At 45.5% G+C, this 67,208-nt stretch overlaps 1 protein-coding gene across 1 annotated transcript; it reads left to right on the forward strand.

The window, feature by feature from the left end:
* Positions 1-1,962: 1,962 nt before the first annotated feature.
* Positions 1,963-23,792, forward strand: LBHD2 (LBH domain containing 2). The gene is made up of 5 exons (XM_027674024.1): positions 1,963-2,089; positions 11,228-11,328; positions 15,360-15,450; positions 19,244-19,448; positions 20,554-23,792. The coding sequence occupies exons 3-5, from the start codon at positions 15,361-15,363 to the stop codon at positions 20,628-20,630; spliced, it is 372 nt and encodes a 123-aa protein (XP_027529825.1). The 5' UTR covers positions 1,963-2,089; positions 11,228-11,328; position 15,360; the 3' UTR covers positions 20,631-23,792.
* The last annotated feature ends 43,416 nt before the right edge of the window (positions 23,793-67,208 follow it).

Below are 67,208 nucleotides of genomic sequence, written 5' to 3' on the forward strand. Positions count from 1 at the left end.
CAGGGATCCCTTCTTCTTAAAGATGTCCTGCAATTCCCGATGTTATTGGGAAGTTGGTTTTAGCACCCACTCTATAATCTCCCCTTGCAGCTGTTCTGCCCTCAGACAAGAATAACTCATGAGTCTGGGAACAAAACTCTCAGAAACAACTGGCCAGCTCATTGCCACGTGTTCATTCTCATAACATTGGGCCTTTACACAATAAAGCTATACACTGAACATACAGGATTAAACTGATAGTTATGTTTAATACACACTTGCAAAAGGACCATGTAAAAAGCATGTACTGTGTAAAAGCTCAGAGTTCAGGAGCAGGTCCCCAAGGAGAGCCTACAAAACTCATTCTTGGGTGGCTGTTGAGTTGGGGTCCATGCCCATAATCCTGGCACTGGAAGATAATCCAGAAGATACATTCCATATATAGAGAGTGTACATAGATCTATATATATTCTTTGGAAGGAAGCTGCCTTCAGTCCCACATGGGTTCACTGGGCATGAGCACAGATCCCTCCCATCCACCATCCTGAGTGCATGAAGAGCTGAATGCAGCTGTGCCAGCACTGTCCCGCTGCCCTAATTGAATTACCTTCCATCATTGCCCACAGAAACAGGCAGGATCTTCCCTTAAATCAGCAGCAGCTGACATTTTTCCCCCCACCAGCCAAGCATGAATCACCCTGAAATGGAGGTCAAGATTCTTATTTCCCAACAACTCAGTGTTAGATGGAGCAGAGGAGCTTGAAAAGGATGTTACATATCGCCTCCTTTTCCCCTGCTCCAGCACCAAGCTGTGTCTCCCCTGGACACTCCATGCACCCTGTACCATTCATGCATGCTGCCATTCATTTTGCAGGACCTCACCCAAACCAAATGCTAGAAGGGTCTCTCCTAGTCGATATCCATCTCCCCTTCAGTGCTGCTCCATCGTGCGCTTGTGTGCTTGTGTTGGAAATGCTACCCTGGGGAAAGGCATCAAAGGAAAGGCCTGTTCTGGGAGCTGTGGTGCATGTCCCTCCTTGGAGCCCCACTTCCCCCAGGGCCAAGCAAAGAGGGGACCCCAGGGGCTGCAGCTCTGCAGCCTGAATCCAGAGCTGCCATTGCTGGATTTGCAGAGGCAGGAAGACAAGTCTGGGCCCCCTCACATCCCTCAGCACCTGCACTTGATCTGCTTCCGGGGAGGATGGCCAGCAGCAGGGAAGACCATGCTCCTCTGTATATCCACATCCTTCCATCACTGCTCCCCAGGCTACTGCCACCAGAGTGGCTTCCCCCACTGCGGGTGTTTTCTGCCACCAATACAAGCAGAACTCCAGATGCCCCCCTGGCAGCCTCTTTCCAGCAGCTTTGAGGTGGGCTCCTGCCAGGCCCCTGGCAGGAGGGAGCCCCTTATCACAGCCCTGGCATAGATTGCCTGCCAGCCCCAGCTCTGAAGCCCCTGGGGGCCAGGTGGTGAGATGCTGTGCACGGCAGAACGTGTCCCTGCCGCGGGCAGGGGATGCAGCTCGGACACTGACCCCAAGGTGGAGCACCCGCCCCCCCGCAAAAAATGAACCCCTCCAAAAAGAATCACAAAAAAGTTTGCGCCTCCTGAATTCGACGTTTTCTCAGCAGGGGCTGCTGCACGGACGGCTCGGGAGCCCCGCGTCATCCCCACGCCCGTGAGCAAAGAAGAGGGGTAGGGGGAACTGCCCCGGGGAGTGACCCCTGCGGGACCTCTGTCCCGCGCTGTGCGGAGCCGGCACCGCGCGGGGGTCGGGGCGGGGTGGGGCGTGCGGTTCCACGCGTGTCCGCAGAAAGTGCAGGGACCGCGGGGGCCTCCGGCGCCCCCTCCCCGTCGGGCGGCCGAGCCGAGCCGAGCCGAGCCAAGCCGAGCCGGGGGCCGTGGCTGCACCGCCCCGCCGGCGCTGCCGGGGGAGTGGTTTCCCCGCGCTGGCGGCGGCGGGGCCGGTCTGCGGGCGGGGAGGTGCCGCGGCGGCGGTGCCAGCGCCCGGCCCGGGAGGATGCGGACGCGCTGACGGAGCTGCCGGCTCCCCTCTGCCGCCGTGCATGGGCGGCGGGCGGCTGCCGCCTCGCCTCGCCTGCCCCGCCGGTGAGCCGGGACGCGGGGCGGGAGGTCTCCGCCGGGATCGGGAGGGTGCGGAGAGGGGGAGAGCTGCCACCTGTGAGTGCCCCGCTCGCAGCCCCGCGGGGGCCGAGCCGCCCGTGGCGGAGCCGGGCGCTGGGGCGGTGGGTCAGATCGGTGCGGGTCCGGTCCGTGCGGTGCGGGGCGGCGGCGGGGCACAGGAGCCCCCGGAGCGCCGTCCCGCTGCGGGTCCGTGCGGTGCGTGTCGTGTCGGGTCGTGTCGGGTCGTGTCGGGTCGGCAGCCGGGAGCGGGAGATCGGAGCGGGGAGAAGGGTGTCAGTCCCACTCCCGGCTGCGGGGAGTTACGGGGGAAGGAGAGGGAGAACGCGCGCCTCTGCCGCGGCTTGTTTCTCCGGATGCTTGGGTTTTTTTCGAGCAAAGGGTGTTAAAAAGAATTCACTGAAAAGAAAAAAAAAGGGTTCTCGTTTAAAAAAATCACCACCCAGCCGAAAGGGCTGCGTGAAGGAATCCTGATGAATGAGCGCAGCGCTGAGGGAGTTGTTGGTTTGTGGGCTGCGATCGCCTCATCTATTCGTTTATGCCGGGTTTTTTTTCCAAGGCAACTTTTGAGGCGAGGAAGCGGCTAACAAAGCGCAAGTTTAAGACAATGATGCTTTTGCTTGCAGCCGAGCTGAACTGAAAACTGAAATCCTGCATTTCCCATCAGGTAGCAAATACCACACATCGGACTACTTTTAGAGAATGAAAGAACCTACTTTGCTCTGTAAATGAGGACTATGTTTCACTCTGAGCAAGGGGTGTGAGTATTTTCCAGATGCCAAATGAACATACCACAAAAATTTTCTTTTCATCTGGGACAGAGCCGTGTTTGTAGATCTCTGAATATGGCTACAGTCGTGGAGGGGAGTTGGGTTAGCCTGGGTGTAGCATTAACCCCTCCAGCCACAATAAGCAATACACAGAGAGAAATTTGTTTCCATTAGTCTTTTCCTGACTGAGATCCTTACTGCAGTTGTACAGTCAATACAGCAATGGAAGCCCTCCTAGCTATAGGTTCACATCTTACTGAAGGACCCGGAGCTGGTGTTCACACCTGCCCTGTAGCCTGGCTTGCTGCACAATGCCTCCTTATGAGTAGCCTGTAAAGGAAGGTGAAGCAGGGAAATCTGCCTACACACAACCAGGCTCAAGCCAGTGTTTTCCATCTCTTAGTTTTAATGTGCAACAAATTTTGTGCCCGGAAAAGAATCCAGCTCACAGCTCGGGATTTCGATAATTAATATTCCATTTAAAAAACATGTTTTCAGAGTCAACATTATGATTACAGGGAGAAAACAAGCAAACAGGGAACGACTTGACCCAGTTTCCTTGCTTTCCTGATCTAGCTTGACAATTTGTCAATCAGGTGGAATTTCCTCCAACGTCTTTGCTACGTTACTTTAGCAGAAGAAATGAATGTGCAAATTTAGTCACTACTTTCCCTCCCTTCTCACAATGATCTCTTTGTATTAAGCAACAGGCTTTTCCATAGATCAGGTACCAACCCCACCGTGTCACAGGCTGAAATTGTCCCTTCTTTCTCATTTCTGCAATTATGTCCCTGTGTTTGAGCCCGTTTAACCACTTCTGTGTTGGAGGGGTCAGTCAGAGAAGTCTTGATCTGGGACAGATCCTATGTCATGCAAGGCAGGAAGAGCTCTGCCTTCAAGGAAACCAGCATCTGCCTCAGCAACAGCCCGTCCCTTTGCTCCTCAAATGTGTACCTTTTCTGGAAAATTCTGTAAAATAATCAATTTCCAGCATTTTCAGTCTTCAAGGGAAGGCTTTGTTGCAAACCCCAGGAGAGCTGCCAGCCAATAATGTTCAGGTACAATGAAGTAGACTGATTGATACCAACAGGTCCTTAAAATCTCATCTCAGCCTTTCTCCCTCTTTGACTGAAGGGTCCACAGGGGCTGGGACCACCTCTCCTTCATGGTTTGAAGAGAGCATGTCCTCTGCAAAGCACATACCAGTGCTGGAAGAAACTGTGGTCCAGCAGGACAGTCCTCTTTTCTCATCAGGGTGCACTGATTGATCCCACAGTGTTTCACCTCATAATGCCCATATCCCCATGGGACTAGGAGAAAATAGTCCAAGTCCAGCTTCTTTGCTGAGACCACTGCGGCTTGTGTAGGACGTAACCTGAATTTTCAGCTGAGTTCTGTCTCTGACATGCACATGCATAAACTGCCTCTGTGCAAATATTTAGGAAACCTCTAGATCCAGAAGGTGAATGTTAATTGGTTGGCAGGAAGACTTGTAGCCTTGTTAATGCTTATCTGCTTTCAGTGTTAATGACTCATTAAAAAAAACCAACTGAATTTTAATTTTTTTAATAATTCCTTTATTTTTAGCTGTGTGTTGTCCTCATCCTCCATCTTGCCCATTCCTACTGTGATAGGACACAGTGTTCTCATATCTTCCACCTTGGGCTGGGGCAACTTCCCATGCTTGGAAATTCAATTTGGGTGACAGAGTTTTAATTCCTGGAGAAAAAACAGCTGCATATTTGGTGTTAGGTTGTGATATCGTGACACCTGCGGTTGTGCTGTTAATTGCCAAGAAGGAATATTAATAGTCACTTCATTGTCTTTGTTCTCTTAGGAGTGTCTGGTAGGTTCTTGTTTGCTGGGGTTTTTTTTAAATCTTAACACTTTTGCTTCATTTGCTTTTCTAACTTCTCTAGAAATGCTTGATATTGTATCATGTTACAGCACTGATAGCACCGTATTCTAATTTCCACGAAGTTATAAGGAGAGAATTAATTTATCTTTTAAGTAAATACTGTTCTGACTGCACTTAACCTCTTATCCTACTCTACCTAGAAATAAGCCCAGTGATAGACTACTTATTCTTTCACAGTACCAGAAAGACATCAGACATTTCACAATCCATTTCCCATGACATTTCAATCTAAGAATCAAGTACTCCATGTTGATGCTCTGAGATTTTTTTTCCCCTCTCATCTGCTCATGGGATTGTGGCATGAATTCAGGACTATCCAGACATACCTAGGGAATAGTAGAAAGAAGCACAGGAAGCCAGTTTTCATCTGTCACCAGTTCCCATGGGTGCTGCAAGGTGAGGGACAATTGTGGTGTGAAATATGAGGGATGAGAGAAACGACATCTTTCAGAGAAGATCCCAGAAAAGAAACCATTTCTTACTGAGACCCTTTAGTAATGATTGCTCTGAGTTAGAAGGAATGGTAGAGTAATATGTAAGGTGCTGGCTTTGTAAGATTGTTTTGAGAAATTTAAGCCAACACAAGGTTCACTGTGTGAGCAGAGCTCAGAATCACTCTGCTCAGCACAGGCATTTCCAATAGCAAAAGCAGGTTCTCAAATGAGAGAGTGTTTGCACAGCAAGTACCAGAAGAGATACCTCTAAAAACATTTAACAGCTTGTTGAGGCTTATCTCTAATTTTGATGGGGCTGTTTTCTTAATGAGGTCCTCTCACATCAATTAGCTGCTGAATCTGATGTTAGAAAAATAAATCCAAATTTTCTCTTGGCACACGATTCCATGAAGGCTCTGTGGAGATTTCCACGATATCGAGGTCTACCAGCATTCAGAGGAGCTGGCTTAGTCATTCTTCCCATCTGCTCTGCTTCTTCCTCCCTCCGCTGCTCTACACATTCTTCCTGGCTGTCTGCTCCCCTTCCCTATCTCCGAGCATCCTGGCTGGCTGCCCCCCTCTTCTCCCCTGCCGTACCTATCCCTTGTGGCATCTTCCACGAGGAAGCCCAGGTAGTTTAGTGCTGAGATCAAAGAGGTGAAATAAATTAGCCTCTTTAAAGCAGGCAAGAAAAAAGAAAAGAAAAAAAGAAGAATCCACCAAGGCAGCACCCATAGCAAGCAGCATTGCAAACATCATTTGAGAAAGCTTTGAGTTGAATCATCTCCCAAATCATGAGATTGCTTTAAAAATTGTGATAGTTGAGCACAGACGCATTTTAGTCCTTTTAATTATTCTTTGACCATTTACAAACCAAGTTTTTAGCTCCTTTTTGCCAAGAGGGCCAGTAGGAACTTGGACAACTACAGCAAACTGGAAGTTGAGGTTTGTGTGTAGTCATGGCGCTACAAGAGCTGAGGACATATGAAGAACAGCAACTCCCTAATGTCTCACTGTGCAACACCAGGAGTTGAGGAGGCTGAGTTAGAGTCATCTACCGGTACCGGCCCTTTGAAAGCCTGTGTTTTGTACTGTTGGTAGTCTACAGATGAGTGTTTGAGAAATTCCCCAGGGTGATATTTACCCCAGTAACTTCTTTGGAGCAGGAACAGTAAAAACTGCAGCTTGCCACGAAGTTAGCAATGAGAGGCAGCACGGTCTGGAAATAGCAGCCTCCTACCCCTTTTCACTCTCCCAAACTACGTGCTGTGTCTCATGCTGAAATGCCTGCTCCTCCACTTTGAGAGTCATTTCATCTCACTGCTTCCTGAGAGAGATCGACATCTTCTGTGGAGCACACGCTGCTGAGGAGAGGAAGGCAGCTTTGGCCTGCAGAGAGCAGAACTCAAGTACTGCGTGGGTGGCCGAAGACAAGAGTTTCTGAAAGGAGGGAACAGAACAGATCTCTAATCTCCAGACTCTGACACATATCGCACTTTTCTCAGTTGCTTAGGAAAGAGATTTGCATCCAAAAAGAAGTGGGAGGTTTAAATAGGAGTTCATACATTTATCTTCTGTGGTCCATGCGACGATTTACATTTTGCTGGTCCCATGGAATCCACGACACTTCATAAAGTGCATCCATTACAAATGCGCAACCAGGAGAAAAAAAGGCCCTGTCCAAGTTCCTATCTACAGTGTCCAAAAGCTGAGCTCAGTAGCAGTCACAGAAACTGGAGGCTGTGGAGTGTCACTGAGGTAAGTACTTGTTTTGGGTTGTGCCAAGATGCTGGAGCTGTTGTTCCACCCAGAGGTACTGGGCATTGTCCTACCTGTGGATGATCCAGGCTACCTGTATTAGTCTAAGCCAGAGTTCTGTCCTCCTAGGACACTAACAGAAGACTGAGACATAGAAGAGTTGGATCCACAGAAGTACCTGGCCTTAGAAAATGGCAGCTGAGGTTTCCTTGCATGGATGTGCACCCTTCATGGCTTCATCCACCACAAAACTGTAGCTCTGCCCTAGATCTCCCGCTCATCCACCCCGGCTGAACTGACAGCCTGATTGACTGCAGCAGAGTGGCCCGAATAAGGAACCCTTTCTTCTTCTGGGTGGCAAAACCTCCTTGGACCTGTTTGTTTACTGGGACTTGCTGAGCAGGGTTTACTGCGACCCATCGAAATTTTCCACTCTGCCGAACGCAAGCAGAAGACCATTGCTCCTCCTGCCTAACGCCATTCTTGTGCACGCCCCGTCCCAATTTTCCTGGTAATCAATAGCAGGGCTTTCTTTTTGTAGCACATACAAAGGCTCGACTCCTTGAATGAAAGAAAGTTTGCATTTATCCAGAGGCTGTGGCGGGGTGAGGCGAGGGGGGGCCCGGATGCCCAGGGCTGAACTCCCGGTTTGTTTGAGGCGCTATCTGGAATCAGTGGGAACCATGTGTGTGCTGTGATTGCGCGGGCGAGCACCCGGAGCTCCGTCTTTGTGGTGCTCCTGTGCACGAGGCTGAGCCAGCAGAGCCACATGGGGGGCGTCTATCCAGCACAATTTAAGTACAGGGCTGGTAAAGCCCTTGGGATTGTTCCATTGAAATAAGGAGGGGACGGCTCCCATTTCTGACGTGCCAGGAAAATGATAGATTTGCAAGTGGAGCAGTGGTTCAAGGCCAATTTCTGCCTCCTATCTACACTTACTTTTTAGAAGGTGCACCTTCAATGTGGTATTGTTTGGATGTTATCATAATATTTCCATGACTGCTTAGTGGGGGAATGATTGATTTGGGAAGCCCAGGAGAGGAAGAGGCCGGCCTGCAGTCCCTGCTAATCTAGCACCAGCGCTGGCACCCTGAGGTCAGGTCTCCCTCTGCCACCCAGTTGTCTCCAACACTGGAGCGCCTCAGGGAGAAGATGTGATGCTTGCAGAGTAGGAGGAATCTCTAAATAGAAGGGCCCTGATTTGGGAAGTGCTGCTGCCAGCTGGGGAAGGGTTTGGGGCTCAGAGCCTCTGAAAAGTGCTCCTTTATCAAAGGGACAATCTGTGGGCTGCCAGGATTGCAACCTGTGGCCAGTTCCTATTTCTGTTTTGCCCAATGAAGCATGCTTGCCTTGAAAACATCTACTTTGTAATTCACAGAAAGGGACCTCTGCTGCTGTGCATGGTGGAGTCCTCTCCCCGCATGGCAAGGCCAGGCATATCTGAGGAGAGACAGCCAGGCTGGGCTTTCCACACACCCCAGGGGGCCAGAACTGCTGCCCAACATCCTGCTTCTGCTTCCCGTGCCAGTTGTTCTCCTGTGCGTGGTGAAACCATGCTGCTGGGAACGACTGTGTCCTTGGGATGTACAAGTTCCAAACATGCAGTGTGTTCCAGATGCTTTCCAAAGTGGGAGAGAAGCCCAGAGAGCACCTTTCTGGGCCTGGGTTTGTGACCCATACCAAGCAGCACAGGTGGAAATCCATCCCTTTGTGTGGGCTGAGGGCCCTTGGTCTGGGCAAAGGGTCCACCACTGAAGTGTTGATTGGTCTCACTGATGAAAACAGTTCCCTTATGATTACCTTGCTTGGTGCTACGGCTCCTAAAGAGGCAAGACATGACTAACTCATTGGAGTAGTCCCTAAATCAACTGTTCTTTGCTGGGAGGTATAGCGGGGCTCTGCAAGCCCAGAGTAGGGGTGACCAGACAGTGTCACTGGTCTCTGAGACTTGACTTGATCACTGTTAATGGCAGCACAGCTGTGTTGGTACTCCTGGAGCCAGAGAAGAAGGTGGTTATCAAGCTGAGGCAAAGGAGGGCAAGTTATTTTGGTGGCAGAAGATAGGTAGGTTGGGAGAGGGTGCCTTGAGCAAGTGGGCTCCAGGTTGAAAGGCAGCAAAGTTGTGTAAAAGTGAGAAGGGACAAGAAGAGATAAGCAGAGAAAGGCTTTACTTGGGTAATTTCCAGACTGTTTCCATTACAGTAAAATTTGTTGCATGGTCTCAGTAGCTGTGCCTTGTTTTTAAAAGATTAAGCAGTACCACAGGAGGAATGGTATTAGTTTATGTTTCCTCTAGTGTCAGCCAAAGAAGGTAATCACATCTATTAGGTAGGTAAAGTGAGTATTTTATCTTCAGAGATTAAGTGCATTCTGGTAGTTCTATACACTGGAAACAATGAACTCTACAACAATCTTGACTGGGAAGAAGGTTTTCTATTTTTAAATATGGCTGTGGGGCTGGAATAAGGGACTTCTTTCATGCTGCAATCCTGAATTGATTTTCTTTTTATTACAACTTTCAAGTGCTGAGCACCAGGGGCTGACGTCCCCTCTCCAGCACAGCATGCACCGTAGGAGAGAGTTGCCCAAAACACTGGAGAGGGGATTGGGCTTGGGTCAATTCAATCCAGAAGTCCTTTGCTGAGACTGGAAAGCAACGGATGTGGGTTTAGCTCATTCAGTACTGCATGGATCCCTATATGCTGCTAACCAGGCATCTGAAGATATCTCTAAATAGCAAGTGGCCTGGCCTGGATTCCAACCAGTGGCCATGTGGTGCCCGGTTTATTATTTCTTACACCCTTTTGTCTCTCATTTACAGGTGACTCAGTGTAATAATTGTTCTTATTACATCCAGTCTTTTCTGAAGGAGACATTGAAAGTAGACAAGTTCATGCAGAATTTTCGTAGGTTTAAAAACAGACATTTTGTAATGGGTAGTGGGATAAAAATCTTCTTCCCAGAGTATTGGATAAGATGGTATCAGATGCTCTCTCATTTTCATAAGAGACAAGCATTGAGTGTAGTCATGAATTTTTAAGGGACAAAACATTAGCCTCTCTGAAGTTGGTTTGGTCATTGGTTAGAAAGGAAAATTGCCAGACAAGAATTAAACCTTCTGAATATAATCCTTGGGATGGAGAAGTGATTTCCTGCTTCCCTAATTTGCAATAACCATGGCCTGTGGCATGAGAAGAAACTCCAGAATGCTATGCACAATTTTTCGTCTCTCACTGTTTTTGAATAAAGTCAGTGTGCAGTTAATCCAGTGTTATAAATCTTGGTAGGCTTCCAGAGCAGGTAGATTTGTTTAATCATTTGGGCTGGAATCCAAACCACTGGAGGATATAAAATATATACACTAGTGCCATTCACTTCACTGAAAACACCTTTTTCCCATCCAAGGAAATAGCTGTGGCTGGCATGAATATATATTTGGAAAGCTGTAGGGCTAAACAAATTTCTCAGAAAATCATCTCTGGCCAAGATACTGACTATATTTCAGCACTGTAACTCCTCAAGCTTTTCAGCTAAGGCTTTCTGACAGAGAAGTCATCAGAAATCAGTGATTCACAGTTTGAAATGGTGGGATCCTTACCTCTGCTCAGCAGGCTCTCTGTCCTGATACCAGTCAAAGTATTACCTTCAAATTGGAGTAGACCTTTGAAAAAATCAGTTCTCCTGTGACTTCTGAAAGAACCATGCAGTAATGTAATCCTAACGTATCCTTCTTTCAGCATATGTTGTCTTCTTTGTGTCTTGACCAGTAGCTTCTTGAGCAAGAATCTCATTCTTTGATGTTTTGAACCGCGTCTCACTAAACAAACTGATCCTGCCAGATATGGGAATACATTTTTATTTTCCAATTTTCCAGCTATCATTAGAATTTCTGTATGGGAGAATTTCAGAGTGTCCCAGTTTCAGCAGTTTTTGTGTAACTCATTCTAAGGAATAAGGTTTAGCATCACAAAAAGAGTCAGGTTGCGAGGTATTTCAGCTAAGAGCTTTGAGTGGGTTTGGAACATTAATTGACTCAGTAATTCGCAAGGTGCTCTCTGAGCTTTGTCCTTAGTGAGATCAAATCCCATCTTGCATAGAAAATGACACAGATCTTGACAGCAGGAGTTTCTGCAGCAAGCTCTTGGTAGTACTCTTTCACACCAGTCCATACCAGAGTTGTCCCTTTGGTCACAAGCTCTGACTCTTTTGTGTTTGTCTCTTTCAGGCACTTTTAGGATTTGACAGTTTGCAGGACACTTCATCAGCGACGCAAGCGCCTGCAGCAAGGACAGTTTTTGGAGGCGACATCCGTTGATGTGATTGAAGGTAGCGTGCTCTCTACTGTCATTGCTCTCTACTTGCCATTTATCCTCTACAGAGCCTCGTGCTCTGCCCAGGATCAGGCCTCAGTTTGGTGCATGTCAAGAACTGACTCTTGCTTCAGGTAACAGCTCTTCCAAATCATGGCTTAGCTTGTCCCATAAAATGTGTTAGTGCCCATCTCGTTAAGGAAATCCCTGCTTGCATCACATAACCTGCCTGTTTTCCATAGCCACATAAGTGCTGCACTTTTTTGAGTCCTGAAGCTGGTTTTTATTCAAATTCTGCTTTGCCCCCAGGAATTTCACAGGTCAGTTTTGCCCTCTGTTCAAAACCTAAAATAAAAATGAGCATTTTCTCATGGGAGGTGGTTTGGCACTTGTCAGCCTGTATATTGCTCTGAATGTTACTGACCTTGTTAGTGCCATCACAAGCAGCAGAAAATGAGCTCTGCATTTCCTCCATGCCTCTGGAAAAAGATCAGCAAAATGTGGGTCTGCAACTGTACCACTTGCATTTAAGATAGTCTTCTCTAAATGTAGTTTTCTCACAGAAATGCAAGAAGAGATTTTGCTTTTTTTTCCTCCTAATTGGTATATTTGTGCTTAATTTAACCTAGGGGAAGTAACGTATCTCTTAATTCACTACCACAAGAATTTTAAGGTTCAGAGTAGATGACTCATCTGCCAGAACAGAATTTATTCTTTGTTTGTAAATGCTATTTATTGCCTTGTTTTGCATCACTATGGCTACTGTATGTCATTGGTGATACCAGCATCTATCATACATAAAATGAATGCAAGACCGAATTTAAGAGCTGTAGTTATTATAATTGTTTGTATCACCCACTTTTCTGTTGTATGTTAGTACATCTCACATAAAAGCAGCACTAAAGGTGGCTTAATATTTTTCCATCAACACTGGCTGAAAAGTAAAAAATTCTGCACATGAACCTTATGACAGTTTAAAAAGCCCTAAGCAGCAGCACCAAGCCCCTTTTTTCAGATTATGTGGGTTTATAAACAGTTCAGTGATGTTCTACAAATGATTTTGAAGTTTCAGGTGAAAGATTTGCAGCGGCATTCACAATTATTTTGCATTAGTTATTTTTAATGTTAAACACCTAGTTAGGCTTGTTAGAAGCATCACTGTTTTCACAGCCCATATAGATTCTTCTGCATTCCTTTACTGTTTCTAAGTGGAGACTGGGAACAATTAATCTATTCCAGTTAAAGCCTAATTATTTTGCCAATTGCACGGCCCCATGTTCTTTTCTGAAACACATCAAGTACAATCACTTCTGCCATCCTATTCAATCAAAGCCTTAAGTTGCACAGATTTTGTGAAATGGCCTGGGCTTCAACAGCTTGGGAGCTGATTCACTGAGGCATCTGCTGTAACACTGGCAGGACTGTCACCATTTTTCTAGCCCGAATCATTTGTCTTTGTCATTTAGAAATAATCTGCAGGGTATAATGTGGTCTTAGGGAAGCACGGAGCCTGTTATTGCTCAATAACAGAATTTCGTGAGGTCTCAACAACAGCTTTGAGCTCGTATGACACATTTGAGAGTGCATGTGTGGATGTATATCTCTAATGTCCCATGGAACAAGGACAGAAAAATATTGTAAACCCTTGCTATGCATTGAAAGGCTGCTAAAATAAACCAGCCAGCTATGACTGACTGCTGGAGTCTGCTGCTGGCTAGCAGGGACCAACCCTTGGGACACACAGCAGTGGGACATGTCTTATCTGTGGTTGCCAAGACCCCACACTTCATAAATACCGACACCACACAAAGGCTCCAGGATTATTTCCGTCTAGACACACACTTTCTCATTTCCCTTTCCCTGCAATCCAGGACAGCTGGTAATGGGGCACCAAACCCCAAAAAGGATGCCAAAAGAAAGGTGTGCATCTTGGACATGGTCGGAGCGATGGGCCCAGTACTTCTCCAGGCTCACGGCTGGGTCTGCCAATGCATGGTGTGAAAGCCCCTCAAACCAACTCTTCCCAAAGAGTTGGGCTGGGAGAGCACAGTCCTACTATTGCCTAGTGAGGTCATTCACAGAGGCAGCACTGGAGAGGCATCAGGAGGGATGCAAAAGGATCTCTCTGGGACCAAGGAAGAGACCAGGACCAGAATGGAAAAAAAAAGGCGAGAATGGCATGAGCACCAGGGATGATCAGAGGCAGGAGGTATCGAAGTGAGCGCTACTTTCTTTTCGTTCAAGGGCACATCGCTATTCCTTTAAGAGCTGTCCCACGTGGCAAGAACAGCTGGCACAGCTGGCCCCACAGTCACCACCCTGGGAAGGGGTCTCCCATTTCAAATCACTGTTCCCTCAGTGCTATTTTTCACAGGTGCCCAGTGGTATGGCCTGTTGGATGCTCCAAGAATAAAAGCATGTGTACAGAAAAATCTATATATTTTTCTGATTAAGAGGTTTGTGGTGTCCTTGGGGAGTGGTACAGGTCCAAGCAAGGGCAGGGAGTCAAAATTCCCTTCCTAGCAGGCAGAATCTGTCCCTCTTCTACTGTGCCATGATTGTGGGAAAATTCAGGCTGCGTAAGCTGGGAGATGCCCAGATCAGGGTTTGGTTCAGCCTTTTGTGAAGTTTCAGAGCCTGGTTCTGGTCTCCTGTTGTGTGCATGTCTGTTTACCAGGAAGTGTGTGGATTAATTCAGTGTTGGTTGGGTCCCAGGCTGTCTCTTCAGGGCTTTTCCCTAAGCTGATGGGTGCCTAAGGGCTTGGGTCCTGGTCCACAGCTGAGCTCAAGTGTCTTCTGGGTCTGGCGTGCTCTTTTATAAATACGATGCAGTGGGAGTTAAAGTCTTTGTGCTATCATGCTGCTCCGTGCTACAGCTAATTAAAGTCATTGTGAAGGGTTTTGTAGTAATTGCAGATATTGTAAAATTTAGTTTTGTGCAATAATTGGTAATGTAAGCCTGAAACAAGTTATCCTTAAGATGTTGTAGTTGGCATTTCTCGGTGTGAGCAGCCTTTACAAAGAAGGCTTTTGTGTGTGAAGCGGGACCAGAATTAATGGCAGCATTTAGTCGTGCCTAAAGGGGTGTTTGCTGTGGCAGGTGGCAGGGCGGTGTAATTGATGATGCCTACATTCTGCCTGCTGCAGGAGGCTCCAGCAGCCACTAACTGCTCTACCTGATGAATGCCAACTAAAGAGAGTGAAAGCCCGGTGCCAAATCTATCCAGCGCTGATATATTCACATTTAAAATGAACGTGGCCCTTTCAGTCTCTAGGTCAGAGTGGGTCAGGCTCTGTTTGCTCCTACGCACTTAATATGCATTCTGGAGTTCTCAGGCATCCTCAAATTTTCCAGTAGAATGCTGTAGCTATAAATTGCAATGTGAGGAAAATCCTAATGCCATAGAGATGTGCAGCTACCCATGCACGGGCTGGGCTGAGCTCCCTGCAGCGAGGGCTGCAGCCAGCTCTCGTCCCTCTGCTCTGGAGTGCTGCAAGGCCCAGCAGAACAAGGCAAGCTCAAGGGCCAGCACTGTAGTGCCTTAGGTGCCAAATGGCACAGGGGAATGCCTAGTGGGCACATAAGCAGCTTCGGTTCCTAAGTCCCTGATTTAAATGAGATTTAGGTGCCAAACATTCCTTGATGCATTTGAAAATCCCACTCAACACCTCTCTGAACACTCAGGCGAGTAAAGACTATTGAAAATCTGGTCCTTAGACACCAATACAGCTGGTTTGTCTGGAATTAACAGTTTAAAAAGAAGTGCTGGCTCATGACTAAATGGAATAGACATCTGGGAAGAGCAAATATTGAAGACATTATGAAGAATCAGAATAAGAATTTAATTCAAGGCTGATATTTCCACCAGTAAGTTTTTTTGGTCAACAGATGCAATTTCTGAGCTCATCTATCAGTAATAAACTGGGTACTAATAAAATTGGAGGACTCCCGCTTTCCAGCTCTTGACTCAGGGACTCTGTTGGGGTCTTCTCTGCTGTTCCATGGTACATGAGCTGAGTATTCCCATTCTGTTTTAATATTCACAGCATGACAGAGGTGATGAACACACGAGAACCAGTGATGGAGGAATTTGCACTCAGCCAGACTCCTGAGGAAGAAGGAGGCCCTTCAAGCCAGGTAACTTTAGCAGAACTGGAAAGTATCCCGAGTTGCTTATCAAAAGCAATTTAATGCAACCAATAACTGTCCTACAGGTAGATGTTGAATTGTGGAGAACAGCTGCCAGAAAAACAAGCCCTGAAATACATGTTTGATCCCACTTAGGTTTTATTATTAAAAGGTAGAAGTTTGGCAAGAGTGTTTTATCAGGTCTGCAGGGCACAGTGACAGCGATGCCTGGATCCTGCAGGGATGCAGGCAAAGAGACTGTTTGTCACCGAGAGTTCGGATCTGAGCAACTGTTGTGCAGTAAAGACATCCAGCCAGTACTGTGCCACAACTTTTATACAGCATCCTTGTAATAAGCTGAGTTTCCTCATGCTCAGAGGGAGCTCCCTTTTTAGGACAGAGACCATTTGAAATGATTGTGTAATTCACATAAATGGCTGTGGCATCATAGCAGCAGCACTGGTCAGGGCCATTTGCTGGCAGGTGCAAGAGCATTTTCTGTCCCCAGGCAGTCTCAGACACCTACTCGTGTACCTACCCGTGGTGCTCAATCCAGCAGGGTGGATCACGATGTCCCAAGTCCCTCTTGTGACAGCCCCCATGTCCCAGTTTGCTCTCCATGGTTGTGCTCATGATTCTGTGTCACTACCAGGGATAAACCACCTAAATGTGTCCTGGTTGGACCTGAGTTGCTCCTCTACACAAGGTGTAACATTGAAAGCAGACTCAGAAAACTACTCTAGGAGCAGCCTATTCCAGGTGGAAATCAAGGATTTGAAAGCCAAGGAAGTCAGAGCTGAAATTTTGCAAATTCCGCTTGGATCACTTGTGCATGTAATGAAAGCCTTTGTGCAATTAAAGAGCATACCAAAGGCTTTCCCATGCCTCAGCAACTGCACAGGATAAATGCTGCTCACTTAAGGAGCACATTTTCAGTATTGTCTTTCCTCTTTTTCACCAAGTTCCAGGTTTTCAGTGTTGTGTTAGCGTATGCTGCCCAAACTCTGTCCCAGCTCTGGCTCCACCTATGTGTTCAGGGCTGTTCTATGGTGTCTCTGATCACATGCTCCAGAGTTTTTCCCCCGGCTCCCTTTACCTTTCACCTCTGGAAGAAGGTGCTACCATCCACACTTTAGTGCTGGCCACCTAAGGCAAAAAAAATCAAATAGAAATGAGATGTAGTGCAAAGTCAGTGACTCAGTGGGAAAAGCAGGTTTCTTCCAGCAACTTCCAAGCACTTTGTCCGGGAGACCAGTCCTTCTTTTCCTGCAGTCTCCTGCCCACTCGTCATACACTCCAGCTTCCGCAGAAAAACACAGTGAGGCCCGACAGGCAGCTCTGCTTCCTGCCAGTCCTGACTCATTCCTGGAGGGACATGGTAAATACTGGGCTCTGCTGGAAAAAAACATTATGTGATTGGTGTGAGGAAAGACCATATGAGGATGACACAAACAAAAATAGTCAGGCTGAGGCCGCACAGGTGCCTTTCCTAAATTTTGTTGCAGTTTGTAGTAATTGGCTCTCAGCACATTTTTAGATCTTTCTGTTTCATTTCCTCAGGCTTCAGAAAGCAGATTAAAAAGCAGAATTTTTGTTGTATTGGATCTCCCATCCAGGATTTACCAGCAGGCTTGGGGATGGGGTGGCTGTCATGCAGCCCTCTGCCACCAGAGCAGGCTGCACAGCAGGCAGGGGAAGAGGTCACTGTCACCTGCATGTGCAGCCATGGGAGGAAATTCAGCAATTTGCCCCTAATTTTATGGTTATTTTCTGCCAGCTGAGCTGTGAGGCTCAGGGATCTGGGCTCTGTGGTTCTGCAGAGCAGTGCACTGCTCCCAAGGGGCATCTCTGGTCCTGTCCTGGCCAAGGAGATCTTACCTTATCTCATATTTGGAAATAGCAGGATTGTATTAGACACTTGTTAAAAATTCCTCCCAGTCAAGACAGCTGCCATGGAAATGTCTTTTCAAATTACAAACAGGTCAGGAGGAGGCTGTGTAATGGGAAGTTGGAAGGAACTTTTCTAATAGACAGCATGAATGGCATTGCTTGGTCAGGATGAGTTACACCCTGCAGCTCAGGGAGGCATCAGAAAGGTTTACCTTCAGTGATTCACTTGGTCTAGTTGTACTGAAGGGGCTTTCTCACAAAAGAAATTTCTTCCTAATTGTATCTCACTTTGCAACACTAACAGTAATACACAACATTTCTCACCTTTGTATGGATTTGCAAAAAAGTCATGAATCCTCACAATGCTACCATGGGGAGTGAAGGCGTGAGGATAAGGTTTGTTGTCCTTCCCCATCTCCAGAAGTCAGATACAGACATCCCAACAGTATTAAAACTGTGCTTGCTTCTTCCTAGAAGCACAGCCCTTCCCAAGGGTTTGCCTCCCCATGCCAGCTCTGGTGCTAAGTAGGACAGCTAAACCCCAGGCTCTTAGGGATTGCAGCTGCTGAAATGAAGGAAGGTTTCAAAAACCATGGAGCAAACACCTCCAGTGGGTTATGACATCCCCAGATCCCTGTCAGTGTCCTAGGGGATGTACCCACTCTTGTGGTGGTTAGGGAATATCTCATGTTTCTGCCTGTGCTCATAGCAGGAGCTGTGCTGAGACTGGCTCACATAACCAGCAGTGTTTGGTCTAACCAGAGACTCAGATTCAGTGGTGAACATGTTGCAGGTGTGTGGGGAGGCTCCCACCAGCACACACACAGCAAACCTGTGGCAGCGTCTGAAGTTAAACTGGGATTGTTCTTGCTCTCAACTGCTAGTTTGATCCCCTTGCATGCATCTTGATTTTACTGTTACAAATAAAATAAAATAAATAAAATAAAAATAAAACTCAACTAGCACTGAGAGATGTGCAGCTTGTTAGCTGAGGTATACAGAAGTTTGAGAATCCAGGAGATAAGGTTTCGATGAAGCAACAACAGAGTTTCTTATGGAAATGTCCTGGAGGGGCTGGAATGATTTTTCCTCAAAAAAACCCAGAAAAAACCCAATTCAAAACAAAGTACCCTGAGAGATTTAAGTGATCCAGTGATGTTGAAAACAGGAAAGCACTTTTACGTGTTACAATCTCCTTCACTAAAAAGACCTAGTTCAGCTTCAAGCTCTAACCACGGTGTAGTGTTTGACCTGCAGCTTCAATGTGACAAATGAAAATAAACAGCTGGCACCATTCTCTGTGTAAAAATCATCTCTGGGGCTCCCTGTTTTGCATGAATGCATCATAAAATACAGTGTTTCACGTTACAGAAAATAGCTCTACAGAATGGTGGCTTCTTAATAAACTGTCACTGCAAGAAAACATGAATATCATATCAAAGTGAAAGGACAGCAGCCAGAAGGGCTGCAGCAGCCATTTAGATTAGCATTATAGCAGTGACTTCTGTGTCCTAAAAACCCATCAGAACTGAAACATGAGTGTTTGGCAGCATAACAAATTTTGTCTCCTAAGTCTCCATTTTTACTACTCACGTCGGATCACACGAGGCAATTGTCTGCTCGACACATTGACAAGCAAAGTGTGTTCTTTGCTCAGGAAGGGACAGAATGTACAGGGGAAAGTGTGATGAGATCTATAGCCCCTCTGCATGCATGCTTGTCCAGCAAGGATCTGGGTTCAGCTGCTTTTGAAATCCTCCCTGTGCAGGACTGTTTCCCCACACCAGTTTGAAGGGGATTTTTTAAGGGACATGTGAGTGCATGTCAAATGTAGAAAGGATGTACTCTGCTTGTTCTGAATATGCATCCCTGGGCAAGGCTTTGATGTACATGTCCCCAAATGTCTCCCCAGGCCTTCCCAGACTCACGTGAGAAGTACCCCAAGCTGTCCAAAAGACTGCCTTCGATCGTGGTGGAGCCGACTGAGTCCGGGGAGGTGGAGAGCGGGGAGCTGCGCTGGCCTCCTGAGGATCTGAAATCAGCAGAGGACAAGGGTCTTCATGGTGACCAAAGAGTCTGTGTCCAGCAGCAGCAGCAGCAGCAGATGGATCTGGAAGGTCTGAATGAATAATTTTCATCCTTGTTCCCCATAGGAAAATAGCTGTTTCAGGCCATGCTGTGCACTGAAGTTAACAGTGAACCAAAGAACTGTAGGTAGTTGAAGATGTCCAGAAATACCTGCACTGGAGAAGGAGCCCTGTGGACTGAAAATTTCCTTGGTGTTTTCATCTGCCTCAGCCACTCTCATGGCCAACAGACAATTAGTTCACTGCTCATTAGCAGTTCACACTCAGAAACAGAAATCCTGGTCAATAGCATGTATCTACCTCCCTGTCTCCTATCCTAGAACCAAAGTGTTTAACAGCCGCACATTTTCAAAGCATTGTGATGTCTCAGGAGTGTGTTAGTGCAGCAGGAGCTCATAGACATGTAGCTATGACTAACAGTGTCACTGTGGGGTAAATATGGCTAAAGATAAGAGCTTGTTGGACTGCAGCTTTAACAGGGAGTGCTCCAGTGTGGAACTGATCTATTTGTTTCCCCTTTTTTTTTTTTCATCTCAGCCACTATCCTTTTCTCTTGAGAAGTGACCCGGTTTCTATTTCAGTGTACCAGCATTTGCCACCCAAACGCCCAGACACAGCAGCCAAGAGATGGGGTGCAAGATGCACCTTCACTTCCCTTCAAAGGGGTGTTGACAAATGGTCTTGAAGTGTAAAATCACCTGCTACTCCAGTTGGCATTTCTGGGTGGTGACAGCCACAGGGTTTGATCACTCAAGTAGAAATATGAACCAAATCTATTTCTGACCTCCAGGTTGCACATCGTGGCCTCTGTGTTGTTTTTGTGCATTGATGTTAGACTCATTATGACAGTCTGAGCAGATTTCAGACAGCAGGTAGTGTTCCTGTGGCAGAGGCTGTCCATAGGGGTCACCTAACCTCACTAATATCTGACCTGAGGTCTCAAGTTTTCTGTAAAGTCAGACTGTGATGCACTCAGAATTCCCTACTCCGGGTTTAACTACTGGTTTGCAAGCAGAGAAAAATGCTTGTATCAGGTCTAATCACCCTAATGGATCAACTGCTGGGTGGAGCAGGGAATCAAACAAAGGTTGGACCCATCTGGGGAAATAAATACTGACTAGCCATTTCTTTGCAGATACTTTAGCACACCCAGCTCAAGAAGTGGAAGACAGTACAGATACCCTGGAAAGCAGAACTGAAGAGCATGAATAGGAACTCCATGGCCTCAGAAGTGAAACTTCATTGTGAATGTTGTTGGAAAGCTAACACACTCTGAAGACATGTCAAAGTAATCTGTATTTAAATCTGCAAGGGTTTTATTTAGTTAGTATCTAAAGAAGCGTCTGGGCTTTAGAACTGTTCTTTTAACATTTTGATTTTCAGGCTGGGATTCATATTATTTGTTTAATTTTCCCTTGGGAAGCAGTGGGATGTGTTAGGAAATGTGAGACTGTCAAGGAAAAGATGCTCCTCATTTCAATTAGTGCATTTGATTGGTTTTACCTTTTTCAAGAAAGGCTGCTTTCAGGTATCAACAGCAGGACAAAGGTGATGCGTTTCTACAGGAAGGATGTCTTAAATCTAAAACCTTTCTTTTTTTTTTTTAGCCATTTAAAACTAGCACTGTGATATTATGGACAATAGATGTAATATAATGTCACCAGTTGATTTTGTAACTTTTGTATAGAGACGCAAGGGCAAGGTTTGCCTCCTGGCTGCTGTCCCAGGGCAGGCCAGAGCAGTTCTCTCCCTTTGGCTAACCTGTGCAAATTTGGATGAACCAGCCTTTCCTTAGCCGCCTTTTCAGTAAGGCTGATGCCTTTTGGAAGCGCTTTCTCTCTGTACATTGATGAAACGATGAGCTAGTTGCTGGTGTTTGTGGAGTGGGGCTGTCTGGGGTGGGCTTGGTTGGGTGGATCGTGCTGTTTGTGCACGCTTCAGGCCAGGTGGGGTGCACTTCCCTCCCTTAAAGCCAATGAGATGGCTCCTGCTCCCCCCAGGGCTGGTTTTGTCCCACCTTGTTAATAGAAATTGTTGTGACATTTCTTCTTTGGTATGTTTGGTGTATAACCCAAGTGCAGAGATGCATCTGTTCCTCCCCTGGCCCGCGATGGGCAGTGGTAGGGGGTAGGTGGCAGGAGCTCCCTAGCAGATCCCAAACCTGTTCTTCATTTTGTCTGGCTTCAGGTTTCCCCCTGAGCCACCCGCAGTAGGAGAGGGTGGAGGAGAGCTGTAGGACAAACACCTGCCTCCCTCCTGCCCCAGTGGCACTGCTGGCGGGAGCACATGTGCCAAGGGGTGCCCTCACAGCCCTCTTGGCTTTGGATGCATAGTCACCTCCTGGAGCACAGAGCTCACAGTAGGACAAGCTGTCTCTGGACACCTTTGGCCTCCAGTGGATTTTCCTTGGGAATTTGGGAGTCATTTTGACAGATGTGAACTCCTTCCTGCACGGGAACCTCTAAGAGACTCCCTCCCAGTGACCCAGGAGAAGCATCTATCTCAGCTCAAAACCCTTTGGATGGTGCTGGTGGGGGTAGAGAATGTGTGTACTCAGAGGGACTTAACTGTTGTGTCGGTGATGAGTGTCTCGTAAGCTGTGAGGTTGGCTTTCTCCATCTCTGCAGGGCTGGATGGGGTCTGTACTTCCAATTAATGTTGCATCCAGAAAAAGCCGCTTGCTGTAGATGGAATAACAGGATTCCTTCCAGCATTAACTCCTAAGTTGACTTCCAAGTGCTTTCTTTTCTCCAGTAATAATTTTCTCTAATGGCAACTTTTAATTGTGTGATGGTCAATAAAATTTACTGGCCAGATGTATTAATAAGTTTATACCTTCTTAGCAACCAAATTTAATATATTTACTCACAAAGAATTCTGTGCAATGAATGTTTAATACAAAGGGAAGAGACTATTTTACTTCAAAGCAACATTAATTTATGTACAAAACTATAGTTCATTCTTTGGGGTGTTTGGGATCTAGGACCCTTTTTATAAGCAGTGTAGTACAGTATAATGTGATACTTAAGTTAAACTTTGCTCTCTCAACCTATATAACAATTTGTTTTGCCTTCTTGATGTAGACTTTCTTGAGTACACTGTCACAGAATTATTTTGTCAGGTGAGTGGGATTCTGGTCAGAGCAGTGAATTTCACCAGAGTAACTGAAGGTTTCAAGAGCACCTCCAAAATCTGGCTGCTATCACCCCCTTCACTGGTGACAGTTTTCTGACAAAGCCAATGAAGCAAGAACAAGCTCAAGCTACATGTTGGGGTAGCAGTGGAGCAGTGAGGAGAGGTCACCAGCTCGGACCCACCATGGGCAGGAGAAGAGCCAGGCTGATGGGAGGTGTTCTTTAAATGCTGCTTTTGCATCGAATGTCAAGAAGTTTTACAAAGCTCTGGGGAGAAAACAACAGCGGTGACGACATATTTTTAGCTCTGTGATTTCCTTCCAATCTGCATCTGCCCAGCTCCGTGAGGAATGACGTTAGACGTATCACTTAATTTGCTTTTTGCTTTATAAAAGGAAAAACAGTTGTTTGAAACACTTCCCCCAATTTTATGTGCTCTCTATCTGCTTTCAGACGCTCCCTCCCTTCCTGCTCTGGATGGCCCTTATCCTATTTCCACCTGAGGTCAATGGCACTTCCCTAAATAAGTTTCCCAAAGAAACAACAAAATTCTACATACACCCTGAAAACACACCATGCAAGCAGCACTACTTTTTTTCATCCATGTACGTAAAGCTACAGCCCATATAGAAATCCCAGATTTCCTTTTTCCAGCCTAATTACTCCTCTCTTTCCTTTTCCCTCTTTTGCACTTCTCCTCTGAATTATTTTACCTGAAGCAAGTGGTTGCTTCAAACTAAAGCTTTCTCCTAAAGCTGTGTGGCCTCAGTTTAACATCCATGCAAAGCCAAACTCCTCCTCCCATTTTCATTTTTCTGAACATGGGCCAGAGGCCCTAAAACAGGAGAGCAAGATAGAGAGAAAATTTTTTTATACAAACAAACCCTATTTATTGAACTTGCAGGTCTATGAATGTCCACTTACTTTGTCTGTGTGCAAGTGTTGTCTCTCTAATAAACTCAATAGTTGGTTTGTATTTTTTTCTGGATTAAAAGCTTTGTAGAAACTAAAAAGAAAAAAAAAGACATTCAGTCATATTTTTCTAGTCTAGCTTGTAGAATACTTCATGTAGTGCAGAAAGGAAGTTTTATGGAGTAAGACATTGTTGGATTTTGCTCTATTTCAGTTCTTTCTAATTTTGTAAAATGCCACCTGTACATAATACTCGACTAATGTATGTCCTGTAGATGTATTACACCATTTAGCCTATTAAATGCCTATACTGGACCGATTGGAAGAAGCGGTTGTATCCACAGTTTCTTGGTTTAAAAATGCAAAGGGTTATTTGTGGTGGGGTGTGTCCTACCACCAGTACAGGGAATGAAGCCCACTATAAGCTTGCCTTTGTCCAAGGCCCTCCAAGCACATGCTCCTACACAGATAAATTCAGATTTACACCAATGGCCGTTGCCATCGCCGTTTCTTTCCTTTGTGCCCTTCCTAGACCAGGCAGCTCAACATCCCTTGCTTCTGTTTTGGGATTTCCTCTCTGCCCTGCTCACCCTGGTGGTACCCTGCCTTGCTGTGCTAGCAGCAAGCCAGTTGGCTCATCTTCATTCACCTTTTAATGCAATGCACATTTTTAACATTTTCTGGAAAGGCTATTGTAGAGACCAGCAGGAACTCACATTACTGGAAACCTATACCCTGTGCAAAGGGAGCAGGGTCATGTGGCAGAGAAGATGAGAGGCAGAGATAGCCTGCTGCTGAACAACTGATTTTTTTCCCCAAATGCCAAGTTACCAAAAAGCAAAAGATCAGATAACTGGAGGGTGAGGCTGCATCTCACTTACCCCATTCAAAAGCAGCTGCTGCTCACTGAGATGGGTAAGGCAGCATAGCAAAAGGCATTGCTTGGGGTCAAAGCCAGTTCTCTGCCACTGTGGGGCTGTGCCTGGTGGGCAGTGGTGGCACAGCAAGGGAAATTGGCTGTATCCCAGGCTGGAGGCGGTGAGCCCAGCTTTGGCACCATGGCGCTTGCAAACCTGATGCTTAATGTCACTCAGTACTGGAATTTCCATGCACCACGCATGGAAAATGTCGTGTCCAGGCACACGTTACTCTGAGGCTGGGATGACAAAGGGACTGACGCTGCCTTCTCCTCACCTCTGTAGGAACTGTCCCTTCCCCCTGTGGTTTTCCTCTGTGGTGTACGGTGTTCAGCCACATAAGGATGCAACAGGTGCTACCTGATGGCTCCAGAGGATGCAATTTCAACTGGTGCCTATTTTATGTTGCTGTGAGATCTGTGCTGAGCCCTGGCTGTTCTCTTTCCTTGAGTCAGAAGGCAGGGGGAGTTTATCTGTAATTAACTAAATAGGATGAGCATAGGGAGTTTATCTGTAATTAATTAAACAGGATGAGTGTGGGAACACTGTTGTCTTACTCTTAACATTTGTATTTTAGACTTATATTCACTGGATCCTCAGGTTATTCCATGAGACATTTTCATTTACTTTTAATCAGACATCTGCTTAGTAATTTTTCTTTCAGATGTATTCTGCTTGATGCTCCTGTCTAAAGAAGCGAGTAACGTTTTCAGTGGAATTAGCTTTTGTTTAAACCACCAGTAAGAGATGAAACTAACTTTTTTATGATGTTAAACTGAAAAATGTCACATCTAAATTAAATCAATCCTAATTTGTGTTTTTATCATCTTTTTAATTTTTTCCAAATCCAGTATTTTTGTGAATTCTTGTAGGAGAAAGGTGATCCCTGACAGCCACAGGGAGCCATGATTCCCATAACAAACAGCACATCCCTCACGTTTATGTTATAAAAGCTCATGTCATATGCACTGCTTCCACCACAAATTAATGCAAGGCACCCTTCTTTCCTCTGTCTTTGAACACATATTATGGCTTTTGTTTCAGAGACAGTAACCCTCCATAGTTTAAATTCACCTGGTTCTGGAAAATTAGGATTTTAACATGTTTTTGTTTTGTTTTTTCTCTCTTAAAAAAAATTAATTGAAAAATAAATTTGAAACATTAAAAAGTTGCAATTTTCTTCTTAAGAACACTCATAAGATACTTTCCTTCATTTTCTCCAACAATTCTGCCACGAAGAGCCCAAAAACTTCCCATCTAACCTTAGCAGACCTCCCTTCTGGAGACCCTCCCTGAGCCCAGTGAGGGGGGTGGGCAGGGGCAGAGGAGCAGGGGTCTCTATGGAGGTCGAGCCATGGACTAGGGGCTAGTCTCATGCTCAGCTTTCAAACCCCAGACCTCACACCAGAAAGGACAAGGATCTTTTCATCCCGCCTGACAATTTGCGCCCACACACCAAAGAAAATCTGTTTAAAATGCCCATGATTGCACTGAGTCCGGCCATTAAATGGATGTTTGCAATCAAGCCAGCATTCAGCTTCAGCATGGCTCCTGGAGTGTGACAAATTGTCTTTATGAATTAGTCATTTAATTTGTGAAAGATAGTTTGGATATTGTCACATACCCACGTGTCCTCCATACCCCTGACAACTGTGCCCCCACGCATTACTATTCAGTAGGTGATGAAGCCAAGAAAACCTTAGGGACTAGAATGCTGTTGGGATACACAGTCAGACCCCAGATCTGGGCGAAGCTCCAGCTTTCCAGCACCAGAAACCTCAGAAAAACCTATTGTTGCTGTCAGCTATTCACTGATGATGATTTGAACAAGAAGTAAAAGCACAGGAATTTCTCTCATCAGCTCAGCCTTCCCTTGACAACCTCGTACATGCACCTTCAGAGTGGTGAGATACGGCAAGTACAGAACTACAACACAGGGGCAGAACAAAATAAACTGGACATGGCCAGAAAACCAGCAACTCAGTTGCTCTTTCACTGGCACTGGTTTTTAACTCCTAGCTTGTCTACTTGTGGGGAAGCAACTAGCTTTTTTCCCCAGAATTTACAACTGAGACAAGACAAAGTGAACTAGACACAAGAATGGTCTCCACACAGCTGTAGAGTGCACTGGCTCTTGAAGCAGCATAGTTGTTTTTTAATTCTAAATGGCCATGACCAGCCACTAGCACTCCTGTTTCCCTGCAGGACACGCATGTGGCTGGGGCAGCTCATCCTCCCCCTCCTAATGAACCGGAGGGCTGGGTTCTGCTGTAGAAAAGGTTTCTCTAAATCTCAGGTTTTTCTGTCCATCTTGGTTTTGGTTAATGTGGCCCAGAGGTGTGATGCCTGGACAGCATCCCTCGGCAGAGAAGGAGCTAAGCCCACCCTGTAAAGGATCTCTGCACAGGAGGAAGAGCAGCTCCTGGTGCCTTTTCCATCATGAAGCCCCCCAGGTACCACAGGGATGAACAGTCACTCCCACAGCGCTGAAACCAATTTTGCTCCAGTAGGAACAAGAAAAAAAATTAAGATAGGGTTTGGGATGCTAAATGCCAGGAAGGTTTGGTGCTTAAAGCACCAAGTAACCAGAAAACATGAGCAAAAGCAAATCAGCCCGTTGACTCCTGCTGGCCTCAGCACCTTCTTTCTACCTGAAGGTCTCTCTTTGGACCAAATCCCCTGCCCTCAGTTCCCTTTAATGACCCTTTAGCCCAGGGATACGTCTAAGATTGAAGCTGTGCTCTCAAGTGGGATTGTAACTGAGCAGGCACATCTGAATTCCCTAGTTCACACAGAGGCTAAGGTGCTGCTGCCTATTTATAGACAGATGGGTTAAATAAAGTGCCTTATTCATCCCTGAGGTTTTAAACAAATTCCAGAGAGGACAAAGGGCGTTGTGTCTTTTTCCCCACCCATATTTTTTTGGCCCAGTTTGTACATGCAGAGCTCAGACTTGTTCCAAGAGTGATTCAAAATAAGACTAGAGAATTATTTGCTGGCTCAGCGTGAACCACTGTCCTGCTAGAAATCATCTGTATGGTTTTCATATGCATTCTGTGAAAAAGAAGCTATTAAAAAATGTAACGTTTTGGTGTGTGGGTACAAACCGTGCTTACAGATCCACTGATAGTAATCCTCTCAACTTCCTGGCGTTGCTTAGAGTCCACTGCAGCTGATGGATGAGTTTGGGTACCAAGGGGAAGAAAGAAGGAATAAAATAAGGGTATTTTAAGCCCCTGCTTTATAGAAAAGTTCAGTAATTTATTGAAATAAGCAGAACAAGAGATGGTCCTTATCACGCTAAGCTGCTGTCCCAGTCAAGGCCAGCTCTCTGAGTCAGTACACTTTTCATTGCATTCTCCAAAGTTTTTCTGGTCTCTAACAGTGATGTGTGCCCTTCTCACATGCAGAGCCTCAGCGTGTTTGGGCAGGAGTGCTGCTGGCCAGGCCTCACTGTGTGAATAACATTTCTTAGGTGCTTGCATCTCATTCCAGCAAATAGGAAAGAACTGATCCAGCTCACAAATAACCCAGACGTGTAATTACCTTGTTTTCACAATAGGTGATTTTGTCACAACCCAGCATCTGGCCTGGGTCATGATAACCACTATTGTAAGCCAGCCAAAGCTTTCCTTCCAAGTGATTCAATTTTAAACTCTTCAGGGTAGCAACTGCCTTTTGGTTGTTTTGTACTGGAAATACCTTAGAAGAAAGAACGAGGTTTGGGAGGAAATCAACAGGAGATGCCTGCAGCATTTTACCCACACAGGTGTGCCTGGTCCATACCCTGCCTGAGGCTCGAGACGTGCCTGCCCCACTTTGGAGTGCATTATTGTATATTGCCCCTCTGCCCTCTGCCACCAGCCCTGATTCCCCCTACGGCCCACACAGGGATCCCAGCTGTGTGGGTGAGCTGGCTCTGGCAAGGACAAAACCAGCAAGGTTTAGCTGCATTCACCACTGCAGGACCAAACCAAGAGTGGGCTGAGATGAAAGGAATCAGGTGAAATTGTCCAAGAACTGCCCAACACATTTGCCTGAAAGTAGAGTAAAAGCAACAGCTGTGAGTCTCTCCAGTTATCTTTCCTGGTTATTCTCAAGTTGCCAGAAAAACTATAGACAAATTAACTAATTTGGGGTTTGGTGGGTTTTTTTCCCCCTCCGGAAAAGCTTGCGTGCATTTATTCAAAGACATTAAGTGTTTCTGCCATGCAGAACTCTGCCAAGAGCTGTGCTTATTATTCCAGATTTACAATAAAAATCTTGTGCAAATGACCTAGATACATAGAGTACAGCACTTAAGCGGGGATTTGGCTAAATTCAGCACACATATCTAATCAGAAAACATCTACAGGCTTGGGAAAACACCATGATGGGATCTTACAGAGTCTTAATATATAGGTGGGTACAGGTTACATGAGAAGAGAGAGGCAATACTGCATTCATGTTGGAAATTCTCTCTTTTATTGTTCTGTAATATCTGCTGGCCAAAGGAGAGAATGAAGAACATCTTGAGACGTAAATCAACCTGATCCACCAACTCCACGCGTGAACTGAAGTCATTTGACCTTTTGAGTCTCACTCTCAGAAAATTGGATAAATGGCTGATTCTCAAAATGAGAACCAGATGCTGCTACATTTTAACAAAATCTTCCTGCTTGTGGAACTATTCTTACTCAGAATGAAAAATCTATAGGCAACTGGTTTGTGTCTTTAACACAAGACAATGTGAGCTCTTAGCAGATGGCATGATAAGGTCCATACTTTACACCAGAGCAGAACACAGCTCTCACTATAATGTGATCGTGCCTGGAGTGTTCATAAACAACAGGGCTTCTGTAGCAACATATGCTATAGGCGTTGCATGGCAGTAGGTAGGTTTGTAAATACTGTACCACTGCAGAGTAGTGAATTTACACAGTTAAACACACACAAAATGAATGAGACATAGGCACAGAGCATATGATGCCAAACATCAAATACTAAACGTTTCTAGAGTGACCACCAGCTCTGCTCCAAAGCAAGATTTCAGAAGAAACTTGAAGAGCTAATTTCCCATCCAAATTTACTGTGATTGTCACTGCACTCAAGATACTCCTGTTGATATTTCAGTCTTCTTTGATCTACCAGTCTTCCTACAGGCTGCCAAGAACATGTAACAGTTTGTACACTCAATTATCCTATAATTAAGCCGTATCATCTCTTTGTGAATTTATTTCTTTATTTAGAAGGATAACATTACCCTCTGAGTAATGGTTTGCTACCAACTCAAAGCAAAATGCTCTGCAAACAATATATGTGAAAGAGTACGAATCTCTAGTGTCTATTGTGAAAGCTAACACATAGTCAATTTTTATCACAAAAGCATAAACCAGCCCCAGCTGTATCCATGCTGCTTGACCAGGACTGGTGAAGTTGTGCTCATGAATCTCCAAACTGATCTTCCTCTAAGATCAGGTATGTACAGAGATAATTCCTCTGACTTTGTAGACCTGATTCTTCATGGGTAATACACTGAATATGGACATTTGGACTGTTACTGGAGCTTACTTCTGAAGTGCTTGTGACCCCATTTATCTGGTGTGCATTTCTTGACAGCTTTGCTGGATCTCCATTGAGAACTTTCCTCCTGTGTCTTCTTGGAGAGATCAGGTAGCTCAACAAAAGGCAGGATTAAAAAACACAGGATGGGATCTCTTACGGTGCTGACATGTTTGGAAAATTTTGCAAAAGGGGTGTTAGCCCAAGCCGGTCTCTTCTGCACCAGAGGCTGCTGGATTCAGTCTACAGTCTGGAGAAGAAGTCAGCTAATATGCTCCATCTTTGCTAAACAATTTAGTTTCCATCTGAATTCCTACATGACTAGCACACGGAGTGCATATTAAAGATTAATGCAAAAGACCCTGCAGATTGGAGCTTCCTGAAAGGCATCACGCAGCAGGTCTTCGTTAGCGCACGAGAGCAGATGGACACACCGCCGGGGGGCTGACAGCACATGCAACGCCTCTCTGCACTTTCTTCTTCAGCCTAATGCCTCTGAACTTCATAAGCAGCCTCAAAACATCCATAAATGATTCAGAAGAGGATGGATTCACCAAGGGGGAGAAGTGTCTTTTGCCGGGTTGTAGGAGACCCTAGATCTCTGTTCTAATTTTTGTTCCACCACAAACATAGGGGTAGCCACTTTATCTGTCTGAGCTGAAGTTAGACAAGAAGACTTATATGCTCAGTCCCCAAATTTTGAACCCCTCCATCTTTACTGTCCTGAGAGTACCTCCTTTTCCTTGGTAAAGTATTCTACCTTTCTACATCTGACATCTGACATCCACACTTCTGTACACTGGTGGGATTGACAAAGTCTCTCACCACTGGGATCTGTTCCAAGAGACAGTGTCCTCACAGACAGATTTTGGCTGCCTCTTCTCAGGGCAGGAAGAAGGTTTCTGAGCAGTTTTTAAGTGTCCCCTGCTAAGAGCATGGCATTGAGATGATATGTTGGCAGTAGCACTCCTATTTTTTCCCCGTTTCACCCCAAACTTAAAAGCAGTAATTTATATGCCTAGCATTTCAGAAATGTTTAAAATTACAAAAGACTTCCAAATAATGCCCACACAATGTGACACTGTACGCTGCAGCTTAGCAAATTGGACAAAAATCATAGATGGTGTAAGAGTATGAGTTTAACAACAGTATTTTTACTTGCAGCTCCTGAAGACAATAATGGTTTGCATAATACATACCGTCAAGGCTGGCATGATTTAGGGATTACATCTTCAAACTAATGGGTGGAAACATGCATGTAGTTACCAGAAGCTGTTACTCTTCAGTTCTTGACTCTTCTCCTTTTTGACATTTGCTTCTGTGTTGCATTTCTGGTGCTGACACTGAGCTTTACACACAGAAAGTGAAACAGCTCAGATATTCTACGTCCCTATCAGCAGTCGCCTGATGTTGCTACACACCCATTCCTCCTCCCCAGGACGCAGCTGTCTCTGTTGGACACAAACAGCTGAGAGAGCTGAGGAGCCAAACCTGTGGCTGTAGTGATGGTTGGCCAAGCCCTGTGGCTGGCAGTAACCTTGCTGCCTGTCCTGAGTGCTCAGCCCTCCCCAAGTCCCACCAAACCTACACCTACAAACTGAACCATTGGCCTCTCACAGCCCACATGTACCTAACACCTTTCTGCTCTGCCTTCTCTTCACCTCCATCTGCTGAAGGGGCTGACACAATGACAGTCACCTGCTACCAAGGTCATTGGCAGATGTTGCAAACACTTCTGGGTCCCTCTGGGATTGGCTTGAGCCATCGCTCTGGAGTAAAGATCAGAGGGACAGGCAAACCTTTTGTCAGAGCTATTAATGGGACCTGTCTCTTTACTCTATGTCCTGTGAAGGGACCTCGCAAAGGAACTAGAAGGAAAGCCATATGAGGAGTGGATGAGGTCACTTTGTGGAGGAGACTGAGGGGAGACCTCCTCACAGCCTACAGCTTCCTCGTGAGGGGAAGTGGAGGGGCAGACACAGATCTCTTCTTTGTGGTGACCAGTGACAGGACCCAAGGGAATGTCCTGTGGTTGTGTCAGGGGAGGTTTAGCTCGGATATTAGGAAAAGGTTGTTGGTCGCTGGAACAGGCTCCCCAGGGAAGTGGTCACGACACCAAGCCTGCCAGAGTTTAAGAAGCTTTTGGACAACTCTCTCAGGCACATGGTGCAATTCCTGGGGCTGCTCTGTGCAGAACCAGGAGTCAATGATCCTTATGAGTCCCTTCCAGCTCTGGTTATTCTATAATTCTGTGACTTAATACTGAGATTTGCATCATATGGCATTCAGTCTCACCACTGCCCAGTATCCTGTGTGGTGCCACAAGCTCTTCAATTTCTCTGTTCTGTGATGACTTACTGATCTGCAAAATCAGGCAATGCCAGGTTGTTTTCTGAACTTGCATCTAGTTTTAGCAACTCTGTATCTCCCTAAATAATCATTCCATACAATTTAGCCCGCAGCCTGTAACATCATGTAAATTAATTTTTATTATCAATTGCTCAAAAGGGAAAGTTTTGCAGAAAAACATGTTTCAAAATGTCTAACAATCTCCACTTTTTTCAACACAATGTTTCCAAGTGGTGGAAAAAAAAATGTACACAGCCCATCTTCCAGAAACACAATGCTCACCATAGAAACTATAAACTAAAACAATCCTACTGGGGATTGCAGCTCAATGGAGCATTTTAGTTCATAAGTTATTTGAGTAAGAGGGATATTTGCAAAACATCACTGCTAATCCTGCCGTTTGCTATATGTGGAAGGGCTCCAGCCGATTTCAGTGAGACTCCACCCATGTGGAGTAGGCAGCAGAATGAGGGACAGAACAAGCTCTTGCCTTTTCCACCAAAATAACCTGTCAGCAGCCATATTTCAATGTAAACTAATCAGGAATATACATGGGGTTGTTTCTCCATAGCAGTTTTACTTTTTTTCTCTTCTCTCTGTCCCAGCAGAGCTGTTCAGGATTTGCTTTCACATCAGCTACACTGGATGACCATCACTGACTGTGGGGTAGCCAAGGTTGGGTGTAAGCCATGGGGTAATGAGCCTCTTGAGCTGACCCAAACCAACTTATCCTGCTCCTTCCCTTGAACAGTGCTGGGAAAACCTTTCTTTCTTTCTTCACAGTTGGAAAGTTATAGAAGTGCTCCAAGCAAGGGTTTTTTAAGCCTGAATCTTCTCTGCAAGCTGACTCTGCTCCTACTCACACCATCTCACCTGGCCGAATGTGCCACTGAACTCATGCCAGAGAGTCTTGTGTGCACAGGTGAGTGAAATGGCAGCACTAGGTTGAAGCTCAGCACAAAGAGCATGTCTTTTGGACCAGATTTCTCTTTCTGAAGTCTTACTCATTCCATTTAGCACAGGTTGATTTATACCTAACAGTCCTCTTGTTTCCCACAAGAAGTCGCAAGCTGAGTTTTGCAGGCAAACATCTTAGTAAATTTATAGGCTGCATCACGATTTTCATCTTGGAAGAAGCAAAGACATAAATTTCTCATGCAATTTCTTCGAAAATCATGCCCTTTTTGATTCATTGTGCTTGAAAGTCTTTCTGAGCCAGAAAATGCAGACCTCTCTGGGATATTCATTTTGAAAGTTGAACAAAGGATAGAGGCGTCATTTAGGAAGTCTGTCCAACACTCCTGAAGATGAACAACCCAAATATGCCACTGCATATATTATCTTCCTTCTGACCGAGTGACAGCAGCCTCTCCGTCACACAGACAAAAAGCACATGAATACTTAAAAAGAGGCCAGCACTCAGGAATGTGAATGTTCAAGGTATCAAGCGCCTGTTTCAAGAAATTGGAACAGCTTTTGCAAAATACATTACAAATTGAAGACACATGTATCTGTGCAGACATATGCAAAGGCTGGGTGGTCTAGGCACAAGGACCTCTGGGCTATAGGATTGTCAGCTCCAGGTATTCAGAAGTTCTACAATTTTGGCTCAAAAGTGCAAGATTTAAAACAAGTGGATCTGGGCTCCCTAACTGCTTTTTACAGCAGGAGGAGAGGAGAGATACTGCATTTTCAGTCATTACTCTGCAGCACAAGGGCTGAGAACAACCTTTAGAAAATCCCCAAATGGAGATTCTCTGATAGTCTCACGACTCCAGGTGCTAGATTTCCAGAGAGAGAATGTGATCTAGTGAGCAATAAACCCTAGTTAGTGATACTGCCTTGGAAACCCATGTTCTGCCACCATTTCAAGCTGACTCTGTCGTGCTGGGCCAATCACGGAGTCCCTTTGTGCTAAACCCACGCAAAGACATCAGCATCAGGGCCAGACTCCTGAGCAACTTGCAAACTCACCAAAGGAGTCATGGCAGCTCCCTAGGAGGTACATGGGAAGATGAAGTACTTGGGAAGCAGGACTCATTACAGCCAGCCTGACACACACCGGGAAGCTCAAGTTATGCTACAGGAAATCCTGAGGAAGGAGGTGGTTCTAGTCCAACCTCTCCCAGTGACTTACACGCCGGCGTCAAGGGGTGTTTGCTTCTGCTCAGTGCTTACAGGCAGGACCCTTCTTGGGTCTATCTCAGCCTTCCCCTCCTCCCACCATGGCAGGAGTCAGCCCTGTCAGCAGGGAAAGGAATCTCAACATCCCCTTCACCAGGTCAGCTGGAAAGCACACAGCTCAGGGGCTGGTAGCTGGGGAGATTTGGGGACAAGGAAAAGTGAGACTCCAGGATTTCAACCCTTGCTCTAATGAATTTTCACTCCAAAATATTTTTTAACTTGCATTTACCTTCCAGCTGGTTGTCCTGAACAGCGGCATACAGGGTCTTTCTTTTCTCTTCATGGACAAACAGCTCTTTGATGTTGCATGAAAAGTGTAGTGGGTTTTTTGCTTTTTAAGGTATTGAAAATAAACTTCAGCCTCACAACTCCCTAGTGCTTTAGAGAGCAATCACCTCTGAGGCAGGAAACAAGGTCAAATCCCTCCGGCAGACATGAAAACTCCTGAGGCTTCCTCACATCCCACTGTGTGCACCAGACAGCTGAGCTCCCAGGTCTGGAAGTGATGGCTGCAGGCAGGATGGGGAGCATGCCAGTGACCTTTTTCAACTCAGAAGAACTGCAGAATAATTTATATTGGGAGGGATTTGCAGACTTTTTTTGGTCTAACCCTGCTCAAAGAATGGCTACCTGCTGCATGGCAGGCTGATCATGGCTGTGTCCCACTGAATCTTGAACACCTTCAAGGATGGAATTGCCCCATGGGAATGTGGCTCCTGCTCTTTTGCTTGACCACCCTCTTGGAAAAGTTTTTTCCTTGTGTCCCATCCCTTTCCACAATATGTGATTGTTACTTTCTGCCCTTTCACTGCACACACCTGAGAAGAGTTTGCCTCTTCTCCACAACCATCCACTGCTGATTAGACAGGACAAGACAGAAGGGAGATCTCCCTTTAGCCCTTTGAGGGTTCGAAAGGTGGGGTTAACAAAAAGATAAACCATTGTCCCAGACCTGGTGCTCAGAATATCTTGGCCTAGTGACTCATCCAACACCAGGCTGCCTGACACCGTTGTCAGGTAATCAGAGGACTGTGGCTCCAAAGTGTCCAGCTCTCAGATGAACAACTCTGTGCTCCTAGAAGAAATCAGTTTCTCACTCCTACCCTCTGGGCACTTCAGAATAGACTTTTTCCATGTGGTGATCACCTGCCACGAAGATTATGCTTGAAAATACAGGTGTTTCCTTGACACCTAAATAGCAACTTAAAAAAAGCCACACTGGATCTGATAGGTGTGGAGCAGATGGTCTGTGAGGTCTCTGTGCTTAACCTCTCCAGCTACAAACAGGACATTGCAAGATTCTCCTTATCTTCCCTTTATCTGTCTTTTCCAGGGACATTTTCAAGGTCTTTGGGTAAGGGCTGTCTTTCCTGAGTCCATACAGTGTTTAGCAAATGGCAACACTTTGCTTCTATTTGGGTCTTGTGTGACATAAACCATAGGAAGTAAAAAGGTGGGATTTTCTCTCCATGGTTGTTGCTGTAGCAACTCACAAATCAATATGCTCCAGTTCCACTGGGCTTTTCATGGGTAAAGGAGGTGTTTCCACGATACAGATGTGGAGGAAGCCATGGTGACAGTGTGTGTGGGAGTGGGGCTCTACAGGCGCCTCAGCTGCTCCTTGTCATACCAGCCACATTGAGCACTGGCATTGCTAAAAAGTGGTGGATGACAATATTGCTATTTTCTCCTGTTGGGACAAGTACCCCCTTGTTTAAAAATCCAAACCTCTGTGCACACCTACACAGTACTCCAAATCTTTGCAATATGTGGACTATGATGATATGAATAATATAAATATTCCTTTGTACTCATTAAAAGATTTAAACTCTCCCCTCCACCCACCCACCCAGCCCTGTGTGCCTCTATATATCTGATAATATGGGATTATAAAACAGTGCTGTGCTGTTATTCCTGTGGGGTTTGGTTATTTAACATTGTACTGAGCAAAGTTATCAGAGCAATCCTGACGGACCAAAATAACTCTTTGTTTCTGATGTGGTGTTTGCAAAATGGGAGCCAAAAATAGCTATTGGCTGGTTGACTTGAACCATTGCTGACCTTTCAGCACACCCAGCAGAATCCGCCAGCGCCAGAAATCCCTTTGCTCTGGGTGTGCAAGCAAACTACCCTCCACTCATCTCTTCAGTGTTTGATTCCTACTAAGCTTGGGTCACTCAGGTCCAGTCCCATTTGCTTTCAGTCCCCTTAGGTTGTGTGCTGAAGGGGAGAGAGGTGTCAGCTCCATCTGGGAAGACTGTTCAGTCCTCTAGGAAGGGAGAGGTCTGTAAGAGCATGCCACCACCTGCCCCACTTCTGTGACAGCTTTAGGTGACCCAGAGCCAGTCACAATTCTAAATGTCTTTTGACCTGTTTCATCCCCCAAGCACAGAGACAGACCTGGACCTGCACCTGGACCTGGATGCCAGATGGAAGTCAGGAGACCATTCCTGGTTCTGCTCAGGCAGGGTGTCCAGCTTTCTGCCCTGTGCACCCCCTTTTCCTCCCTGGTTTGCAGTCCTCCATCCTGCGCAGGATTTTATTGGCCAACACACCAATAAACACCCAACACATCTGAAGAGGAGAAGTGTGTTTGTCAAAGGTGTTCGTCAAAGGCCCGATGAAGCCCCGAACCCTGCAACTATTTTACTCCTGTATAACCAACCCTCTACTCTTCTGTTTCCCCTGTGGTTTACGTACCTCCCTCTGAATCTACAATCTATCGCCTGTCTCACTCTGAATCTATAGTCCCACACCAAAAAGCAAAGACTCCAGAAATTTCTACAGGTCTCATGTCCTCTTCTCCTCATGCAGATGGCTGTGAGAGAGTTGCCTCCTGCTCAACTCTACTCCTTTTCACAGGTCTTCTGTCCATTATTACTCTTTCTCACCATTCTCCCACCTGCTTAGCTGAGAGAAAAATCCCAGGGCACATAGGAATGAGGGCACCTCATAAATCAGGGAGCCAACTGAATGTGCAGAGACATCAGGAGCAAGTTCATGCATTAGCCAGAGAAAAGGGGAGATGTGCTTCTTTTCCAGGGGGCTGTTCCTGCCTTGACTCATGGAGTCACCCATGGTGAAGTCCAAGAGGCAGGGAAGACCCTGTCAGGCTGACTGAGGCACATTCAGAAGAGAAATTTTGCGAGAAGCAGCTCCAACTTTTCCCTAACCACCCTTCCTTGACTTACCAAAAGGCACAACACTTGGTTTGCAGGATATAAAGTGATATAAGGCAGAGCATCAAGAGAAAATGTCTTTGCTGGCTATGTTTGAAGAAAACATCTGCTCATGTTGGATCTTGAGGGGAGCTCCAGTCTGGACCCAGAGCTCTGGTGATGTGCAGAAGTGACTGTGGGGAGATGAGTGTGCAATGTTGCTTTGACAGTTCTGGGGCAACTTTCCCTGCAGTGCACAGAGCTTGTGGAAGGGAGAGGCTTGAAGAAATCACCTGTGAAATTCCTGAAAGCCTTTCCTGTGCAAACTGCGAATATTTTGAAGGTTCACACATTTAGCTCCATTTAGGGGAATTTTCACAGACAGCCTTGATACAAAACACCCATCAAATTTCAAATCACTCCTGCAATTCTTTCATAAAATGGGCAAAACACTACCCTTTCTTATGCTGCTTTATTCTCAGAAACTGCTACTTTATGTTGACATTTTTAGGTATACAGTAAATATATTCTGACCTGTCTCTCTTAATGTTACATTTTAACCCAAACAGGAAAAGGCTGCAAATTAAACAAAGAGGAAAAAAGGGTATTATAATTGAAGCTTCAGGCAAGCAGCTTGAATTACAGGTAGTGTTAACAGGACAGCCCATAGCAGAATGTTGATGTACCTTTCCAAAGAGGATGCTGTCAGCAAAAGTATTCCTAAACATGCTGTAGGAGCACAAGAGAAACAGCAAAAAGGTGTAACCTGAAAATAATAATAAATTCTAGTGATTTGGATATTATATACTCTTCCTGTATACTCCAAGAAATGCTCAGGTACTTGTTAGACAATGCAAAAAATATCTTACTGTGAATGTGCTGGGAAGGGACTAGTACTACTTTTAAATAATTTTCTAATGGTGTTGGGATCAGACTGGTTGTATAAAGAATGTTCTGTGCAAGCACCAACCCCACTAGCCTACCTCAAATTTGTTTTTATGTAAAAGAGGCAAAACTTGTGGGAAGAGAGTCTGAAAGCAGAAGCAGATCAGCATCCAACTGTTGAAACTCAGACAGTTTCAAACCTCCTTTGATTCACATCGGTGGCAAAGTTGTTACTCCCCATCTGACAATCCTGCTGACACCAGTAGGGATTTCACTTGCAGAATATGAGCAGGAGTGGGCAGCAGATAGGTACTTCAATACAGACTGGATCTTCTATTAACCCTTTCAGAGGCTGTGACAAATTATTGCCTTACTGCTTGATCACAAGTTGTTTTCAGGAATTATCTGCAGCAAAATCTGGATCAGGCAACATCAATCTCAGATTTGACTTGCTTGTCTTTTGTTGCTTCACGTACTTATTTTATCATTCTTCAAAGACAAGTGTATTTTCCCTCTAACAAGACCATCTTGTAGAGGGTTAGCATACAAAGGGCAGATTATCAGAGAACCAAGAGCAAAGCCCCTTGGGACACTTGTGCAAATTGCAGCTGAAGCAGATGGTATTTAAACAGAATGTCTGGGCACAATTAGAGGGGGAAGAGAGAAGCCACAGAGGACCTGGAAGGCAGACTGACAAGATCCTGTAGCCTTGGCAACACCACCTCCTGATTGCCCACATCAAATGCAGAGGATAGGGCATGAAGGAGGTCGCTAATCAAGTGCCATCTTTGACGAGCTTCTTAATTTCTGCCATTATGTTCTGAAGGGCTCTTGTCTTTCTCTCAGCCTGTGTAGGAGTGGTGTGGATTTGCCTAAAGGAGCACTGAGGAGCTTAACTACCACAATAGGACCTCCAAGTTGCTCCATAAAGGACACACAAAACAAAGTCTTCAGACGCACCTTGTTTTCTCACTCTCTGGCCAATGGTGACCTGCCTTAGCAGCACACAGGGACCCGACCACCAGCTGAGCTGTATCCAGCAGTGCTCACTTGCGGACACACAGTGCACCAGCAGCTGGGAAGAGGCTGCTGCTGGACCTGCTGCTCAGGCAACGATGGGCTGGAAAGCTGGAAGTAACAAACTGGGGTGAACTTTGCCTTCAGCAACTGGCCTAGGAAGGGACAGAAATAGGCTACTGAAGGTCCAAGCACATTCAAACAGTGATTTCAGTGAGAGATGTCCTCAACAGCGAGAGATGGCCCCAAATCACACACACAGCAAAGCAGAGTCAACCTCCCTTTAGTGCCTTTGGCAAAAACGATGGTTGAGATAATGGATAAAGCTCTTGGAAAGCAGGTAAAAGGAGGCCAGAGAGGGAAGGTGTCCATCCCTTGCCTGGTGTTAGGCATTAACTGTAGTGATTTGTGCACAAGCTATTCCCTTTTTAGTTAATGGAGAAAACCAGATGTTTTTAGAGGAAGGTCCATCTCATTGTTGAGTAGGTGTTTTAAACTTAGGGAAACAAAGTCTCTATCTGCATAAGATACAAAGAAAACTGCATGCAAAACTTATGACATTGGAGTCCTGAGGGATTTCCCAGAAAACTGAAAAGAACATAGAAATATTTTCTCTCTACCTTCTCTGGCATAATCACATTGGGCACTTCATGGAAAAACATTCATTTAGGTGACAGAGAGATGACCTTTTTAATTTGACATGCTAAATTTCAGAATAAAACTTTCTGTGTCACCTGCCAACTTACCTAGAACGTGCAGCTCCAGTGAATAAACAACCTGAACTCCGACATAAGCAATTCTTATTACCCTGGGATTGTAGGAGGAATAAATAAAGAAGGAATATCTACTGCAAGGGTAAGCATTTGAGGGGGAAAGTGGGTAAAGATGGAGCTGAAAAATCAAAAAGAAAAAAAAATCAGTTATTTTCAAAATCCTCCTTGATTTACATAAATCAGTTGCAGGGGATGTGAATTCATCTCCCTTTTGCAGTCTGCATCCCTGCAGGACCAAGCAGCCACTGCTCTTCACCTCTACTCTGGGACATATGGTCCAGAACCTTCTGGCCAGCACAAGGATAAACCTCTTGCATGAGATTTCCCCGGACATTTGTCTTTCTTCCTTCTGTGACATCTGCCCCAATCTGCTCCTTTTCCTCCATAAGCAGCACTTTATCAGCAGCACAGATGAGCACCTTTTGCATTCCAAAAGTCTCAGCTGGGAAATCTTGATTGGCATCTGAGCTCTGATCTTCACTGACACTTTGGCCTCACCTTAATTTAGGACTCTCCTTCTGCTCAGTTTTACCTGTGCCTTACAGCATCTGGGGGATGCTCTGAGCACAACTGCACCCCCAAACCCCTCAATACTGTAATGCTGGAGCCACACGCATCTTCAAACAAAGCCTGCGAACGTTCTCTAAGAGCCAATTTGGTTATAAACAACTCATTTTCCGTCCCATTATGGACTATTGACACAGCTGTTCTCTTTCATCACTCAGCCTATGGAGAAGAAGTATAATTTCAACATGAAAAGAACATTAATAAAATTTTCACTGCTCCTCACTAAACTGCTCTCCCATGTTAATGATCTGCAGGGTTAGATTTGAACACGTGTCAGTGCTTGTAGCATCTGGAGCTTGGAAACTGCAGGGTTCCCTCCACAGGCAGCAGGGAAGGTGACGGGCAGGATGGCATGAGAGCAGGGGCAGAGGAGGAAAGCCTGGGAACATCTCCTGCAGCTCAGGGCCTGGCAGCACATGGCTTTTTTTGGCTTAGGATCCAGGGGTGAACTGGGGAGTCATGTGAGGGGACCTCAGTCCCTGTGTCCAGCATGACTTGACTTGGGAGTTCAGCTTCCTCCCTCCCAGCAGTGGCCTGGGACCGTCTACACAGAAACAGGATAAGGACATGAGCGATATCAGAAACGGGTGTTTCGTTAGCAGGAGGAGTTGCACCATCCTACGCCAAAGCTCACCAGGCAGCTGGAGCCTGATGGTTACTGCTGTGAGGCCACGCCACAGCTCTGCTTCTACAGATGGAGGATCCAAGAGACCTCATGCATCCCACTCTGCCTTCATTCTCACAGGAGGTCCCTGGCAGAGAGCATCTCTTCGTTCCCTGGGCACCTGCACTGCCATACCCAGGCAACATCTGTGTCTCTGTCCCCAGAGTGGGGTAACATGCTGGGTGCCCTGGGAGTGGGAGCAGGGCTGAACCGGCACCATTTTCTCAATATCTTATCAGACTTTTTATTTTTAAAATGGGAGAATAATATTTCTCTTTGCCTGTGTCGTGAGCATTCTGGGTGGGTTTGCAGCACTGCTTCTGGGAGAGCATCCAATGTCCTCTGCCGTGTTTGGAAAGGGTGGCTCCCGCCCCGCCGCCAGCCCTGCCGTTGATGACATTGGCAGCTGCAGCAGATTTGGCCCACAGACTTTGCTGTCCTGGTTGGTTTTCATGCCATCTCTCATGTTTTTTTTCCACATGACCTCCTCCCCCCAGGACAAAGATATTCGTCTCTCTGGCTGCTCCTTGCAGTTGCCCTCACTGTGCCCCCAGCTGCTGGTGCCACGTACGTGTCCCTGCTGGAGCCACCACGGCCCCAGCTTTCCAGCACAGCCAGCAGCAGTGGGACCGCAACCTGAAACCCCGCAGGAAGCTCACGCCCATTCCCATCCCTCGCTAGCTGGGAGTTGCCTGTTTTTAGCAGCTTTCTGTCCCACCGTGCTGTGAAGGTAAAGAACAGACTCTCCCCACCCAGGACTGGTTCAGGAGTCTCACATCTCTCTGGTTATAATAGTGTGAAAATGCTGATTAACTGGAGGTTCACAGCAGCCAGAGCAGTCCAACCCAGGCAGTGGCCAGGCAGGGAGAGAGCATCCCTAAGGCTCTGGGAGAAGGCAGAGACCAAACTCTGGTGAAGCGACCTGCAGTCTACCCAGGACAAGGAGCAGCAGGGAGGGATAGAGACGTGCACCCTGCATGTACACTGCAGTGAGAAAAAACAGGAAAAAGTCATTTAGCTCCTACACCAATAGCCCTGCATGCCCCCTTTGAGAGCATGGACATCCTGCCTTCCCGAGGTACTGGAGCTGTGTCCAAGCAAACACACACAGGGTGTCCAAGCAAGCCCCAAGCACGTCCACACTCATGGCACAAGTGTCCTTGCAGTCTGGTTGCTCACAGGGCTCCCAGCAACCCCCCAGCAGACCAGTTCTCACTGGTGTCAGTGTGTCTCATGATTTTATAAGAATATAACATGGGAACAGAAAATTCCCTTTGAAAAGACCATAATTCTCCTGTTATATCTTTGCTGCATCTCAGCACAGATTTAGCCTGATACCTGCTGGTGGTTAAGCCCCCTCACCTGTGTCAACTGTTGCATTGAAAACACCTAATTTTGCATTTCCCATGATAACAAACCCTCCTCTTTTCTTTCCCCTCTTTGGCACTCAAAGGGAACCAATATATAGCCCAAAGAGCTGAAATAAGCATTGCTATCCTCCTGCTCAATGGGCAGCCACTTCTTGCCACTCTTGGTGTGGCCACAACTGCTTGAAGCAGCTCATCTCCTCCCGGCTCATTCCAATCTGATGGGCAACATCAGCAACACCAAAAGTCCCAAATCTGTCCTTCAGAATTGAGGAAGGGGCTTGAAAAACTCGACATATGGTACACTGGGTGTGATTCAAAGATACATCTAAGTTCTTTTTAATTTCATTTAAAAAGAAGTGAAGTTCCTGCATATAGGATCTGAGATTTTAAGAAAGCAAATATTAAAATCACAAGACTTATCAGAACCTTCATCAGTAACAGCCATTTTCTGAGAATACCAAAAGGCTGAGCAGCCAAAGGCCAGGTTATGAGATCTGTGTAGCAAAGGCGTCACCCTACTCACAAAAACTTACGCATCTTTCATAATTCCTTTTGTGTGCCACTTGGAAGAATGCTCTTATAAGGAAGATACTTACCTGGAATGCTCAACAGCTCAGGATCTGATTTCCAGCTCTGCTGCAGTTTTTCTCCTTGAGCTCAAAGAACTGATGTTTAAACTTTCTCTGCTTCAGTTTCCCCATTTGAAAATGAAGTAAACTATTTATCTCTCAAAATGGCCAAGACTCTAAAACTACATTCTTCTTTTATTCAAGTTTCCAAACAACTTAGAAAAGTCACATGGATAGAACTATAAATTACGAAGCATTATTTTTCATATGAACTTTGTCTTGAACCAAACTCTCCTCTTTGACTCACAGTCCTTAATTGACACTGGCATATTCTTTCCTTCATGCCTTTAATTGCTTCAACATAAATTAATTAAAATGTAAATTAAATGATAGCTTGCGGGGAAATTGCAATTACCATGATTTCATCTTTCACTGTTGCATCCCGTGGTACCAACAGGTCTGTGCAACAGGTATGCCAGTTAATAGCAGATGATAAAGATGTCTGCAATCACTTACCTCTCTGCTTCAGGTTATTCAGTAAATGTTGTCTTGCACAATTAGTATGTGATTACCTATTCCGAGTCTCTAGCTCCATCAGACTGAGAGGTGAGAGAATGAGGTTTTCATTCAGCAAGAAAAAAAAGAGAAAGATGCCCAAAACTTTGGACAAACCTTTAAGAAACCTTACAAAATGCTTTCCAGGTGGTAAACAGATGGTTACTGAGATAGTTAAATGAAGCAGAATACTTAAAGTTTTCTTTTGTCACCATGCCTCCACCTTGATCTAACTGAGAGTGGATTAGCCCTTCCATTCTACCTGTGTATTCAGAGCTGTCGAGTTTGACATGTCTTTAGGCTGAAATTACTGAGTATCATAAAGAATGTCAGTAATTAACTTGATTATACCAAGTCTGACAATAGAGTTCGGGGAGTCATGTTTTTTCTTGCTTACCTAGAAATGGAAAATAAAACATTTCTAACAGGAGCATGAAGAGAGAAAATCACCAGGGCATTTCCAACAACTCTGAAATAAGTGCAGTTTATCAACAGTCATCAAAAAATCCATCAGTTTGTTTGAAAAAAGCTGGTGAAAACTCAAGAAGTTTAGTGTCAGAAAAACCCAGAGCTTGTGATTCTTACTGCCTGACAAGCCATAGGAACAGCCACAGAGCTGGCAGCGTGCCTTCAGCAGGGCAATAGCCAGAGCCAGGGCACCAAAAGCATGTTGCTCAGGGCCAGTCAGGTTTTGAATGTCTTCAAGGTTGGAGACAGCACAACCTCCCTTAGCAGCCTTTTCTGAACTCAAGAGAGAGTGGGAAGAAACAGATGCCTTGTGTTGAAGTATTTTTTGATAGAAATGTATGAATAAAGAGTTAAAATTTTCTGCTTGTGGGGTGTGCAGAAATGGTGGTTCTGTGGAGGTTCTGACTGCAACATGGGCACTGAAAGGAACACACTGTCCTGGAGATGCAATGGTGAAATTAGAGGTGAAGGTATAGCTTCTGGTCGTGCCAGGAAAGGCTGCAGGGAAATAAAGAGGCAGAATATGCAACAGAGTTCAAACCAGCTGAGGCTTATTATTTTGGGAATGATGGTCTACTGTGTTGGTCCCCTACTCAAACTCATCTGATCAGGGGCAAATATTAGTGCAATTATACCAGCAGAGATGTGCTGAAAGAGACTTGTCACTGTGGGAGGCTCCATTGCCCCAGCAGCAGCCTGGACAGCAAATGCAACTGGTGATGATACCACTGATGGTCAGAGGTTATTCAAGTACATAAATGAAAAAGGAATAAAGAGAGCTGTTCTGTTGTGGTGAGAGAGTGGTAGATTAAAGGTAACTGAGGTACCTTACCAAAACCCCATAGGAGTCTGTGATAAAACACTGAGCTCACTTGGGAACCAACATTTGAGGCCATGGGCTGGGACAGGAGGTGGCTCTGTGCAAAACACCATTCACAAGCTCAAACATGCAGTTCTGCACCTTGGCACTTGTGGGGTGCAAAGAGAAAAGCCATCCTATTTTTGTACTCCCAGCCGAGCAAAATAGGGTCTTCAAAGAAGCTGACAATGAACCAGGATAAAATCCATGATATGTTCCATTCCTTCTTCGACTGTCACCCCTGCACATGAGGATTTACCTTTTTGCTTCCCGTTTGTCAGAACAAGGAAGGCATTTGCATCCATAAAAGGGAAGGAGATCCCTGGTTTGCTTTTTTTCTTAAGAGCATAGGCAGACCTTGATCCAAACCAGCACAGATTTCAGGGAAGCTTGAGATGTAGCTTCTATGTTCACATTCATCCTAAATTTTTAACCAGAAAATGTTTTTAGTTAATATATCCTCTAAGAAACAATCAAGAAAGGAAAAGGAATAAAATAGCCCATAAGTAGCCTCTACATGAGCCTGTGGAAGGGTAGAGAGCATGGGGACATGAAGAATCATAGAATGTTGGAAAGGATCTTGAAGACCATCTAGTTTCAACTCCCTGCCGTGGGCAGGGGCACTTCACTAGACCAGATTGCTCCAAGCCTCCTTCAGCTTGGCCTTGAACACTTCCATGGATGGAGCATCTCCAGCTTTTCTGAACAACCGATTCCAGTGCCTCACAATGCTCACTTTAAAGAATTTATTCCTGTTTCAGGGTGGCAAGAGGGGCCCTGAAATCCTGCTACCCCCTACAGTTATCCTGGCAACCAGGGAAGCGTGGTGAGTGCTCATCGTGGGAGTGTGGGCTGTAGGTACAGCTACAGCCTTTAGTGCAGGGTATGCAGGCAGCTACAGCCTTTAGTGCAGGGTATGCAGGCAGCTCCAGCCACATTTCCAGCAGGTTGCCCAGAATAAACCCTCGGTGTCTCTGGGTGCATGTGGAAAATCAGTATTTGTGCCATGGTGCTATCTATGTATGCTGCAATTTGTCCAATTCCTGCAGTCAAACAAGCCTATTTTTGTAGGGCTGCTGAAAACATGGCCCTTAATTACTGCCTTCAGCAGGGAGTGGGATTATCTAGCGGATGAGATTAGCAGCCTTGCTGCTCTTGGGGATGACACATTGGCCAGCTGAACTGCAGTCAGCAGTCCTGCTCTGAGTCACATTTTGTGCCCTCTCCAAAAGTAATAGTCCTGTTTTTTAAATTTATGGAAGAGTTTATCCCCTGTACTTTTGTAATCAGTTCTTTCTTGGCTCTTTGCACGAAATGTTAAAAAAAAAGAGGAAGGATTGGCTTTCGTACTGTGGTATGGTCACTGAAAATGGTTACTGCTTCTGTGGTATGAAAACGATGTATCTAGTCCTAGTGAGATGGGAGAGAAAGGGACGGCATGCCTGAGACCTGTCTCTCTGTCACAGGCAGCCATGGGAAACAGAACCAGACTGAGGAGACACAACCTGTCAGAAGAACCTGCTCAGGACAAAGAAATTTGTAGAGAGGGGAGAATATCAACCCTTTTCAAATGGTGAATGTGTTTAGGCATCGCCAAGTCTGAATCCTCCCCTTTCCTGCCTTTTAATGCATTTTGCTTTTGCACTGCTTTCCCTTCTTCCCTGATGCTTGCTCTTGGCCACTGAGTGACATTAATGTTAGTTTTTTCTTAATTGGGACTCTCCTACTTGTCCCCCTGCACAAGAATGGCTCCACAGATGTCATAGAAAAATCGGCAATTTTGTTTTCATAGTTTTTTTCCATTCTTTAACTTCTCTAAATTGAAGTTTTGAAAGGTTAGACAGTGGAAAAAGGAAGATTTGGAAAGACTATCTGAACATTGTACTTTCCCTGGCAAGCAGATGGAGGAAAAGTTGAGGGGAGGTGGTGATGAGGGCAGGGAGTGGAAAAGAAAAACCTGACTGAAAAAAAAACCAACGATTTTTTTACTTTGAAAATTGACAAGTGGAGACAAAATCAATATTTGCACATTTCCTGAAATCTCTCATGAAATTGCCAAAATTAACCTTCCAGTGAGTTCCCTCCGTCGTGTCACAGTAAAGTATATTTCCATTGGAAAATATATATATTTAATCCAGGATGAAGAACAAACTAATGCTGGAATGCTGTGCCCAGGGCAAGGTGTGGGTGCAGTGGGGAGCTGGGCTGCTGCCACGCCCACAGCCAGTGCTGGTGAGCTCACAGCTTCCCTGGACAGGTTGGCAGTGCTGGCATCCAGGAGACACCCTCCACATTAGGAAACAGTGCACAGTAACCAAACAGCTGTAAATAAGGGGTATAACAGTACTCAATGACTGTATTCAACTGTACTCAGTGAACAGGCACTCACAGGGAGACTGGAGGTATTTACAGTCCAAAAGACTGGGACTTTTATCCTTCAGTATCTTCACCACTAACATTAATAATGGGATAGAAAAGTTGCTTATTATATTTGCAAATAGCACTAGCGTGGGGCAGGTTGCTCCATGTTGGATCACAAGTGAATGTAAAATAACCCCCCAAAATTAGAGAAATATTCTGAAAAAAAGGGAGGATGAAATTCAACAAGGACAAATTCGAAGTTTCAACTGTAGGAAGGAACAGGCATTCCTGTTTATGGGAGATAAAAAGCTCCCTTGGTATCAGCTGGGTAGGAAAGGAGCTAAAGGTTTTAGTGGGTCACAACTTGACTGCAAATCAACATTGCTGTTGCAAAAAAGTCAGATACTGTAATGTGACATACAAATAGTATTGCTGCTGATAAGACACATGGAATAATTCAAGTCTGTTCAACACAAGCAAGATTTTAGCTTCAGCTACTGTGTTCAGCTTGGATGCAATTTAAGGTCTTGAATTCGCTGGAGGAAGTTCAGAGGAGACAACAGTTGGGGTGAGCAAGGACCCAAAACCACAACTTGACCTTGGGAAGTTCAGAATAAGTCAGTCTGTTCTTCCTGGAGAAGCAAAGAAGAATTCAAAGGACATAAAGAAAAGAAGAAATACATTTTTCACCACTTCAGCTGTGGGTAGGACAAAAATATTGTGCTCAAGTTACAGGGGGAGATTCAGACAAAACCCAGCAGAGCTTTGGGTTGGTGGTGCTGGAGCTGCTGAGTAGAGACACGTGGGTCTCTGTCTCTGGATATTTAAGAAGAGATTGGACAAGTACTTCGACAAATGTCACAGGTATGCCACTCGAGATAACACCTTGTCAGTGCCTTTCCACCCAGTTTTCTGTGATTTTTAGCAGTTCAGCAAGTAATGATTTTTAAAAACAGCTCCCAAAAGACTTGGAGCTTCGTGAAGACGCCCAAACCTTCTCTTTCTGCAAGCTTTTCCCACTGCCTTGTATTTCCACTGGCTTCAGTGAAACGAGGACTTGCTGGCTGCAGCTCTTGGACCACATCAATGACTGCTCACAGTCAAACATGTAATTTTCCTCCCAGCCACACTAGGAGGCTCGGGAGCGAACAGCTATTTTTAAAGCCACCATCCTGCCACACTGGAAGGTTTGCTCCGCATTAGAGAGTGTGCTCGAAGAAATAATGACTGCCTTTTTATCCAAAGACTATTATAGCTTATGTTTAAAGTACACTAAAAAACATGTTTCTGTATATTTGTATGGAAGGTATATTTAAGGCAAATGTCCCTCCAACTCTGCTCAATAAGCAAAGAGCACACAGCAATACTCCACTCTTGACATTTTAAAAAGCTCTCTGATGTTCTTTTCTTCCTTTAACAATGGGGCCAATTTTCCTTTCCTGGCTGCCAGCCTGCCCTCGCTTTTTCTTTTATCACCTCTTGAAATTACCTTGACCTCACCTTTAAGCACTCCCTTCTCCAGGACACTGAGCTCAGGTGGGGTGGGAGGTGTTGCTGATGGAGGAATGAAAGAGCAAACATCAGCATAAAGATGAGAATATTATCAGCACTTGCTCTACTGATGACCCAGCAACTCCCTGGGGCCACCATTAATATTGATCATGGGCCTTGTCTCTGCCCTGTAGCTTCTCAGGGCTGCAAATCTCTGATGCTTTCTGGCCATCGTTCTCCACGAAGGACTGACTGCATCTGTATTTGGGAGGGGAAAGAGTGTGGACCACATTCAGTCTAAGCACCTTTCCAGCCATTATCTTCATGACACAGCTTGGTCTCTTGCTGTTTTACTGCTGACCCTACAGAGATAGATGTTGACTGCTGCTGCCACACACACTCATCCTCACCAGATGGAAGGTATCCCACCTCTCACAGTTGGAAAATAAGCAGTCTTCTCCTCTCACCTACAGGATTAAACACAAAACCTCCCAAAAATTATGAGCCTTCCCTTTCCAAAACTAGAGAAGTCATCCACCAGGCCCAAAATTGTGAGCGTGCCTGTGCTGGAGGAGTTGCATTCCCAATTCATAAGCACAGGGCCAGCACGGCTCTCCAGCTGCATCTGTCTCACTTCAGGCCTGGTCTAATACAGGTTTGTCACTGCCCAGGGACACCTGGGTGATGGACTTCAAGACCAGGACCGACCAGCCACGCTCTAACCGTGACTGCTTCAGTAAATCACTGCAGTGAGGTCATCTCCTCGTCAGTAAGCCTTGCCACATCTAAGAAGAAAAATTTTCTTCTGGAAAAAATGGCATAGCCCTGAAGCTGGTGAAAGGTTTCTCCTTCCTGATCACTATGAATTTAATGCTCTGTTTATCCCTCTGACACCAAACACCACTGATCTAAGCTCATCACCACAGCTTGGCCCTGCTACAGCAAAGGTTTCCCTCTGGGGCAACCATCTCCACTGACTACTGGCATGATTTTTGTGCCATGCCTATACTTGAAAGGCAAATCAGATTCAAGTATGGTGTTAATTGTAAGTGCAAACCCCATTCTTAAATATCTCGACTCCTTCCAAGTGTGTTATGCTAAAACAGAAAAGGGCATTCAAACTAGAACAAAATGGGTTAAGTATGAAAACAGATAGCTGCTATAGGAAAAGCCAGTCCTGGGTGACTCCAAACAGACCAGCTCTGAGCATGCCAGTGACCTCTGAAAATGGCACATCCATGAGCCAGAAAGTAGATCCAGGCCATATCCACTGAAGAAACTTTGAAGGCCTGAAGGAGAAAGGGTTTGCACCCTCTTAGCACATAATCAGTGCACTTCTGAGGGTACTCTCCTCACAAGAATTAGCAATTCCCACCTTGCCAAGGCTCAGACAAATGGGGTACCCAACTATTTTAACACCCTGGCCCTTCTGAAGAATAACCTAGGGACATTGTCTACAGATGAGTCCTACAGCTGTTTCATGGCAGGGTGCTTCCTCACCACAAACACAGTAAAACATTACTTGAGCATGCTAATGAAGCCCTAATGAGTCACCATTTGCCGTAGGTGACTCATCCTCCATGCTGAGCCCCACATGTTGTCCCAGGGCCTGGCAGCCTCTCTGCAATCCCAGTCCTACCCTTGTGGTGCGCTCTTACCCAAATTTTTCACTTGCCCCAACTGATTCTCACTGGGTGGTGGGATGAGCAGCCCCAGGGAAGGTGCTGATACTCACACAGCTCCTTCTACACCCCAAGGCAGTGGACCAGGCTCCCCTTTCTCCAGTGCAAATCTCCAGTGCAAGTCCCCACTGCTTTGGCTGCAAGATTGGTCACATCAGCATCCCAGAACCTGTGTGTGTGATGCTCTGGTCCTCCCATGCTGTTGTAGGTCCCTGTGTCTTTGTCCCTGCTTTCCCATCCAGCACTACCGACTTTTTTTTTTTTCATTTTTTTTATTTCCCTTTTAAATTTTCTGGCCAATCACAAGCCCTGTTATTTTGGTTTGTGGCTGTGGGATATCTGTCGTATAAAAGGAAGGAGGAGGAAGGTCCAGCCTGAGTGTGACATAGGGACAAAGGGCTTGTGGGAAATGCGAGGGAGAGAAGTGGGCATGCCTGCTTATCACCTTCCAAACGATTCAAATGAGCAAGGAGAGCTGGAAAAGCAGTGAAGGACACTGCTTCAGCTGCTCCTGCAGCCATGGTGTGCCAGCAGTAGGACCAACGATAACCATCTCCTTTCTAGAGAGAACCCCTTGCACATGTTGCTGCCACCGATTTTGGGTGACCTTTTTGAGCCAAGCCAGCTCCAGAGGGTTTGTATTTTTTCTTCCAGGAGATAAATGCCAGCAGTTGGCATAGCCACTGGCAGCATGGGCTGAACTGGGCCATGAAAGTACAGAAGATGATGGGAAGAGGTGAGGAGAGAGGACAGACCTAGACATCCAGACAAGATTTTCATAGCTGCACGGTCACCTTACCATGCCCTCAGCTTTCGCGAGGTGCTTAAGATGCAAATATAAACACAGCCCAACCTGTAGAGGGTCAGTAGTCTCGCAAGATATGAAGAAAGCAGAAGACCTTGAGAGACTGGCAGATCCACATACGATGTGTGGCGTGGGGTAATATTACACTGTGGATGACAGCAGAGACATGTTATGAGGAGATTTGAGCAATGACACTTCTGTAGCTTGATGAATCATCTCTCTTTCCAGTAGACGGAGGCAACACCCCACTCCAGAGCGCGCAAATTAGGGCTGTGCAAATAGCTGAGGGTTTTTGGCTTTAATCCCAAATCAAAATATTTTAAGAAATCAGAATCAGAACAACCTGAGAAAAAGATTGTTATTGTTTTGGGCTAAGTAGACTGGTTTGAGCCAACCATCCCTCTCCTTCTCTCCAGTGATACTGCAGAAATATTTGTGTATGGAAGCACTTATTTTGGGTCACTTGAAGAAAAAGGAAAAAAAAAAGAAATAAAGAGAGGGCTGCCTTCTCCCCTGCTGCAAATAACCACAGGAGACTTCCCTCCCTGAGCTTGTCAGGGCAAGTGACTGGTGTTTTGGGGCTCTTGCCCCTATCAAGGTTTTATCACCATGTAGATCAGGGTCAGGAACACTAGAGCCAGGGCTAAACTCACAAGCACACAGAAAGTAATGGCAACCTGTTAGGGAGTCTAGACAGAGGGAGAAATCAAGATTGATTCCATGCTTAAAGGGAGTCCCTGGTCTCACTAATCCAAAGACCAACGGGGTTTGTACTGACGTGACCCAGGAGTCATCACTGAGTGATATATAGAAGTACTCATGTGAAGAAGTCAGAATTGGGGCACCTGACGAAGAGAGCTTGTCAGTACTGAGCTGAAAACCAAAATTCTGCTTTGTAGCAAATGTTTTATTTAAAGATCTCAAGAATAGACCAGACTTCAATCCAAAATTTGAGTCAAATACCTAAGATAGAGTTTTAGCGCATCCATTTTGGTATAAAACCCAAATTTGAGAACAAAGCCTTTCTGAACCATTCTCCATCCTCACCAATTTCTTTCCAGTAATTTCAGTTAGATTATCAAAATACTGTCATTAAAAAAAAGTATTCCTGAAAAAAAAGTCATTTTTCTGGTAGAAAGTCATCTACTTGTGTTTTTTTCAGCTGCTCTAGTGCTAGGAGTTATTTGGTGTTCTCTATGATGAACTGGGAACCCATGACAAATGCATGCATATGACCTAGTCAACAGGAAAATATTACTAGAAAGAGGGAAAAACAGCTGTAAATTTTATTTGTCTTATCATGAGTTGTGATTATTTTTATGAAGTAATAGGATGCTGAGGACCTAATTTTTTTTTTACATTACTAAAGCAAAATTTAGAAAGCACCCCTTGACTGGCATTTATTAACACTTGTTTCAATCATTTCCTTTAAAAACATAACTGCGTTTTCACTTTCTCTGAAGGTCTGCAAGAACCTTCAGCATGGGAAAAATTAAGCTGGCAGTCAACTGCATCAAGGAAGCAGTGAAGCAAACTGCACCCACTGCAGCTACATGCAAAAAACAAACTGAAAAATAGAAAACCCCTCCTCATTTGAACTGACTCCTCAGTTCTTGTCAGGCTGAAACAAGAAAATATATACTTACCTCTTTCATAAAGACCTTTCCTCTCAAAGAGGAAAAAAGCTCTATAAAAGCTGTTTACACTGTTTTCAGAGAAGTGAGATTTCTACCTCATCAGTAGGTTCTTACGCCCTCAGGCAAGGCTTGCTCCAGTTGGGGCTTTGCAGTCCTGTCACTTGAGAGTTGGAAAGAGGCAGTTTCTTTCCTTCTCACCATTCAAGTTATGGCAATGGATGCCTAAGACTAGGGAAACAAAATGCTTTTTCTTCCAAAATCATCATACTCTGGTGCAGGAGAATGGTGTGAGGAGCACAAACAGCTTCATGCTTTCCCTCAAAGCAGTGACCCTTTGCATTGGTCACATTTGTGAACCCCTCAGGGCCCTTTGTAGTTGCATATCCACCACCTTCTCTTCTCCCAGGTGTTGCTGTTCCCTTTAGACATCTTGCACCTTCTCCCTAGACACTAAAACTCTTTCCTAGCCCCAACTTTCCTTACCTGGGACCCACATCCACACTCCGCCTGGACATGACTCATCACTTGCTATGTTTGGGACTGTCTGTGGACCCCACAACCATCTGTCCATCCCTTTGGTCCTTAGAGGACCACGCTGTTAGAGAAGGCACAACCCACCTGGGGCCAGCTTGGCTCCCAGCTCCACTCCTCTCTGAGGCAGACTGACCCTGGCTGCTCCCTAACACAGGGAGCACATTAGGAATGCCTTTCTATCAGGAGACTGCCATACACAGCACCAGCACAGTCTGAGTTACAGATAATTTTGAATTGGAGGGGAAAGAAAAATATTTAGCAAAATTATGTAACTGATGTTCAAAAATAGCCTATTGCCATCTGGTTGTACTATTTTGAAGACCAAAAACCCCTCAAGTCTTTTTAGAGCCAGCTATACTGTTTGCAAACTCAGCCAAATTTTTTACAAAATCTCAAATTTCACATGCTTGATTTACCTCTGGAGTTTTTTGAACCAGCTTTGCCTGCACATGAGCCATACCCAGTCATACAGCTCCATTCCACCTCTATCATTAATATTTTAAAAACCTTGTCACATTCCTGTAAAACCAGGTACACCTTGTCAGGGGACTGCAGGAAAAAACCTAAAATAAAATAAAATATAAAATAAGGTAATTAAAAAAAATAACCCCCCTCAAATACTGTGGATTAATCCCCAGCCTGCTGCCCTGTCTCCACTGGGCATCAGGAGACAGCTATTTTAGCAGCCCACGCTGCAATGGAAACATCATCCCCAAGCTGTTCCATTTGCTAAAGCAACCGGGAATTGCAGAGAGCCTGAAACAGTGTCCAGGCATGACCTTCCCTATTAAACAGAGGACAACTTCATGCCACTTGCACCCAGTTGAAACGTCAGCATGGCAGGGAGCATCACCCTTAAACTCCTCCAGGCTGGCACGATGGAGACAAGGCCGAGTATCCGGCGATGTAACAACATGCCAGGAGGAGCAGCTATCCAGCCTGCCCTAAATCAGCCACACAACATCACTTTTTAGGTCTAGTATTCAAATATCCCTACTGACTACTAACCTTACCAACAAATCCCAGGAAACCACCTTCCTGCAACTGCGATTGAATCTCAAAAGTTGTGCATCAGTGAGAGCGACTTGTGTGGAAACCTTTAGCATCCAATATCGGTTATTTATCTTTTTCTGCTATATAGAAGAAAATAAAGCAATGCTTTCAAACTGATTCCTCCCTTATCTAGCCTGAATCTGACCCCTACAGCAGGGATGAGTGGCTGCACATACCTGCTCAGCTCTCAGACTTGCCACCACAGCACTGAGCTAATGACTTCCACAGCCAACGGATCAGGGAAAGACTTTCTCTTCAATGGTTTTATGTGTATTGCCTTTCAGCCTCATTACATAAGGTTAATTATCTCTGACCTGCTTCCTCCGTGCATGTTGGCTTTACACACCTATTGCCTGCCCTGCTGCTTTGCAGTCCTCACCTTTTTTCACACTTGTCTTCTGAGACAGGGACATGAGGTAGCCTCCCACTATAGCCCTTCCTCACCTCTAGAGACATTATCCGCCTCCATTGATACTCACAAGTGTCCAAACCTGGAGAGAAATCTGGTCTGAAGCAAAGCCTGGGATCACCCCATTTACCTCCAGGAGCCTGGTTGAGGTGCTCCTGCAGGAAGCATGGTCACAAAGCTGCACACCTAGTTGTAGGTAAACGCTGAAAGCACCACATTTAATAGCGTTATTATACTCTTACTTTCTGGGAGTGAACTATTAGCTAATACTCAGGACTTCATAAGGTTGTTTCTCCACTGGAAAAATTGAGACTCCAATTAGGATGTTTCCAGGTGCAATTCTGTTTATTTATAGCAACTGAGCACAAAGCCCTGTTTTGTCAAGTGTGGAAGAACAAAAAAAAAAAGGCAATAACAACAAAAAGAGCAATTTTCTTTCTCCCATTTGGCAAAGGTACCACTTGCCATGGCAGCTTATAGCTGAGGCTGCTGCCACCCTGCCTCCCCACATCCCTGGCCCCCGGTGCTGCAGGGCTCCCTCACTTGTCTAAGATAAGAAGAATCTGATCAGACTGCCAAGGGGATCAGGAAGGAGGTGGAAGGGATGCCAGGACAGATGTCAGGATGCCACAGGAGTATCAGCCTCAACTGTCTGAAGCTGTACTCCATTAGCAGGTCTGGGTTTCCAATGAGCTCTGTCCCTGATGGACAGCAGAAATACTACTTTCCTTCTCAAACCACCCGAGGCTATGGCCAATTAATCCCTCTAACATCGTGATTACAGTCCCCAAAAAATCCTACCACTCACTGCTCCTCTGGACAAGACTCCCGCTGGTCTGGGCTTGACTTGCAAGGCTATGCTTGCTGGTCATACTGGCCATCAAGTCACAGCACCTGGCTATACCAGGCTCTCAGAGGGGAAAGAGGTGCTCAGTACATCTGTCACCCCTACCAGTCTGTGAATAAAGATCAGACACACACTTGATCACAGATATTAGATAGTCCTACAGTCGGTGGCATTTCAGCCTCATTTTCCCTGTCTCCTGGGCAGCCTAACACTCTGCTTGCTGCACCTCTGGATTTGGTTGTCCGCAGCAACACACTGGTTTATTCTCTCCTTAGGCTGTCACAGTTAATTGGGAAATCCAACACAGTACAAACACTTCAAATTATTTTCTGAAGAGCTATTGGTTAACATTTCTTAATGCTGAATTCGATCACCGTCTTATTTGGTCCCTGATTAACCTTGGTGCAGAGCTTTGGCAGCTCCATGCTCACCCTCCCTTGGTGGTCACTCATCAAGGTGATGAACCTGAACCCATGAGACACCCCCTTTCACCCCCATCACCCCAAGCACTCTGAGCTTGCCCTGGTGGTGTGCTGTGCCTTGCTGCACTCCCATCCTGGCTGTCCCAGAGGCAGGGCTGCTCACCTGTCTCATTGCCTCTGGGATGGAGGCTCTTTAGTCAGAGCAGGTCACAAAAACTTAATTCAGTGAACTGTAAGTTTGACATATTGTGCTGCTCTACATGACAACATGCCAACTTCAAAACAACAATTCCATTTTTAAAAAAAGGATTAAAAAAAGAACAAGGCTTTATATTGGCATTTCTGGCAAAAAGCACTAAATGGTATTTTTTGTTTGAAACTGACTTTTTTTTCTTGAAAAGAGAAAATCAACAGGTGAAGAACCACATGGTCAGACAGAATTTTCCCTCCCTCCATCTGTCTCCATGTCATGTAGTTCCCACAGTACACCCCCTACAGTAGGGAGATGGGATAGTCTGAGTTATCCAATAAAATAATAACATTAAACAACCAATAACTGACTAGGCACTTAATGCAGTCATGGAACACCATCTTCCCAGCAAATGCTCTACTGCTGGTTGGGGCTGTTAAAATTCTTGATGAAGTTTCACCTTCAGTCCAGTACAAAATCTCCCATCAAAGCCAGACAGGTTGGTTACTCTCGTTGCTTTCCAGTCCCCTCTGTTTTTAAAGGGCTTGATTTTGTTTCATAGGGGAATCACCTTTTCATTCTGGTTTCATGCTGGGTGGAGTGCACATCAGTTCTGTGCTCCGTAACCACTGTGTGCATCGCTTCCCCCTCCGTTAGACACCATCATCTCTTCTTCGTGTAATTAAGACAGATGAGCAGCAGTTAACAGGGCAGAGGTTAATGGCAGTTCAATTTGCAGCACACCATGGGCAGTGCAGTGGCGGTGGATGGATGTAGTCACACGCTCATCTGTCACCACCTCCACCGAGCAGCCAGATCCTGGTAAAGGTGTATGCGCAGAGTGATTCCATCTTCCCTTAACTGCTTCGAGTGCTTTGGGATAGTGCTGAGCAGGGTGTCCCAGCCAGAGTTATGCCTGTCTTAATACCTGCTCAGGCCTGAGCACAGGGGGACCCCTCTCTCTCTTAACCAACTATACAAGGAACCCTGCTCCTAGTTTTGAGACCCTAGTTTGGTGCCTAATATTAGGCAAGATGATTCCAGGCCATACATTTGGAGCTCGGTTTCTAATCTCTCTCTCTCTGTTCCCCAGCAGGCAGAATATATCAGGAAATCCAGCATCTACACCTGCAAGTTACCAGCATGATTTCCAGAGAACAGTCAATTCAGGAAGGCAGCAGCCACCACCTCCAACCTGCAAACTCAGAGAAAGCATTTCTGGAGAGGGGCTCTTTGTACAGCCTTTGTGAGGGGGAAGAAGGGTCCTACCACTGGTGTAAGCTATCAGTGACTGGGGGATTTTTTGCCCATGCTTCCTAAAGTAAAGACATTTCTGTAAACACTTGTGTATTTAGCCTGGAAGCATTAGAGTGGCATCCGAGTTGTCCTGGGACAGGTCTGGGTGATGTGGGATGTTTGGCAGGTTGCATTATTGTTTGTGGAAGGGTTGCAGAAGTCAAGCTTGAAGCAGGTTTCACATAGTTGGATCAAGGGGTATTTCAGGAGAAAGCAGAAGAGCAGGAGGTGCTGACATTTCATTTTCCAGCAGTAGAAGTGTGGTGAATTGGACATGTGCTCAATTCAGAGATGCACCAGGACTCAGCATTCCCTTGCTTACCACATGCTGAAATTTTCATTTTACTTTGCAGCACCTGATGAGTGTCTCGTGGGAATTTGATGAATGGACACCACTTTGTTAAGAGTTAACTGGAAGTATTGGTATTTCTTGACCATCAGTCAAACTATGGTTGCAGCTGCCCTATGAGGGAACAGCAGCAAGACAATGAGTTTGGAAAGCCAATTCATAGGTGTGAATCAGAGAATTCTCATGCAAGAAAGCATCTTATGACATCCTTCAGGATGCCTAGAGACTGAAAACAAGGTAGGGACAAGCCTCCCAAGCAAATCTGCTTTGAGTTGTCCACAACTGTACCTGCAGCTTCGGCTGAGCAGGGGCCTGTTGTGCAACGTGAGTGAGATACCAGAGCTGTTGCTCACCTGTGCTGCTAAAGGCTGGAAAGAGGTAACAACCTTTCTGGAAGCTGTGGTCTTGTAGGTAAAGAAACTTGTGGATAAAAAAAAAGAGCTTTTTGAGGTCTTCTTGGAACTGACATTGCCTACACATCAATGGGAACAGGATTTAGCTTCTCATGCATGGTAGGAAAAAAGAAAGTTTGGCTGCTGTTAGGGGTTAGGAGTTAGTGTCCCAACTGATCAGCAGGTTTTAAGGAAAAGAGTTTCTAGACAGAAAAGAGAAGCTCTTTTAAAAAGACTATTATTCCAGTTTCCTGCCACTGGCTCTGGCTTGGCATGTGCAGGCTGGTGCCCTGCAGACTGCCCAGTGGCTCTGGCGCAGGCATCGCCCCGTGCCAGCCAGGGTCTAGCTACACAGGGCTTGTTCAATTGTCCCAGCTGAGACCTCACCCACAGGCTGGCTGGGAGCCAGGACTGAGAGCCTCTTTCATTTCCTTCATGCAGACTTTGTCCACAGTGGAGTGAGGAGGCCAGATCCCAAGCCCTGGGCACAGCCCATTTCACTCCAGTACAGCATCTCCCTGATGCTGCCAGGAGACTGTGAGGCAGATGCTTTCTGCCTGACACCTCCTGGAAAAGACCTTGGGAAGCCTGTCCATGCTCTACTTAAGAAAAAAAAGAAAATCCCTCTACACCCACAAATTACACGAGAAATGGTTAATGGCTGCAGAAACAATGACTACAGGGAAGAACCAGAGTCTTCATTGTAGGCTGGTGTCATCACTGAGGGGTTCGTCCCAAGCTGACAAAGACAAGATCTCCTTTGTGCCAAACACTCAGGAGCCTGGGAAAGTCCCTGCTTTGATGCCCATCCTGAAGAACATGTCACACTGGAGATATCCTTGATACAGCTCCTGCCAGAGAGCCACAGCAAGGCTGGTGGGTAGAGCATGAAGCAGAGCACCTTGGTTGCCTCTGTGAGAGTATATGTTCAGGAAATATAGGAAGGGAAACAAATTGGACTCGTGCCCTGTTCTGATTCTTTGTGTATGAGAAGCTGGAAGTGTTTTGTTTCTGCTTTTTCTTACTTAAAAAAAAAATCAAACATCAAGTTGTGTTTTGGCAGAGGTCTCCTTGGAAGATCTATAGAAGTGGAGTGGGAGGTTTTGCAGTTTCTAGTGAAATGGGGAGAGGAGGAGGTGTCAAACTGCAAAGATTTTTTCTTCCAACTGTTGGTTAGGAGTGAAGTTAGATAAATGTTAGCTAAATACAGACGGCCTAAAACATTTTGTAGGAAAAGCAATTCTACTCAAAATTCATCAGTTTTTACTTGCACTGTCATAATACTATTAGTTCTCCAGTGAAGAAAAAAACAAACAGGAGAGACGAGACCTGTATTGCTAGTGTGAAAACTAGAAACAAAACAATTTTTGTACCATCCTCACACAACAAAGAAGTTGACTGAGTGCCCATTTCTCCTTAACTTTGCACATTCTTTGCTACTTCTTCCTCTTACTGTAAGCATAAGAGAAAGGAGCATGTGGGACTTACAGTTTAATTCATTGCAGTGCAAGATGCCTCACCCTCTTCGTACTCCCAGTGCACAGGACCAGGGGGATTTTTGACAGTAACAGGGGTCTAGGAGATATAAGTATAGGGCAGGCAAAACTGATTTCTCAGGTCTAGAAATGGAGATGAGGATTGGAGGTTCTGGATGGAGGACAAAGCTGACAACTCAGCCTGTCACAAGGTATTAGGCGGAAGGAAGAGTCTGCTGATGGCTGTTTATGATCCTTGAACCAGTTAGTGGTCCTCTACTGACCGATCCTAAACAAACTGTCTGACCAGAAGTCAGTATCATGAAGAGCAAGCCCAGAGAAACAGACTGATTGCAGATGGGTTTCCACTGTATACCTACAGAGACACCAGCTGGAAATTCAGCTTGAGTCATAGGCAAGATGGAGAGAACAGTGACCTGCTCTGCTTGAGTGAGCACAAACAACCAGGAGCAGGTTGCATCAAACTGAAGAATGAGAAATTGATGAACCTCTGAGACACATTGGCTGGAGGAAGATGGGACACTGCCCTGCCCCTGAGTGACACTGAGACAAAAAGACCAGCAAAACATGCCTGTTCTTTTGGCATACCAGCGTGAAGCAAAACTGACACTGTCAGGAACAGGCTTTGAATGCAACTTGGGTTTTGTTCTATTCTTGCATTGACCATATTTTCTGCATCTTTTAAACAAATGGAAGAATAGCAGCTATCATGTGTCCATTTTATATTGGCTTTTAGGAAGTTTTTGACAGGGCAGACAGAGACTTTACAAGGCAGATGTTCTCTAATACCACAGTAGTCACACTGTGTCACATGGAATGTCCATCTGGCCCAACAACCTGGTTCCGACAGCAGCCAAAAAGAGATGTTTAGGGAAGGAACACAGGTATGGAGCACGCACACAGCGATTTATTTTTTTCCTCCCTAGGTGTACTACTCTCATTTCCCATCCCAAGCACCTATGACTTAGGGTTTTATTGAGCCAGAAATCAATGTATTTAATTGCCTTCAGCGGATTTTAATTTTCCTTGACTACCTACTCACTTTGTGAATCCTCGTAAAATTCTGTCATCTGCATCCCCTGGCAACGCAATTCACAGATCAACTGTGTGGTGTGTAAATGATTAACCTCTTCTACATTTTGAGCCAACCTCCTGCTAATTATACTTGATGATCTTCAGTTCTCATTCTGACAAAAGAAAGGATACGATCATCACACATTCAACTCTTCCCTTGCCTCCTGTGATTTCATAGACCTCTCTTACATTTCCCCCGAAGATTTTGATATGTTAGAAATATTTAGTTACCTAAATCTAGAGGAACCATCCAGACACAAAGAAATGCTCAGTGCTACCACTGAGCAGCAAGATCAAATGTGTCTCCTTCCCTGAGCTGGAACCAATACTCCCTTCTTGCAAGGAACTGGCCTTTCTCATGGAAACTACAGTCCCAGGTTTGGACAGCATGGTTGGTGATCTGGGCTTATCTAACAACATTTATGTCCTGAGTGATAAACAGGATGTAACAGCATACCAACAGCCTGGTTTGAACCATCTCACAATGAACAAATCTTAAAATCAGAGGGAAAAAAGTAAGTTTGTCCTCATAGCATCTCCTATAAACAGGATTCTTTAGAATTTCTGTTGCATTTATTTAGCTAGGCAGCAGTTTTCCTGAATCTGGTGGCTTCATCCACAGTGGATAGCACTTTTTTTTCCCCTGAATCAGTAATGGAATTCCAACTCCCTCAGCACCAAGCTACAGCTCTTTATCAGTACTGCCCTAAGCACAGGTCAGAATGTTAGAGGAAAGGTAAATCCAGCCAATAGCAGTGAAATAGCTTTTATCATGAATGCCTGCAGCAGGTGTTCAGAACAAATGGTCAGACACAATGAAAACTGTTGAGATCTTATAATGCAGAAGTCCACACACAGCTGCACGAGTAGCACAGGAGAGAAGAATTTTCTCAGGTATGTCCTACAAAACTTGGGCAACAGGGTGTCTGAACAAACCCTGTTATAGGCAAAACCCCAAATGAAAACCAGTCCAGTGTCATCCCTGCAATATAAAAAAATCCTACATCAGTGATTTCACATGGGAACAATTTGAGAAAACAAAAAGTATTTGACCACTGTGAGGCTGTCTGGCAGGGACAAGCTCTGCATCCTGCACCTGGTAGTGATATATGTGTCAGGATGAGCAGAGGCTGGATTGGAGCTCATCAGGAGCATCAGAACCAAACTGATCTCAAGTACCACAATCCCTCTAGTATGAGCAAAGCCCTTATATGCTGCCTGATCTTCCTGGCTTGCTACGGCCTCCTTATTATAGCTTTTGTGCTTTGAGATGCCCCAGTCCTGTGTCCCATCTCATGACAATCAGTGTCAAATGATACCATAATAAAAGGGGTCTCAGCTGCTCATATGGCTGACTAGAGGGCCTAATTTTATCCATATATACATAAAGTGTTAAATGTGATCTTAAAAAACCCACCTTTTTGCCTTTGAATGGGAGTATTGAGTTATTTTGCCTTGAGTCTCATGGTATAGCATTACCCTTAGGAAAGCGAAGGGAGACGAGTTAAAACATTTTCTATTGCAAGCTTATATAACTTCACAAAATAACATTGCTAGACAACTTCACACAATAGTTTACAGATTCATAAGCTTTTTAATAGCAATCCAAAATTATTGTCTCCCAATGTTGCCTGACTTTGGAGGAACCTTGCCAGTTTTCCATCAGCCAGGAAATCTGTTCCTTGGGCTCATTCACAGAACATTCTGAGCATCTCTGGCAAAACATTTGGCTTGAGAAAGAGAAGAAGTTACCCTGAAATAAACTCTAAAGTAAGTATGTAGACAGCAGTAAGCAAAATTCTAGAGTAAATTAATATTCGTGGGGATGCACAGGCACTAAAATGTCCACAAAGCGACATTTCAGCATCCTCACACCCCTGGCACAAAGCAAAATAGAAGGCCTTGTTTCTCTGCAAATGGTCCCAGAGCTGATGGTGGAACAGCCAGGGCCACTGGGCCTGAACAGCACATAAATCAAAATGGTTCCAGCACAAAAAGTAAGTTTTTGTCTTGTTATTTTGTTGTTTTTGGTTTTTTTTTTTTCACTGAAAGATTAGATCTTCCATTTTTAAGTACCTAGAGCACTTGATGTGAAGCTTCTTCCTATAAGCAGGGCAGAGTCACTGTGCAGAGCAGCTGTGGTCACGGCCTTCCTGTTGCTTCTACAGGTATCTGGCAGAGAGGAAAATAGTTGCCCGAGGTTAGAGCAAAAGCTGTCTGAAGGCAGATCTCAAAGCCCAGTTGTGGAAGCTTGGTGCCCCCTTAGCTGGTCTGACATGAAAGACCCTGCAGACCCACAAGAGAGGCAGTAAAGGGGCTCTGCACATCACCCATCTCTCCATACAAGCACATCTACAGCAACCCCACGATTAGGGGAAGTACTCCAGTGCTTAAGGCTCTGCAGTTCCTGTAGTGCCGATCCCAAGGGGTGCAAATGGCACTGGTTCTTGGAAAAACAGCAGGTTAAAAAAAATCAAACAGTCTTCCAGTGGTCTTACTTAACAACTTCAGGTTACCACAGGGAAGATGTTTCCCATGCCAGTGAGGGTTCTGCTGGCACTGCACCAGCACAACAGCCTGCAGACCCTAATCCCAGCTCAGGTTAGAAAAATGTTCTCACTCCAAGACCCTCTGCTCCCTCTACCTTTTCACACCAGAGCTTCTAGCACCTTTGTGCACTCACACATCAGCATTTAGCTTCCATTCTCCTTCCCTCCAGCTCCTCCTGCCCTTCCAAAGGGTCAGAGGAAAATCACCCTGGTCTTTGGAAGGTCAGAGGAGCACCATCCACAAGGGAACAAGCAGCATTACAGCTCACCTCACTCCATCACAAAGCACAAAATCCAGGCATCAGAGATGCCTCTTGGTTACTTTGTTTCAGTAATACTGCACACAGCTGTGGAAAAAAAACAGCGGTCCCACCACCATCAACCATAGTTAAGGAGTTTTGCTGGCTCACATACTTCAGCTGGAAATTGTCAGCTGATCAGCAGTATTTATTTATCATTAACATAAATTTAAAAAATAACCCTAAAGAGCTCTTAGTCACACACACACACAAAAGATTGGGAAGGGATTTCACCTGCTCTGTATCACTTCTCACCTTCCAAAAATAATGTGGCTGTAATGACTCCTCCTCAGCAGGGGCCTTTGCTGCCCACTGCCGTTTACACTGCAGTTTTTTATAGATGCCCCATGCAAAGAAAGGAATGTTTTCTTGCTCAGACAGAATGAGCTGTGAAGTTCCTTGTCAGGGCTGTTTCACAAGTTACCTGCGCAGCAGAAGTCCCTGCCAGTGCACCCCATCAGCAGCCCATCTCCCTCCCCAAGGTCTGACACCTCCCTCACCCTCTCCCTCGGCAGTGGTGGGGCTTTGGGCACAGCCTGGTTGCCCGTGCCCTCTTTCCTGCCCTGTGGAGGGAGAAAAAATCACTGAATAGAGAGAGTCGAGCTTCCTTTTGTTTGCCTCCCCCACCATCCCTCTGAGTCACCACGTGGAGGGTACATGGTGCCTCTGAGTGCTGCAGTGACACACCAAGCCCCAGCACCAAAGCCAGGAGTATTGATGAGTGGGCATGAGCGGCATGAGGAGGCACCGTGACATACACAAGTCATGATTGTTTTCCTTGCATGCTGTGTGATCCTCTCAAAGGAAACACAAAGCACGCTCTCCACCTCTCCATTTCAAGCCCACGTTTTCCTCCGTGTTACCAAATCCATGCCATCCCCCAGTCTGCCGGCAGCGCCCCAAGGCTATTCCTCACTTCTGCGAACCGCTTCCCACATGGAAGCTGCTGGACCCTTGCTCCTGCTCGGCATGTGTGACTGCTCCCCGGCAGGGTGATGGTGGGGGACCACAACACAGGACCACCACAGACACCTCTGGTGAGGAGTCAGATACTGGAGGGTCTGCAAACCATGCAAGATGCAATTGGAGCCTCATCACCTAGCATTTACAAAGCTCTTCTGGAAACCCTGAAACGACTCTCAGAAAACCCTGCATGCCTCAGACTTTCCTCAGAGATTATAAAAAGCAAAAAAAAAAAGTTTGTGCAGTAGCTGCTTTAGGCTTCCGATAGCATGTTTCTCCAGCACAGACAGAAAAGGTAAAGGGAGCTCTATAGGAAAGAGACTGCACTAAGAATATTTCTAAGTCACTGATCAGTGAAAGAAATAAAGGTCCTTAGAGCTTGTTGCTCACTTAAAGAAAAAAAACAACAACAAAAACCAACAACAACAGAAGGATCATTGATTTTACTGGGGCTCCTCTAGGCAAAGCAGTTACCTAAAGTACAATATATTTTTATTGTACCACTGGGAAGTGAATGCAAACATTTATAAATCTTCCTTTGAGTAGGTTATCACCCAGCTGTTTTAAATAGCTTTGTGTGATACAAAAATCTTTAAAACCAGACATGTCTCGCATTTAAAAGATGCCTGCAGGGAGGCAAGGGTCCATGTTTGGAAAACACCACACATCCTCATGGACAAAGCCACCCTCCATAACAGGAGGTTGAGGCTGAATTACCTCCCAGCATACCCTCAGTGCTGGCATGTGGACCAGGACCCACTGGAGCTGGCCCAGCCTCCAAAGGGCAGAGCAGATCTGGGCATCAGTGGGATCCCCCAGGGCAGGATAGAGGAAGCATCTCCCTGACACAGGTCCACTGGATGCTGCATCGGGCAGAAACACGGTGGGTCAAGGCTACTGCAGCCCTGTGGGATTAGCTGCTGGCTAACACTAACAGAAACAGAGTTTACTCATTTAAAACTCAATCAGATATCTCTGCATTCACTGTGCTCTCTTTGGGATTGCAAAGCCAGCAAATGCAGCTGTGCTAAGACAGTGGCAGGCCAAGGCTGCAAGTGAGGTAAGGAGTGCAGGAAGATGTGCCTTTTATTATAGCACCTGATATGTTGGAAGAACTGGTCAAAGAACTGGCCCAGAAAGGATTTGGATACCCTACAGCTTGTCTTTTTTGCAGTTGTGTTAATTTACTGAGCAAGGATGGAGACTGCAGAGGCTCTGGAAAGCACACAGGGCAGGTACATGACCTATTCTGTGCTGCTTAGCTGCACTGAATTAAAATCAGTGTCTCTAAGGCAGTATAGCTCACTCTTCAGGCCACACAGTAATTAAAAGGTATCTTTTGAAACAGTTTTCTCCTGTACATTGAAGGAAATATTATCTTTCTCTTCCAGTACAGGAATTAGGGGCAGATAGTGAAGCCTGCTTCAAAGTGAAGCCCAGCTTCCAAACAAGCAAAAGCAAGTGGTTCTTCAGAGAGCAGGTGGCCATGTGGGACCCCTTGCTGATGGTGTTTTGGATATTAAAAGTCTGCAGGTACTCAAGAGGAAGCTGGAGAAGTTCCTGGAAAAGGAACCTACAGAGTGTTGTTACAAGCACGCTGCAAACCACGTTTAGCTCAGGAAGCCCCTGAGCCGAAAATGGTTAGAGGCTGGAGGAGTATCTGTGTATCTGTTTTCTCCTTATTTTTCTCTGCATACCCATTTATTATGGCCTTCAGAGACAGGGTGCTGGGCTGGATGAACCTATGGCCAGAACTGGTATTGCCAAATTTGTGGTCTTTTAAAATAAGCCACACCGATCCAAGTCATCTTTACACCAGTATGACAGTGTCTGTACATTGGGACAAAAATAAACTACGTGGGACCCATGAAAAGGAAGAGCTGAGGGATGCAGGAATATAAAACAAGAAGCGAGAAAAGAAGCCAGCTCCCGGGAGCAGCCATGCCACAGGAAGCAAAGCTTTCTGTGGATGATGTCCTGGCCCTTCTCTTTCCCCCCAGGGCCCCGATGAGGACAGCT

This window comes from Neopelma chrysocephalum, unplaced genomic scaffold (assembly GCF_003984885.1).
Source record: "Neopelma chrysocephalum unplaced genomic scaffold, ASM398488v2 Primary Assembly neopelma1_24, whole genome shotgun sequence".
Taxonomy (NCBI): Eukaryota; Metazoa; Chordata; class Aves; order Passeriformes; family Pipridae; genus Neopelma; species Neopelma chrysocephalum.

What these genes read in the sequence shown, in the direction of transcription:
- LBHD2 (XM_027674024.1), top strand. Translation starts at nt 15,361, where the DNA reads ATGACAGAGGTGATGAACACACGAGAACCAGTGATGGAGGAATTTGCA. An exon ending in AAGGAGGCCCTTCAAGCCAG is followed by an intron (nt 15,451 to 19,243) that starts GTAACTTTAGCA and finishes ATGTCTCCCCAG; the next exon opens with GCCTTCCCAGACTCACGTGA. An exon ending in GCAGCAGATGGATCTGGAAG is followed by an intron (nt 19,449 to 20,553) that starts GTCTGAATGAAT and finishes ATTTCTTTGCAG; the next exon opens with ATACTTTAGCACACCCAGCT.